This window comes from Pleurodeles waltl, chromosome 7 (assembly GCF_031143425.1).
Source record: "Pleurodeles waltl isolate 20211129_DDA chromosome 7, aPleWal1.hap1.20221129, whole genome shotgun sequence".
Lineage (NCBI taxonomy): Eukaryota > Metazoa > Chordata > Amphibia > Caudata > Salamandridae > Pleurodeles > Pleurodeles waltl.
In genome coordinates, this window is record NC_090446.1 from 24,509,510 (window position 1) to 24,581,598 (window position 72,089).

Sequence of the window (72,089 nt, forward strand, 5' to 3'; positions counted from 1 at the left end):
CTGCCAAACTCGTTCAGACCGCCACTCCAGTCTTCTGCCCGCTGGCCTAAGTATGAGTTTCCCGCTGGGCCGGGGGGCAGAAATTCTGTTCCAGCAGGAAACAGGGCCTTAAGATTGACACCAGCTCATAATTGAGCCGGGGACAATGTAGCAGTGTGTCAGGTCAAGCTTTTCACTGTCCGTAATTCAGACAGAGAAATGCGCAACAGGACTGTCCATGGGGGACGCAGTGCATGGGCAGTGCAGGGGTCCCATGGGGCCCCCGACATCCCCATTCCACCAGTCTTTCCATGGCAGTTTGACCGCCATGAAAAGGCTGGTGGAATGGGATCTTGTAATCCTCAGGGCAGCACTGCTTGCAGCGCTTCCTTGGGGACTACTACTGCCGGAACCTGGTGGTGTCGGCAGTCCAACCGTGCTGGCTCTGCCACGGTCGGAATGTGGTGGCAAGACCACCACCATTAGCACGACGGTCCATCCGCCACATTGGCCCTGGCAGTCTGGTGACCACCAGGGTCGTAATAAGGGCCTCATTCAGGAAGACTTGTTACGTATTGGAAGAAGAATGTAATAACATTCAGATAAGCTTCTAGTGAGACTACTAAAGCAGTGTACTAGAACAAATTCATAATGGGTTATGCAGTGTTAGAAACAGATAGAAGTTGGGGAGTTACCAAAGTGAAACCATTTAGTTAACAGGTTTGTTTGTGAGGTTAATATAGTGCAAACTAGACCCGAAGGTATTGGAGCGCTTTACATGAGCACCAGTTAAAAGGACACATTCATTTTTAGTAGGCACGGGGAGATTAAGAGATTCTGCCAGAACTGTAGAATATTGCGGCGATACGGAAACTCAAACCCGGTTCCCCATCTCAAAGGTGGGCAGCTCTGGTCATCAATAGGCCTTCTAACATGGACATATGGTCCAATGTGTGGCATTTAGACAATTGTTTGTAGCATTAGGAGTCATAGAGCTGAAGTTCTGCCTCTTTCCGTGTTTGTCAAAGCTTTTATTACATCAATTAGATCACTAGCCAGGTTTCTGAGATGAATCCATTGTTCTTTGAGGTAGTTACACTGTTCATATTTGAAAACAGATAAACTACCTTCTAAACCCTCTAGGTTCTTCAGACCACAGCATATGTAAAGTGTGACGTCCAATGGCCGACCACTGTGAAAATTATTTCATGTATAGGATTATGGATTTGTTATACATAGGGATTGTTAGCCCAAAATCATGCCCCATCCAGACTCTGTTTCAGGGAAGAAGACCTCAGGTGCTAGCCAAAATATAACATGCTAATACTAGTATGTCAATATAATTTACTGGCAATGATTGCGGAAGTGTTAGGTCTCACAACATAGATGTAGCATACACATAAGTGTACACAAACCAAATATGCATGCCACACATGACAGCTGCTGAATTAACCATGTGTATGACTGAAATAAAGTTCAAGATGCTAATCGGACACATACCACAGCACAGAACATAACACCAGTGAAACTAACATTAAAAATTATGTAAAAAAATAAAATGAACAAGACTAGGATATGCTTTGCCTCATATGCGATGTTAATATTTTGCAGTTATGTGAATGTACAAAATATACCCAAGTAAATAAAACTTGCCTTAAGTACCTTTTTGTACACATTTATGAATTTAATGCATACCCTGTGCACAGATGAATGAGAACACCTGCAAACATCCACAACATCAAACATATCATCAGAGATGTGGTGAAACAAAAATGCTATGGACTCCTTGAAAGAGACAGGATTAGGTAATAACCAAGAAAGTATCTGTATAACTTAAACCAACCATCAGGTACACATATCATTATTAGGGGGCACAGAATGTTTGCCATGTAATGCACAGAATGTGGTGTTACTCTTGTAACTCAGCGTTCCAGCCAATTTCTTCCAAACACTGTGTGGTGGAATTTTTCCATTAAGGTTCAAAATGCGAGTGAGATTTGGTGTCCCCTAGCCTCATGTTGCAATGGGGGTGGTGGCAGGAAGTCATAGTCAGAGGGCTGCTTCTGTGGTAGATTTGCTGCTGCTCAAGTAGATTTTCTAATCGAGCTGCAGCAAAATCAACTCAAATTACTGCACGCTGTTGTACACTGCATGGTGCCACATATGCTGATTTTTCATGGCTGCTCACGCTACTGCTGCTAAATTGTAGTACAACATTCATATTTTCTGCCTGTTGGCAGAACACCATGGAATCTTGAGCACCTTTTATGTAACTTCCTGGAATTCCACAGAGTGAAACTGCATGAGTTACACCTGCCCCTAATCACATACATTAGCTACAACTGAAGTAAAAGTGCATGCAAAAATTATGCTACTGCCTAGAACTCTGTGATGCCCAGTGTATGTTACAAAAACTCATGTAATTTATCCACATTGTTCCATTCAGTCAATGCTTATAATTAGTACATCAGAGGTACCCCATCACATGTCTGCTAAATGTAAATGAAATCAAATGTGACACACAAAATATTTATCTGGTGGCTTGGAGGAACACACAGTATGCAAAGGTTAGTCTAATTCTGCAAACATTCAAATAACCACACAACAATTGTCATAACTAAAACAACTATATAAAAATTGAAATTGAAATTACAGATCAAAACAGATATGAACAAGTTTAGACTTTCTATCCTGGTCACGAGGAGCCAGTGATTATAGAAAATATATCCACATTTATTCACATTTAAATAAGATATTCTGAGTATTACCACAATGATAGAACCTGGGTTTCTGGTTAGCAGAGGTATGCCCCCTGTCCAATCACGAACCACAGACCGAGTCAGGGTAAGTCAGTAACCCAGCCTTAAATTAACTTGTGCTCACCCTCTTGTAGCTTGGCACAGAGCAGTCAGGCTTAATTTAAGAGCAATGTTTAATGTATTTGAGAACACTTCAAACAGTAAAACAGTTAAAATACCACACAAAAATACACTACTCCTTGCTAGAAGAATACAGCCTAATTTTATAAATAAAACAAGCCCAAATTAAAAAAATCCAAAAGTAGAACTTGAGTTATCAATTTACTGTAGAAAAGTACTCAGAAGGAAAAAGACCTAAAATATCTATCTGGACTGGGATAAACTCAACAGTTCAGGCCGACTGTGATGGAGTGCACACTGGTCACAGGGACACAGTTGGGCTTACTGAAATCAAGTACCTTAAATCCTAATGTGGGAGGGTTGCGCTGGTTCATACCATGCTGATGAGTAGATGTGTTGATTTTCTCCTACCATTGAGGAGATGTGTTGAAGTTCTCCATGAAGCAGTGGCAATGATTCAGAGCCAAAATGCAATGGAGTTCATGTGCAGGAGGCAATGCGCTGATTCTGATGAGCGCAGTGGTTGTGATGCAGAGATCGGTGTCATTGTCAAGGCTGTCATCAATGGGGAAGCAGGAGGCTAGTGCCGAAAAAGTTGCAGCAGTGCTGGTTCTGAACATGATGTGCCAGATTTATCCACTCATCGGCGGAGATGCACCAGTTCAATCCACTTAACAACAGAGATTCAATGATTCAGCTGGAGCAGCACCTGTAGATCTAGATCTACCTCCAAGGTTTATTTAAGTGGGTGGCATAATAAGTGCTGCAGGCCCACTAGTAGCCTTTCGTTTCCAGGCCCTGGGTAGAAGTTATACCACTCTACAAGGGACCTGCCAGTAAATGAAATATGCCAATTAGGTATATGACAATTAAACCATGTTTTAGGGAAAGAACACATGCAGTTTAGCATTGACTGGCAGTGGTGAGGTGCCAAGGGTCCTAAGGCCAACAAAAAGTAATTTAGCACAACTGGAGGCAAGACAGCAACAGATCTGGGGAAGACCACCCTAAGGCTGACAAATCTAGCACACACCTTGTGGATTACCTTATAACTTCAATGACTTGGTATCATATTTGAGATGGTGTGTGTTACTGTTGAATGAAATGTATAGGGAATGCTGATCTAGTAACCTTGACTATTATCATGGAGGTCGTATGATACTGGATATGTCTTCACCAGCTTTGATGTGAGGCTCACATATTATTAGTCATATGGATATTTTATAAGGTGTATAAAATATTTTGTGCCAGAAATCGCTTTCACAACTATTTACAAAAGTAGCTCACACTGATGAGTAATTTACACGTGTATGTTTAGTCTTACGCTTCTGAAAAACTACACTACTTTTGGCTATTCACCATTTACAAGTGTAATTTTACTCTAAACTGTAGACTTACTTTTCTCCACTCTATGAAATTTACAAGTGTTACTTCCACCAAACAAGAGCTGTAGTATGTCAAGCACAACAAACGGCAACCACTGACAATGCATTAAAAAATATTTTAACCTACAAAAACATTATTTAATAATAATTATTTAATTTTAAATTATTGTAATTTTTATGATACATTTGTGGTTAAAACCATTGTAGCATTGGAAATAAAATAAAATTCAAGAGTTTAAGAATAACTTCAGATGTTTAAGGAAAATTAAAGAACATTGTTTACCTAAAATGATTAAAGTGACTAAAATAATTACCATCTTCACAGTAAAATGTGAAATATCAAGGATAATCTAAAATCAATCAATCTATCTATCTATCTATCTATCTATCTATCTATCTATCTATCTATCTATCTATCTATCTATCTATACATACAAAGGAGTAAATAAGGCTGGAGGTCTTCATCCAAGGAAATAAGGTACACACATCCTTGCTGGCCATCAAAATAATCCTTCATGACCACCTGAAAGAGCTCCTGGGTGGTCATCACAATGGAGAACTCTAAAACCGAGGGTTAGCATAGGGACAGAGACAGTGGAAGTTGAGAGTGAAGAAGCCAGGGTGACTGTAGGGGTGTCTCCTCCACAACGGCCTTTGGACAAGCGCCATACTAAGCATGAAGGAGGAAGAAGGATTAGATTGGCAGTCTGGGCTGTTCCACTTCTACTGTCAATCATAATAGTAGACGTTCAGAGAAGTGTACAGCAACACATGCAGCTTACCATAGTTTCCTCTCAGTCCCACATGTCCACTGTGTGTCTGTGAAGCAGAAATGGGAGAAGGCAGGCTGTTCCTGAGCTCTGATGCATGCTGACCACAATGTCCAAATCCCTTCTTTCTCCTCCTCTTATACATTGACACTTCAGAGGATCAGCCAATGAGAGAAGGACACTGGGTTTCGGTGGGACAAAGGGAACGGTGCAGCCCTTGCCACCATATGCTTCTGAACCCAAACTTCACTATTCAATCCCAAACACCCTAGCCTTTGAAAATCTGGTGTCTTCTAGGCACCCATTGTCCACTCTATGTAGGCACTGAGCCTCCTCAGTACTTAAAGCTATTCTTTGTCACCTGAGCCCCTGAGAGGTCAAGTACTACCTTGCCTCGGGGCAGTTGTGGCTTACCTACCTTTCCATGCAAACCCCAGTGTCTTCAACCTTGGAGTCAAGAAAGGATGTCAGATCCGCCAGCGAGGATTACTGTCCAAATTGGTAACATATATGGAGCACAGAAGGGGCAGAAAGGCTGGTATGTGAATGGTTTTCTGAATGTTTTTATTTGTTATGTGTGTCTGTGTTTGAGTTAGTGTGTATGAAATGTTAGCATATTCAAGCATATGCATGTCAGCCTATGTATATATGTAGATGTCCTGTGCCACCACTTGGTGGAGGTACTCTACGCAATTTCACACATATTCCCTCTTTCTGACCATTTATTCCTATGGAATTCCCTATATAAGTATTACCGGCACCATCAGTGTTTCTGTCCTGTACTTTTTTACTAGTAAATTCTACACAACCCACACGTTTTGGGGTGTTCAAGCTGTATTTTTTGGCCTTCCATCCAGTAAGCCATCTTACCCTTCACAGCAGCCATGGTGCTGACCCGGCAAATTTGGCGCAAACGTAACTCCATATTTATATTTTGACGCTAGACACATCTAGCATGCACCTACCTTGCGCCAATGAGATGCAAGGTAGGCATTCCCATCCGAAAAATGGTGCTATCCCCCTAGCCCGATATTTATCCCCGTGTGCTAAAATGACGCACGGGTGGGAGGAGGGGCTATATAATGGTGCTAAGCTTGCGCTGAGTTCAGTGCCACAATGCTGATCATGAGTACGCTTTCTGCCAGCCTCTTCATGGGGTCCTCGCCATGAAACGGCTGGCATGGGCAAAGCAGGCCTCCCCCTGCCACCACCCCCTGAATGCACACTTTCTGCACTGCAGACAGTGCGCATCCCGAGGGTGCTGGTGTGCCACGCTATTGGCCTTGGCTCTACCAAGATAGCCATTGCCATGGCAATGATTCCACCAGTCTAACTGGTGGAAACGTCATAATGCGATGTTACCGCTGCTCAACCCTGTGGAAACATGAAACATAATATGACTGAGGGGGAGGCTGCCGGTATGACGGCTGCCTGCTCCCCACTGTTCTGGCTGTCGACTTATGAGAAAGCCAAAGTCATAATGAGGCCCTCAGTGTGGATATGCAAATCCACAGATGCTGCTTTTGAGGTGAGGACACTAAAAATCTGGAGACCTGTCCATTGGTCCCACAAAGGGACCATGACTAGGATCGTGGCTTTCGATGTGTTTTAAGGAAAGGCAAAAGTCCACATTTTTTAGAAAGGTTCATGTTGCAAATGTAAGACATATCTCTTCCCACGTGACCAGTGACAGACACAGTTACCACTGAGGCACCTTTAAACAGAGCCCCAGATGTCACATGCTGATCAGTGTTGAGTAACTAGGAAACACATCTGATCCCAGGACTCCAGGGCCCCTAAAATAGCATAACAAGTTTCAAGTAGAGCTCTGCTTTAACCTCTGTGGGGCTGAGGAATCTACTGATCAGGTGTGTCTGTTGTGAAGGTGCAATGCATTTTTGTGTTTAGTGCCAATGTAGATGATGCCTGTGATACCTGGGGGCATATTTACACAGAGGTGGCACAGCACGGCCTTGTACCAAAATTGGAAGCACTATGCTGTGTCTTTTCTGAAAAGCAGGAATATACCATATTTACACAAACACGGCACAACCCTGTGTTTTCCAGTTAGGACTCACACTCACACAGGCATGCTTCTTGCTGCTCCCTCACAAAATAAATCAGCATGTATGAAAAAAGATGAAACATGCCATGAATGTGTTTATAGCACAGCACTTCCCTGTAACTTGTGAGGAAAATTATCTTCCGTCTGAAGACTGCACAATACATTGCATTTTTGTTTATATTGATTAAAGCAAGTGCTGTCCCACTTGTGAACTGTGTGCCAAGCGGTTTATGGAGAAATCAAATTCCTTCATGTGAATCATCAGGAGTGTTTGATGACTCATCACCAGCATGTGTCTGATGACTCATCACCAGCACACCAGTCTATAAATAGAACTGCCAAGGTGTTTCCTGTGCTTGGCTCGAGTCTTCCTTTAATCACAGGTGTTCCCGGTTCAGCTGGAGTACCGCGATTCTTTCAGGAGTCATCTTTTCAGTGCGAGGCTTCATTGGAGCTTCCCTGCCTAGAGCGATTACTTTCACAGCGGCTGGAGAATTTACGAGCAGTATTCCATGTTCCTCAAATAATCTAAACATTCCAGGTGAGGTTGGTTTATGAGCAATTCCCCTCTCGTCTCCCTGTTTTCAGCTTTCTTGAGGTTAGTGACCTTTTGGTGCATTATGAAAGACATTTGTCGATGCTGAGATACAAGACTATTTTCCAAGGACAGCTTTAGAAATATTTTTAAAGGCAGCATTGAAGTTAATTGTTGTGAATTCCTGAAAGCATCGTTCAACATCTGTGCAAACTTAAACATTTATTCTGATTGTTTTGAAGCGAGTCTAGTCTGTAAAAATGAATAACAAAAGACAAATTCATAAGTTTGATTTTATGACGATTTTGTTGTGAGTTACAAAAGCGTGCTTAATAGTTGAGCAATTGAGCACTAATAATTATTGTGACTTTACTGAAAGACTCAGTGATTGCCCAAAAGAATGACAATAATTATTGTTATTTTGCTGAAAGGCTCTGTGATATTTATAGTTCTTTTGTTTTTGATTTGTTTTTGGTCTTAGATTTCCTTCACCAAGCCCTGAGGCAACTTTCTTAGAACAACAGAGATGCTCCTTTGTGAACCAGTATTTTGTTTCTCTTCCCTTCCCAAGTCCCTGTTCTCCATCCCTTTACCACAGAGGCTATTCGCTCGTTCCCTGTTCATTTCAGATACAAGAGAATATTGTTTAGAGGTGAGGGTTTTATTTTCTTTGCTCCTGCGGAACTTGGAATTCAGGTGAGTGGACATGGTCTTGTCATTCCCCTAGTTCTGGCGCTAAACTTAGCTGCCAACACAGGCATCCTTGCCCTGGTGAATGGAATCAAGCAGCCCCGCCTTCTCCATTTTCTTTGACACAACGTCATTCAGCCAGACCTGGGCCCACCAGACTGGTCTTCTACACTCCTGACTGATAGCAGCCTAGTACACAATCAGCCTAAAGCAGTGGAGAAAAAACACCTCAGCCTTTTAACTGGGGTCTTTCAAACCACTGCTAGTGAGCCACCTGCCACTTGACATGGATGGAAACATGTTTTTTAACTTCCGACCAATCTAAGCGCCATGGTGGTCTCTAGGAGCTGGCACTTGCTCTTTCCAGATTTTCCAGTGCCCCCTTTCCCCAGTGTTCAGTACACTATAGGCAACAATCCTATTTTGTAATTGAAATAAAGCATGACTACTCTGTTAAAGGCATAATGAGTTGTTTGTTAAGGACTCCCCTCTGCTCAGCATAGATAGGGTAGCCATATTATTTTGATGGAAAGTGAAAAAAGACTGCTGTGCCTAAGCTTACTAAAGAAAAGAACTTGAACAATATTTTTTTTTTTAAACTGTTCAGAGACAATAGTAACTTCTTCTTAAACTCAGTACTCCCACCCACAGTAGGAACTAAATCTATGGGTCACCTTCACTTTAGGGAAGCAACAACCAAAATCTACAATTTAAAGAATGTTCCTTAAAAGTTTGCTGCATGCTGTCCATCACTGAAGTAATGAAATTAGCCTTTAGCCAGAAAACAGACTTTTGGAACTTATTGGACCATAACAATAATAGCAAGTCCAATTGCATTTACCTTGCTTTATATGAATTATGGGCTAGTGACATCACTGCAATCACAAACCTACTATAAATAAAAGACCACAAGATAAAACCCCATTGGACTGTCATAGGTGTGAAAAAATGCAGTAACACATGCCTCACGCTCAATGCTACCTTGACATCTATTACTCACTCATCTTCTATAACCATTAGCGGCTAAGGCTTTCCTACCCTAGTAATAAGCTATTTTTGATATTACGTCTCTCAGTCAGTCACTCCAAAAATATGTTTTTTTGAGACCATGCTTAGTAAAACCATTACAAACATTTTAAAACCTATATAAAAGCCATTATATAACTCAAGGTCACCATATGTACCTTAAAACTCGGTAATTCTGCCATTGTACAATACACTTATAGCCACATTAGTTTATACTCCATATTTTCTTTCAATAATTTGTAGACATTTTCCAACTGCGCCTATTACTTCAGTTAAATGAAAAGTAAATACAAAAATACAAATCTCAGTGCTCTCTGAAGTGATTATATCAAATTTGATTAAAATATGTTTTAAAACTCTAATCCGTTCCTTTATATAGAACTGACAACCTCATAAAATTTATGCATTTCATATTTGTACTACAATTAAAATAACCACGTATTTCCTGGGATCCCTCTCCTTCAAGCCTTCTTATCATATTTTTATAAAAGATATCCAAGCCACATTTGTGTCCTTTTTGCCCCTGGAAAATGTAAAGATTACCAGGATTTGGTTTGTGGATGTCCATGGAGGAAAACGGGAAAAATGCCAAAATCCCTCTACATTTTGTGTGTTATTTTTAAAAATAGGAAAAGGGCTGTGCCTTAAAAGTATGTTTATTAAAAAAAAGGCATTAACAAATGGTTTGCAGTGCTAACATCAACAACTTCCAGCTTTCAGGAACAAACAGAGCAGTAAAGAACACTTTTTTCACCATGTCTCCATGTCTTTTGCACTGAGAAGTAATCCATTTTGCCTATTATTGGTGGATTCAACCTTCTAGCAGATTGTGGTGGAAATGGATGCAAAACCCCTGGGTGAACCCAGAAAGCTATATGTTGAAATCGCATGGTGCTGGAGACTGGCCTGGTTTGTAGTGGGTACCTTGGGTGCTTACACCTTGCACCAGGTCCAGTTATCCCTTATTGGTTAAATGTGGTAGTGTTCTAGCAGCTTAGGCTGATAGAGGTAGCTATAGAAGAGCAGCTTAGGCTGAACTAGGAGACATGCAAAGCTCCTGCAATACCACTTATAGTTACACAGTAGTTATACACAAGTAAAGACAATACTCAGTGATACCAAAAATAAAGGTAGTTTATTTAGGTGACACAAGGCCAAAAAAATCTTAGAGGCAACTGTCCTTCTGGAGGTAAATATTATACACAATATACACTAGAGACCAAAATAAGATAAGTAATTAGACTTAGGGTAGGGCAAACAATAGGAAATGCAATAGAATGCAATTTGAGAAAATCGGTCTAGGGACAACACAAACAATATACTAAGAAAGTGGAATGCGAAGCACAAATTCCCTCCTAGACAAGTGTAGTATGTAGAGATTCGCTGGGAGAGTAACAATACAGCAAAAGGTAGGTAAAATACCCCACCCCAGACCCCAGGAAAGTAGGAGTAAAGCACTGCAAGTTTCCTTAGGACACACTACAAGTCGAGATTAGAGTTATTGCAAGAACCAAGCATGACTGCAAACAACAAATTGTGGATTCCTGGACCTGAAGACCTGCAAAGGAAGGAGACCAAGGGGGTCATTCCGACCCCGGCGGTCAAGGACCGCCGGGGCCGGGGATGCGGGAGCACTGCCAACAGGCTGGCGGTGCCCCGCAGGGCATTCTGACCGCGGCGGTTTGGCCGCGGTCAGAAGAGGAAAACCGGCGGTCTCCCGCCGGTTTTCCGCTGCCCTGGGAATCCCCCATGGCGGCACAGCTTGCTGCGCCGCCATGGGGGATTCCGACCCCCTCACCGCCATCCTGTTCCTGGCGGCTTCGGCCGCCAGGAACAGGATGGCGGTGAGGGGTGTCGTGGGGCCCCTGGGGGCCCCTGCAGTGACCATGCCAATGGCATGGGCACTGCAGGGGCCCCCGTAAGAGGGCCCCACTTTGTATTTCAGTGTCTGCTTTGCAGACACTGAAATACGCGACGGGTGCCACTGCACCCGTCGCACATACCCACTCCGCGGGCTCCATTCGGAGCCGGCTTCCTCGTGGGGAGGGGTTTCCCGCTGGGCTGGCGGGCGGCCTTCTGGCGGTCGCCCGCCAGCCCAGCGGGAAAGCCATAATGGCCTCCGCGGTCTTTCGACCGCGGAGCGGCCATATGGCGGCTCCCTCCAGGCGGGCGGCGACTGCCGCCCGCGGGGGTCAGAATGACCCCCCAAGTCCAGAAGTCGAAAGAAGTTCCAGAAAGGACAAGAGCACCTGCCAACCCAGAAGAGGGTGCAAAAGAAGAGTTCCTGGCTGGACGAAGACTGCAGAAATGCACCCAAGGAAGGTGTCAGCGGGTTCCTGCATGATGCACTGGATGTCCCATGAAGAGAAGTTGGATGCAGGTGAGTTTTGGCGCTGGATTCGTCCAACAAGCCTCGGTTCCGGCAAAGTTGCATTTTGCATCAAAGTGGCATGGTCTGGACCCAGGAGGGACCTGGGAGCCTCAACCCTGTGTGAGGAGGAAGAGGGGGCTCTCAGCACTTCAGAGAGCCCTCAGAAGATCAGACAGCCCCCACGGGAATCCCAGGACATGGAGACAAAAGAGGTGCAAAAAGCAGTTGGTGCAGAACTACAAAGGAGGGTCCCACGCTGCCAGATGTCAACTCAGCGAGTGCTGGGGACCTGGGCCAGGCTGTGCATGAAGGAATTTTGCAAATAGTGCACAGAGGCCTCAGGAGGTGAGGAAGACATGGTGCGAAGAGGGAACTGTCGTTCTTGGGAAAGGCAAGGTCTTACGTCCTCCAAATTGGGACAGAAGGACCTCAGGACAGTCTGTGTTGGAAGAGTCCACCCTCTTTGTGAAGAGGAGGATGCTCATCACCAGGACAGGAGTCCAACAGAACTGGTCATTGACTTAGAAGGTTCACAGGAGATTTCTTCAGTCCTTCTGGTGCAGTGTGAAGACAGGGAGTCCCCAGAGCGTGCACACCATGGAAACTGTTGCAGTTGCTGGCTGGAACTGAAGTTGCAGAGGAAAAGTAGCCCTTTTGGATACTTTGCTGCTGTTACAGCAGTTCCTGTAGCAGTCTGTAGTTGATCCGAGGTCAGAGGATCAACCTGCAGTAGTTGCAGAGGATTCCTGCTGTAAACTTGCAAGTAGAATCTGAAGAGAACCCACAGGAGAGACCCTAAATAGCACTGAGAGGGGTATTGGCTACCTTATCAGGTATGGACCTATCAGGATGTCACCTGCTGGCACTGCCCTCTCAGAGGTCTCCAGAGTGTCCCCACACCTTGGAAAACAAGATGGCTGAAGTCTGGGACACACTGGAGGAGCTCTGGAAACCACCCTTGGGGTGGTGATGGACAGGGGAGTGGTCACTCCCCTTTCCTTTGTCCAGTTTTGCACCAGAGCAGGGACTGGTGGTCCCTGAACCGGTGTAGACTAGCTTATGCAAGGAGGGCACCATCTGAGCCCTCCAAAGCATTTCCAGAGGTTGGGGGAGGCTACCCCTCCCCAGCCTGTAACACATATTTTCAAAGGGAGAGGGTGTAACACCCTGCTCCCAAAGGAAATGCAGTGTTCTGCCTTCCTCAGACTGAGCTGCTCACACCCCAGGAGGTCAGAACCCTGTCTGTGAGGTGGCAGCAGCTGTAGCTGAAGTGCCAGCCTCAGAGAGCTGGTTTGGCAGTACTGTGGGTCCATGGTGGAGCCCCCAGGAGGAATGGAATTGCCTCCCCAATACCAGATTTGGAAGGGGGGGGACAATTCCATGATCTTAGACACCTTACATGGCCATATTCGGGGTTACCATTGTGAAGCTACATATAGGTATTAACCTACATGTAGTGCACGTGTGTAATGGCATCCCCGCTCCCACAAGGTCTGGGGAGTTGGCCATGGACTGCGTGGAGGCACCTTTGTTAGTGCAAGGGTGCCCTCACACTTAGAAACTTTGCAACTAGGCTTCATTAAATGAAGATTAGACATATAGGTGACTTTTAAGTTACATAAGTGCAGTGAAAAAGGCTGTGAAATAGTGTGTGCACTATTTCACGCAGGCTGAAGTGGCAGTCGTATGAAAGGGTTTGTCTGAGGTCCTTATGGGTGGCAAAGGAAATGCTGCAGCCAATAAGGATCTCCTGGAACCCCAATGCCCTGGGTACCTAGGTACCATATACTGGGGACCTATAAGTGAGGTCTAGTGTGTCAATTGGTAAATGAAGTCATTAGCCTTTAGTGATAAATGTAAAAGCAGAGAGAGCCTAGGCACTGAGGTTCTGTTTAGCATAGCCTCAGTGACACAGTTAAGCATTATACACAACAAACACATTTGGCCATAAACTATGATCACTGGGGTCCTGACCAGCAGGATCCCAGTGAGACAGGCAAAAAAATACTGGGATACAGGTAAAATTGTGTATAACATGCCAAGAAAGATAGTACTTTCCTACACATGGTAATTCCCTAGATTTTTGCTTTCAGTAGCTGAACCCATTTTTGTCGGTATTAGGAATCTGTGCACTTTTCCAGTGCTATCCAGTGGTAAAATGCTTGTGCTCTCTCTTTTAAACCTTTCTAAAATTGGAATGACCTTGACCGGTCATTTATTTTTAAGTGTGTAGTTTAAGATGGCACTGAAAACCACGTCTCTAGCCTGCCATTGCAGCCTGTAGTGCATTTTTAAATTGCCATTTTGACCTGGTGTATTTAAATAGTTAGACGTAACACTAAGGTAGGCCTTATAGGCTCATAGGGCAGGATGTGTAGTAGTTAACAAGTATGACACAGATATTTATGGGCAGATTTAAGAAAAATGGCTCTGCACATAGTGCAGCACCACTTTTCTTGCACCCCTTAGAGGCCCCCTAACGCCACCATATGTGCGCCGTACTTAAAATATGGTGCACCATAGTGGAGGTTAGGGGACTAGCGTCAGACTTTTTGATGCTAGTCCAGCGCTTTGCAGGATTAGCGTTAAAAATTCTGACGCTAATCCTGCAAAGCACCCAGAGGCCCATTGTAACCAATAGGAGCCTCCCTTTAAAGCCTGCTCTTATTTTACAATGAGCTCAGGAAGTAAAAACAACTCAGGGTGATGAAGAGCCATTAGATAGAATTTTATGTAATGCAACCATGGAATGGCGTTGGCTTTGTCTAAGCTAAGACAATAACATGATATCACCCTGCTGAGCTCTGCTTCCTTTCTCGCCTAAACTGTGATCCATTTTAGAAGTAGCCAGAGTGCTAGCTCATCAGACAGATATCCCACACCTAATTCCTCACGTAAAATGAATGGCAGAAAGGAGGCATCTCAACAAGTGATTCTCTTCGGACTGTAATTTCATACAATTTGAGTATCCCCAAAAATCTCTGCCATAAGAGATGGCTGAGACACATCTAACCCTGTAAGTTTGTAAAAGAGCTTTTGTCAGTCTAATACTGATTATAGAACTGAAGCAAAAGACAGACGCAATCAATATTGTTAGTAGGTGATTGGGGGGGCACAAATTCTTGTGATCTAATACCACCTCAACATCTCAACATATATAAAAGGATCCACCCAAGCCATATGGCTCCCATGGCAGTAATAGGCTATCTTTTTGGTTAGCTAAGGCTCTACTACTATGGTGTGAGATTCAAAGTGAGGTGTTTATAAACCCCATGGAAGAATCAACACATTTTTCCAGACCTAGGCCGGTTCAAGATATTAGAACAGTATCATGAGCATACAGTAATATGGGGATTGGACAGGAACTGGTAAGGGGTGGATCCCATCCTCTCTTTTCCAAAATTACCTCCTCATCACATAGTTAACACATAGGGTATTGAAAGAGGGTGTCAAGAATGCAACCTTCGCTGATCGACCTTTAGGTGTTAAAATGTTAGCGTAACTGCGATTCTGACTAATTCTTACAGAGGCTGACATGCTCTGATGGACATCTCTTTAGAAAAAGACAGCAGCTGTGTCTATCCCAAGAGTGAGCATGATTTGCCAAAGTTTATCTCTATTTACCCTATCAAATGTAGATGTGAGGTCCATAAAGACCCATGCGTGGAATCCTGCTCTGCCACAGTATATTTATTAATCAAGAGTTGTAAATTAAGGTATCAGTCTAATGTAATCAAACTGGTTCTGATTGGATGTCCAGCTTGGATGTCCAAATTGAGTTTCTTCTCTTTTGCCCATATGGATAAATGGTTCACAACCACCTGACCAAGGACTTTAACTACTGTGCCAAAAAATAAAATTGGCCTGTAACGTTGGGGGTCATTTATTTCCTTTTTTTAAACTACTGGGTCAATAGGCAAAATTGGCCTGTAAGATTGTGGGTCATTTTTTCCTTTTCTTTTAAAGATTGGGGTAATTGTCAAATGGGACAAAGAAGGTGGAATGCCAGCAGTAGTGGCAGCTTTTAATACCTGTGTAAGCAATGACCCCAAATGAGGGGATCAGATTTATGAAGACGAAGACCTGAAGGCACCCCATGTAGTCCCAGGGCTTTGTTTTTAGATAGCCTCACTATTGCTTCACATACCTCATGTAATATGCATTGACCCTAAGGATGCAGTTATAGAAGGGTCATGAATTGGGGTTCTACATAGCTATGTATTTCTTGAAAATGGATTACCCACCTGTCTTCTGGTAAATGAAATGCCTGAGTTTCTGTTTAGGTCTATGAGGTTATAGTCAACATAGAAAACAGTACAAAGACCAAACATGATAGCAGTCTTCTACAGACAGCTGTCATGGAAATCTCAACTATGTCTTGGAAATCTGTAGTATGGAAGAGAGTACTGTGGCATAATATTACCTGACAAAAATAATGTGGCCTAAATATCATTTTCAAAAATATTGTGGAGTTAATAATAGAACATCTACCACCAGTGTAACCGTAGTTTTGTAAACTATGTTTAGGCCACAACATTTAAGTCAGATAATATTTTTGCAACTGATATTCTGATATACAACCAACTCTACAGCAACTCATAATAACAATCAATTAAAAATGCACAGTGAAGAAGTCCAGACATTTGTGTTCATTAAAAAATGTAGAAAATGACTTTAAATACCTTGCTTCATGAATGGGAAAACCATCTAATCTTTTAGGGTTAGACAGCCAATTTAAAATGGGATAGGTTTTTCCAGTGAATGAAATATAAATTAAGCACACTCAATTTTATCTACAGTGATTGATGTTATTAATCTAATGTTTTCATATTTTCATTTCATATATAAAATTATCTACAGAAAGCATGGAGAAAGGAAATCATACTGCCACAAGGGAATTTGGTATAAAGTGGTTCATGGTTGGCCCAGACCTACGTCCCCTCTTGTTCTTAGTATTTTTAATTATTTAAATCTTAATTGTTTGCAGCACCCTAATGATCATAGTGACAATATCTGTTGATCTTCAACTGAGAACTCCAATGTACTTCTTTCTCCAGAAACTATCCTTTCTAGATATCTTCTCCACCTTAGTCACATTTCCAACACTGTTGGGCAGTTTCATGGATGAAATAAACAGCGTATCTTTTCTTGACTGCATGATACAACTCTACTTCTTCATCGTTCTGACATGCTCTAATTTTCATCTTCTTACGGCCATGTCTTGTGAACGCTAAGTGGCCATCTGCCACCCTCTTCGATACACCGTCATCATGAATAATAAGTTGTGTTTCCCGCTAGCAGGTCTTTCAGGGTTATGTGGTTTCCTGGCTGTGGTGGCCCACATGTTCATTGTATCTGGGATGTCTTTCTGTGGATCCAATGTAATCAATCTTTTGTGATCCTGCTGCCCTAATAACACTTTGCTGTAGTGACACATATGCCCTTGAAACAACATTCTTTGTTGTTGGCACCTTTGCAGGTGGCATTCCATTTTTAGTAACTATTACCTCTTATGTCTGCATAATTTCTGTAATATTAAAAATTCACTCCTTAAAGGGGAAATGCCAAGCCTTCTCCAGCTGCACCTCCCACCTCACTGTTGTTACTCTTTTCTATGATTCTGTCTTTGGCATTTGTTTGCATCCTGCATCCTCCTATTCACTTGATGAAAGGAAGATGCTTACATTAATGAACATTGCTTTAATTCCTGTGTCTAACCCTCTCATTTATAACCTTAGAAACAAAGATATGAAAGCTGCTGTTAGAAAACCTGTAAGTGGAAAAGTTGCTTCACTGAAGTAATCTAGAGAATTCCTGTTTTAAAAGACTTGTTTCAAGCTGTTGATGTTTAGTGCAAACTTAGTTTTATGACCAGTAATCATGAACTCATAATTTCCATATAAGTAAGACACTACCTGGATCATCAGTGGCTCCAGTGGCATTCTGAGGTGTCCAGTATAGTGCAGAATGTCAGACATCACTATGAACCAGTGATGTTTTATCATAAAGAGTATGTGTGTCACAGAGAACTCAAGATGAACCACTACCAGTGACAGGATTTTTTCCATTGAAGAAAATACGTTTCGCACTGGAAATTAAATTAGGAAAAAGCGTTTTCTGCTAACTAGCATCAATGTTGTGATGCTAACCCAGAACAAAATGTTGTAAATTTACCCCCTGGTCCCATGACAACATTTCTGATCCCCATAATCTGCCACATGCAACCAGTCCTTAAATATTGGAGAAAAGTACCACACTGAGGGCCTCATTTACAAGGCCCATGCTGCAGGACAGTGCAACAAGTGCCCAGCTGCATTGCCCTGCACCACCAGGAAAGGGCAGAAATGTACCATATCTACAAGATTCTGCACATTTCTGTCCTCTCCCCCTGCACCGGTGGACAAATTGCTACCATGTGTCAACGTAGGCACCCTTGCACGATGGTGCAAGGGTGCCTGTGTTGTGGTGATGATTGTTTTTGTGCAGGAAGGGACCCCTTCCTGTACCCCATGAGACCATCACACTGTCCACGATGTGGCCAGATAGAGGCTGACTTCATACATGTGATGTGGCAATTCCAATAGATGGTGGCTTACTGGGACAAAATACTGTAGGCACTTGGGAGGACCACTGGGGGGTCTCTTCCCAGGGAGGTTGAGTACTGTCTATCAGAGCAGGTCCTAAACACCAAAACTAGGAAAATGAACACAAAATTCAAATTGTTGGGACTCGTCCTAGCCAAGCGACGATTGGCCATACAATGGTTGTCCCCCAAGGCTCCCACACTGAATGAGTGGAAAAAAGATATGATTGAGTGGGCGAATGCTGAAGAATGTCATATGCATCATACTAGCAGAGATATAAAACTGGGGGCCGACCTGCTAACTTGGGCAACCCCGTTGACTGGTTTACTTGATCCAGAGAATGCTGGTCCACCACAGTCAGGGGATGCGACTGGAAGCGGTAGTGGTGGAACTATAAGAGATACTATCATTGAAATGCAGACAATAGCTACAGCTAGTGCGATTGATGCTAATGCACTAACAAGATCTATCCCTATAGAATGTGTTACATGAGTACTGCTGAAATGGGCTGGGAGTAAAGGGGTTTTCACTTGTTGCAACAAACACTATCTGGGTACAACACACTGAAATGTATCATTATAATGTTTGGATGTTGTTACACCACGAAATGCCAATAAAAACTTGCTGCATTCTCCAGAGCAGATAGAAAGGAAAAACATGGGAAGAAATAAAGCTATGTCTCCCTGTTGCGTCACTCACATGCCACCCATGATGTGGCATCAAAATCTGACCCATTCTCAGGCTTGTAAATCTGGGAATGCATCAGATTCCTTTGGGCTCCATGGGTGTTGCATGGGAACACCCCAAGCGACACCCATGATTATTCTCCAATAGCACAGTGTAACTCTAGGGCTTCGTAAATGGGACCCTGAGTACCATCCTCCATCATCCCTGTCCTGTGAGAGAGCACACAGTCAAAGCCATGTTATCAGCCTCGTATACTGAGCTGCTATAGCAAAAATGAAACACTCTTGTCAGATGCGATTCCGCAGACCAGAGGCTGAGAGAGAAGAAGGTAAATATACAGACAAGAGTGCCACTTGTATTTCCTTACCTACCACGGGCAGCTACAAAACACCAATCTCCCTTGTGTTCCAGGAGAGCTGGGGGAAGCCTCCACCACAGCAGTAGCTTCAGATCCCAGTTTGCCCCTGCACTGACGTAACATAATGGAATAACCAAACATATTTTTCAAGACTCCTACCACTGATCAGTAAGTCATACACTATAATTAACTTGCTCCTATCAATCCAGGACATACTTATCACGTTTTACATGGAAAATTAAGGACTTTGAGTTTCTGATTTACAACATGGTTCAACACAGCATATAGGGATCAATTCATATTTACTATTATTCAAATTTTTATTTGACTCACAAAATGTCATGAATTGTATCTATCTATCATATGGAAACTTAACTCAGTGAGTAAATTACTATTTGGGAAATGGGTTATTGGGATCTAATATAGCATAGAAGTTGAATCATGTGCAATAGGGCAGAACGGAAAGGTCCCAAAGAAGATATCAGAGTACAGGGAGTGGAAAGGAATGCTAGATAATAATAATTTACCAAGGATACTTCAAGTGTAAATTGAGTTGAGGAACAAAAAGAGCAACCTGGGTCTCAATCCTTCACATTCGGAATAATGATTAGTGGACCTCTTAAAATGCAAAAAAATGAACTGGATTGCAGAAAACCATCAGAACTGTAGAAGTTCAGCGATTCAGAATTGAGGTGAGGGTGGGAAAGGGAGTACTTTTATGAGGGTCTGACCCAGAGAAATGTTTTGAAAATCCACAAGCTCCAAAACAGGAAGAGGATAGCACTTTTCCAAAGTTGAAAGAGACACAATCTCATATTCCATGGGGATGCACAACAAGGCTTTACTCAAATGGAAAGATATGCTCTCTAATGCAAAGTTTGGCACTTGATTTTGAATCCCTATTCTTTTTGTGTCACAGCAGAACATACAGTCAAACAGTGGGAGAGCAAACATGGGTCTGATTTAGAACTCGAAGGATGGGTACTCTGTAACAATGGTGATGAATATCCCATTTGCCAAAATCTAAATCCCATATGATGCAATCAGATTTAGATTTTGCTGGAGTAAATATCCGTCACCGTTGTGACGGATTAACCCATCCTCCTGGTTCTCAATCAATCTTTAGTTTTTTTATATATAATTAGGTTTTAAAAGATAAAATATAGGTTCTTTTATTATATATATATGTAAGACAGTTTGGACAACATGTATTTTCTTTGAGAGCATATGTAGCTATTTATGAGCAAGGCTCAGTGAAGGCAGTCAGGCATGTCAATGTAACATCTATAAATTTAATAGATTAACAGCATTGATCAAAAATCTAAAAGTGATTCATTCCTTTAAGCAGCTTTTGAGAAGAAAGGGTAAAGGAGGTCTAAGAAGGAGATAGTGTTCTTTTTCAAAGTTACATCAAATACAGAAAATGTCTATGAGTACTGGGTGCAAAAGAAGCAGGAGATTCCATTGTATTTAAAGGGAGTATATGACTTTAATTAAGGATAACTTTCTGGTCTCTCTACACCTCTGCATGCAAAACAGAAGAATTATCTATTCTTAAAGAAAGACTTCAAAGGAGGTTGTGTTGTATGGCGTTTTGAAAGATACACATTAAGTATCACCACCATCTTTCAATCCCAGACATAAACAGATGAGGGTTTTGTCCTGAGGTTGGACACAATGTTTAGAGTAGAGAACTAGTAGGCAACTGCATTCCCAAATGCCTAGTCGCATACCTGGAAACTCCAAGGAGGCACTTTTTGGGTCATTAATTTCTGTTCTTATATTGTCTCTGTTGGGTGCTAAGATGTATAGCAGTTTCACTTGTATTAGTGCCAACCTGGCTTGCAAGATTGTGCTGTAATATGGCGAACTTAAAGCGAGCCAATTCTGAATCTAAATTCCAAATGCACAAGAGGCAATAGGGGCCACCTTCTAGGGTTTTGTTTCATTTTAGGGCTGTGGTCAGAATCCTTCATTCAACAAATTCTGAGTAAATTTAAAGGTTTCTGCCCATTGATTTTTTCATTTTCTTTTAGAAAATGTTTGGGCTTTCATCTTTGGATTGTTGTCAGCTGGGAGACAGACACCAGTGAAACATCTGGAAGGTCTGTGGTTCAAATTCCTGACTGAGAGGTCCTGAATCCTGATTAGTCAAATTGTCCTTTTGCAATATCTGGAAGTTAATCATCATCTGGATTCTGCTGAGCTTTTTTTTAGTTTTTATGCAATAAACTCTCTATATTTGTGTTTCTCGCAGAAACACAAAAAAATAATTGCTCTAATGCGCTGAGAAATTTTACCCAGTGCATGGAGGTAATTTATGTTTTTCCTTTTTGGGACTGTTCTTTCTAGATTGGTTGGGCCTTGTCATGTACAATGGCCAGTTTTCCTCTAATGGTTGGGATCCCACCTATAAATGAAGAGGGACCCTAGAATTTACTAAGGCTCTCTCTGTCAAACTCAACATGAGGTCTTAAAACGTTGAATCCAAAATATGCTGCTAATGTATAGGAACTCTACAGCACACTTGAATATTCATATTGCAAAATGCCACACATTAGAATTCAAATTGGAAAGATTCTTTAGTTCAGCCCAAAATCAGATCCACTTTTGCCAGGATAAGTGCTTTGGCCGAGTAGTTTTTATTTCAATGCTCTGACTATTGCCAAAATTTCAGAAAGCAGAAAACATAGCTTTATGTACTCACCTTGAGTGTTTATTTGTAAAATGGTGATGGATACTAACCTGCAGTATTAATGCACTATGTAGCCTACAAAATCTATTTTACAGAAACACATATATAAATCAACCTCTTAATTTTAAAAACACATACAAATAAGACTATTTCAGTCTTGAATCACACAAATTGTGACATAACACGACCCAAAAGTGAAACCCCAAAGCGCTGGTGTTATTTAATATATTGCTATAAAAAGCAATCTGGGGTCCGGAAATATTCAAGAAGAGTTTCAGATTACTGATGTTGTTTTTGTATTTGCAAATATTTCAAAAGCACCAGGAATTAAGCCATTGTTTAAATCAATTTCGATTCATTTTTACTTTCATTTTGTAAATTGTTTTACATGCAAATAAAAGACATTGTTAAAACCATGGAGCTAGTTAGATGCTTTCTGCAGAGCACCCTTACTAAGCAATGAGAAGGAAAGGGACACACTTTTGGAAAGTAATTCCTATATTTGTGTACAAAATGAGAGCTGTGTAGATTAAAGATAGGAAAAAAAAATATTAATGGTGTTAAAACTCGGCTGTGATGAATTTTCAAAACTAAGAAATTGCGTGGGCTGCAAATAGTGCCTAGTTTATAAAGCACAAAAAATAATAGTAAAAAATAAGGGGCATATTTATGAGCCTTTTGCACCATCATTGCTGCACATTTTGTGATGCAACAGCGGCGCAAACCCTTAAATCATAGCTATGAGACCACGTAAATCCACTTTGCATTGCTTTGAATGGTCTCATAGATGCGGAGAAAGGCAAGGCAGTGCAAATCAGCAAGTATTCATCATTTTTAAGGTGAATTGATTTAATAAACAACTGCTGTTGTGCTCATCTCTGAATTAGACAAACAACACCACCATGTGGCAGACTGCCATAAGTGCCGATGTTGACAATTAAGTGCCGGTACTGAGCACCAGAAACAACCAGCTCAAATCAAGCACTGACTACAAATTGTATAACATTGATATAAGCATGCACATGCAGGCCCCCGTTAAAAGTTGCCCTGGGACTTGGAATTTCAGCCTGCTCAGTTACCACTACTGCTCGATACGGTATCACCAGGGACCAGACAAAGAGAGTCTTTCTGACTTGTACCCTGATAGACCACAAAGAAATGAGGATTTACTGGGTAAATCAGATTTCTGGTTCCATTCCCACTTGTAATTCTTCAACCTTTGGATCAGAATTATAAGATTGATTTTCTTTCTCATTTCAATGCACAATTGAACTGATTTTGTTTGCATAATTCATTCATATGGCCTTGTAGGATTTTGACTGAACTTTTATTTTTTACGCTTTGTTCGAAATAAAAGTTTTGAAGTTGACTCTGTTTCATTGTTTGAATTATTGCACTACAGTACCCTTCTTAAGCATGTGACTGCACTCAGTGTCATTTGGTGTGTATTGTTGAAGAAAGAATTTGGAAAATGTAAGAGGTAAATTAATACGTGAACATGGTCCTGTGTGATTGCAATTGGACCCTCTTCACAAACTAAGTGATTGGGAAGAATAGTCTATAAATACAATCTACTTATGTTTTTTTAAGCTACAATTACTGCTCAACAGGAAGGTGAGGAGGTTTTTATGCTCAGTTACGCCTATTTACAGATGAGTGCTAGAGGACGGCTTTAAATATTAGTGATGCCAACTGCTCAACTGTCTGGTGTCGTCAGGGAACCCCTCACAACTGAAGGCAGGAGATGACAAAAAGTTTGTGCAGATAGAGGAGGCGTCTACTCGGACACTAACTTCCAGGTAAAGTTTATAAAGCAGCACGAGGCTGATTCCCTCATGTGGTTTAACTGACCTTGGGGTAGAACCAGTCTCCATGCATGTCACAGACACAAAGGACAGTTACTTGTTAAGAGCAACACTTACAGGATGTCAGACATGGTTTGGGAATGCCACATTTAGTTAGCCAGCATGACAGGTCAGAGGGTGATTGAGCACACCCTTAGTCCACAGGATAGCCTGTTAGTTTGGTTTCCAAGTTAATGTGATGAATCTACACATTTGCCTAGTCTCCCTGTGTTTTAGTACAGTGACCAAGGCCATTGTTCATCCCATTCCATGTCTAGACAAGCTTGTGGGTAGGTTAAGCAGTGCAAATCTGCTCTGCACTATGGACCTCAAGCCTTCAATACAACGTTTTGAAACACTAGCAGAATACTCCATCCAAGACCATCATAGAGTATGTCAGCCTCCCATTGTAGCACTCACACTACACCCCATGGGCTATTAGCCTAGCCTATCTACTAGATGTAGCATCCACATACAGCTGTATACAAGTAGAGACAACCATGTAATAAAAATGATATCTCATTTACACAATCAACTATTCTAAAACAACCCACCTCAAATTTTCAAGCAAGACAAGTGGTATGTTTGCTTATATTTAATCACTCCTGTTAACTAAATCCACACTGTGTTGTATAGTTGATTTAGGAGGAACTTAACACCACTCTTTATAGCACCCCCCCAAAACTGTGAGGTTCAGACCAATCTCTTCTAAAAACTGGTTTTGCTCCTGAGAGACACATATTGTGAAGTTAAGGACGCAACAGTAAAATTCGATGTGCAACCACAGCTTAGAATCTGATACTTATCCAAACAATGAAAAGTTTCTCAAGAGTTCCACAGGTTTCATCACTTGGACTGATAGAGAGTGCAACATGAAGCACAGAGGTGGGAAGAGAAGCATACTAGGAAGACAGCTGGAAAATACATGCATTCATAGAAAGGCAACAGGGTGTAGATTTTGATATGCAATTTATTCTACATTTACACTACTTTTTTGGAGACTGACAATTCAGTTTCTTTCAACAAATGAATGTATTAATGGAAGAAAACAATGCAATAATAACTCTTAGAACACTGGCTTCACTTCCTCTTTCCCTTTGTCTTGAGTGTGATCTATTTCCTAGTTTTATCCCCTTCCCTCTTTTGCCCCTCTATCTTCCCAGCCCCTGTCCAATCTCCTTGTTTTGTTCTTTGCCACCCATTCCTTATCTTTGATTCTTTCCATTCTCTCTCCCACTACCTTTTGCTGTCACCCTCCCATGCTGTGCTCCTTTTCCTACTGCTCCCTCTGGTTCACCTCCATGTCCTTTTCCTTTGCCAGTTCCCTTTTCACTCCTCTTTTCTCTTTCCTTTTGGTTCTCTCTTCCCTTGCTATTGCCACCACCCGGTTCCTTTTCACCTTTTCCTTTCCCTTGTCCCTTCCCTCCCTTGCCACCCTTACCTCTTCCTTCTCCCTTTCCTTTCCCATGTCCCTCGACTCCTTCTCTGCCCTTACCCTTTCCTTTACCCTTCCCATGCCCTTCAACTCCCTCTCTGCCCTTACCCTTTCCTTCACCCTTCCCATGCCCTTCATCTCCTTCTCTGCCCTTACCTTTTCCTTTAACCTTCCCATGCCCTTCAAGTCCCTCTCTGCCCTTACCCTTTCCTTCACCCTTCCCTTTCTCATTAGCGTTTCCCTTTCCTTTCCCACCCAGGTTTTCTTTTTCACTTCTTTTTTCTCGCTTTCCTTCATGTCCTTGTTCTCCTTCACTTCCTTCCTCTGATTCTGACTCTTCACTGTTGTCTTCTTCTTCTTCACTGTGATCTCGTTTTGGTCTTAGCTTTTGTTCTGCACCTTTCTCTTGTTGTTCCTTTTCAGTTTCAGCAGCTCTGTGGTTCTCTGATGTGTCCACCTTGCCTTCTTCTAAAAAAAAAAAAAAATACAATATGGGAATGGCAGATAAGAGATGGCCATTTTCATCATGTCCAGAGCCAGGCTGCCAGCTTCCTGCAGGCATAAATGCATTATTTACTTATCACATCCAGAAGCACACTGCACTCCTACCTCTGGCTGGAGGAGTAATCTCTTCATACAGGTGACATAAACACACCCACAGATTGCTGGGTATTTTCAACCCACAGTAAACTGTCCTCACCCTGGACAAGGTTGCAGAAACACTCCAGCCAAAGGAAAGAGTAAAATGGCTTTCAGGGTGAGAAAAATTAGTGAACCCACTCAAATGTGGTTGGCTTCTCGGCAAAAGGAATAGTTTACCTGGAAAAATATGTCAACCACTGAGGATTCAGTTCAAATATATTGATGTATTTATGTATATATGTATGTATATGGTATATTGATGTGTCAAATTTGCACATTCGTGAACGCACCCTTAGTGAGAAGCATTGTTTATATGTGGGAACACAGAGGCCCTCATTATGACATTGGCGGCAAATGCCGCCTACCGTCACAGCGATGGCCGCCAACATACCATTGCGTGGCTACCGACCCACCATGGCATTATGACCGTAGATGGAATACCGCCAGAATGCTGGTGTAATTCCATCAACAGTCATGGCAGTAAGGTGGCGCTGCTGCCAGCACCAGCGACACACCAGATAAACACTGCGTACTGTGTCATGTTCCATGATATGGCCTGGCGGTGTTTTGCTGGCTGCAGCTGCTGCTGGCAGCAACGCTGCGTCCCGTCTCCTGCCGGAGGACCCCCTGCAAGCAGGTAAGTTGGATTCTCTGACAGGAGAGAGGGGTGGGGGCATTGTGTGCGTAAGTGGGGGTATGTGTGACTATATGTGAATGTGTTTATGCGTGTGTAATGCGTGTGTGAATGAGTGGGTGTGAGTGTACGTGCATGTTGTGTTGCAAGATTGCATTTGTGCCTGGATGTATGTATGTGAGTGTTGCTGTGAGTTTGTATGAATGTATAAATGCGTGGGTGAATGTGTGTATGCGTGTGTATGGGTGTGTATGTATATGCGTGTATGTGTGTAAATGTGTGGGGGAGTGGGGGTGGGAGGGGGAGACCCCTATCAGTCACAGGGAAGGATTTCCCTGGAACTGATAACGCCTACTGCCATAGTTTTAGTGGCAGTCCCTAAACCACTGAAACCATCGCGGTGGGTAGGGTCATAATGCCATGGGCGGCCTAGTGACGGTCATTACCGTTGTGGCAGTTGGTGTGGTGCATTTGCAAACTGCCAATGTCATATTAGTGGAGGTAGGTACTGCCAGCCTGTTGGCGGTAATACCTCCACTATTCCATCGACCGCCAGGGTTGTAATGAGGACCATAGAGTTGTTTGTGGATAAAGTCCGTAATATAATTAAAGTGTAGTGTGGCCTTGAGATTATCAATGCCATTGAACACACAGTTGATTGCTTTAGTCCGTGGGACTATACTGTGCATATTCAAACCACAAAAGATATGGGGGTATATTTATTTAAAAAATCACACAGTGCAGCTCAGCAAGTCATCTTGATGTGCTGCACTGAACTGCATGATAGGGGAAGGGCAGGATTGCTCCATATTTAACATTATTTCACCATGGTGCAAGGGTGTCTGTGTTGTGAGCAGGACTGTTTTTGTGCACAAAAAAATACTCCAAGGCATTTTCCTCTTTCTATGTGTGCCGCAGAATGTGTCACACATAGAAACAGGAATGAATAAGGAGGAATAAATATATTTCTCTTTGTTGCATCTCTCCTGGGAAGGCATTGCATTTGATGCATTCTCAGGTCCAACAGTATCTGTAAATAGGGCACCGTGGTTGTTGGGTGTGTCACAAGGAATGAGGCAGATGTTGCAGCACTCTCTGTTACAGGAAATGCTTTGACTGAGAGCAAAAAGTGTGGAAACTGAATGTGAAATCACTGCAAATTACATGTTTCCCCGAGACTACCTGTCACTTTTTAAAGACCAATGAAGATATTAACTAAACATCTTACCCTTCCTGCCGCCCCGTCTGCAGACCATGATTTTGACCTGTTGAGCTCTGTGTGACACGGTAATAAGCACTAATCATACAATTGTGAAATAACACTAAGCTATGTTTTTTGGGCCTTAAAATGTGCAGAACTGTATTAGGTAAAATGTTTATTGGCACATTTATTAAGCTTCCACACACTGAGCACATATAGCCTTGACCTGTGCAGATCTTGTATTACTCCAGCACACCTATGAGTAAATCTCGAATTGTTTTGAGTAAATAAAGGCTCACAGGACTGTGAAGCAAAGAAGAATACTCTTTTCTGGTGCCACACAAGCTTTTTGTAGCTGTGGCAAAACTTTTTTTCACGCAGGTGTTCTCCGAAAGGTAGTGTGTAAAAGTTATTTGTTTCATGATAAGTATGTGCATTGCTCAATGGATACACTTTTCAATTTTGTCCAGGCTATTGAAGACTTACAAAAAGGTGGGAGCATAGAGAACATCTAGAGTGAGAACAGGGGAGAGAATGACAGAATTTGCAATGAATTTGCAATGATCCCCAGGCTGTTATTTTCTATCTCCCAGGTTTGTTGTGCCGCGTGTTGTTTTGACATTATTTTGCTGTGATGCTGTATTGGCAAATTTTGTTTTTGTGTTCTGTATCTGTCATGTATTGTGTTTTCTTTGTTTTGTCTTTAAATTTGTTTTGTGTTTATATTGCCCTTTATTTTATTTCCCAGTGGTGATGTGCTGTTGTTTTGTTGTATTTTTTTGTTCTGTTCTTGTAGGTTATAAAAGCAGGAAAACAGAACAGTACCTACCCAGAGAAAGGGAATGAACTAAGATAAAATGGAAAACTATAGAGGTCAGCACTAGCACATTGCCATGGTCCTTTCCGGCATATTTTCTGTGTATCTTTCCCAAGGCAGAATCATTTACATCATTTTACACAACAAATAGAAAATGTCCCCTGACCAGTGAATATGTCAACAATGCAGAAACATTTCCTGAATGGGATTGCCAGGGGTTTTTTGTTAACTTCTTTTCCTGATAACTCTGGAACATAATATGTGACTGAGAGTCTGCAGTCTAACTTTGGAATGTGTCCACTGCTGGTTCAAAGGATGGCATTATTTATTGGGAAGTTATCTGGTTCTTTATATTCCCCTAGGCAGGAGGAGTCCATGTGCCCCCTGTATTAAATTCAGTCCTTAGGATGTCAAAAGGAATCAAATGCTCACCTCAGTTAAACGATGCTATGACAAAGCAGAATATAGACCCAAGGTTGTACATGCTATAGAAATGGGTGTGTTAGACATGGCTCTCTCTACAGGGACACACCCAAATCTTTTGCCTTCCTCCTCCTACTTTTTGCTGGATTTCTGCTTATTGGTCCTATAGGGGCCACATGAGTCTATGCTGTTTCTGTCCAGAAAGGTGAGACATGCAGAACATTTTTGCCCAAAATGGAGTGGCTTAATTAAGAGCTAGACCAGGAGTCCTCTGTCTATCTCCATGCCATCTCTCACAGCACTACTCCTACCTAGGAGAACAGAACTTTGAAAACATGAAAATGGCTAAAGGGTCTCTCTTATTGCTCATCACGTTGGCAGTAGTCAAGATGGAAAAACCTGGACCTTTGTGTGGAATGTGCAGCCATCTTTGTATGGAGTAATTAACAACATTTACCTGGAATAGCTGATGCACCCTTTAGTGTGAATGACATCAGTGTATTTATATATGCCTTTTTCAGTGACCAGCTTTAGAGCCACTTCTGAATGCCAACTATGTTATTTCCGTGACGTTGTTCAACTCACTTAACTCTGTCCATATGAAAAGGTAGAAAATAAATCTGAGAGGGAGGGAAAAATAATTTCAGTGTGACCTGCTTTGGAATCATTAACAAATAATTAATTGTTGATAGGAACTAAAGAAGCCAATGCTAGAACTATTCTCAAAACCTCCCTTATGTTTCTGCCACAGGTGGAGAAGTCTGTTGTTCTCCAATAGCCCTCTAATGAGCGCTCTCAGGATGGCGTATCTTCCTAGATACTGCCTAATATTATTCTGAGACTTTGATGCAGTAATTGAAAACACTTAGGTCCATATTTATGAAAAATGGCGCACAACTGTGCTAACACAGTTGTGCGTAATTTTTTTTTAAAGCTGGCTAACGCCATCCCCTAACAGCATATTTATGAAATGATGCACAATGGCGCTAAGGAATGGCTAGAGCCTCAAAAACAGACACTAGCCTGTGAGGGATGGAGGTAGGGGAAATGGCACTAGTGGGACAGAAGTGACGTAAGGCAGGTTAGCAGCAAAATATCTGCCTCTAAGCCGCCTATAGTCATTTTTTGATGCACAAGCAACCAGAAAATGACTCCTGTCTAAGTATAGCCCAATGCCCACCACATGGAATCAGTGTCCCTTGGGCAAGCCCTACATACCCAGTGCCAGGCAGGGGGCCCTATGTAAGGGACCTCCAAAGGCACACCACACACATACGCAAACACTTAGCTGAAACTTATCTGTGATGGGCTCCCTCCGCCTGTAGTGTCCCTGTGCTATGGGTGGTGGTGTTTCTGGGGCTTGGGGTGGGCATCTGTGAGCCCATTCCATGGTGTTTCCCCATGAAAATGGGCCTATTGGCACTTTAATGCCTGGTCTGACCAGGCTTTAAATAATGATGCTAAATGGGCTTAGCACCATTATTTAGGCCTGCTTCTCAGTTGCAAGTAGTTTCTGCGTAGGGAGTTAAATATGGTGCAGGGGGGGCTAGTGTCATTTTTAGGAAGGGAATGCCTACCCTGCAACTCATTGGCGCAAGGTGGGTTGGTGCTTCCTAAAAATAGAGCTAACTCCAAAACTAGGATGTTAGACTGGTCTTGCATCAAAGTATAAATATGGAGATAGGTTTGCGATGCTTAACTTACCAAAATAAATGGCGGTAAGGCAACGCAAACCTTTCATAAATGTGAGCTTTATTGAGTAAGGTAATTGAAATTCCCCTAAGTCCACTTGATATCTTAAAAGGAAACAAAGTGATCTTTGTGGGCACTCTAGGTGGCACCATTTGAGATGGTGGTAATTTATTGTCTGTTCTACCCCATTCACAGTAGTGCATGCTCATGCATTGACTATTGACAGAAGACCCTGACAAGAGAGAGAAGAGACATAGTAGGTCCTTACCAAATATTGCCTTGGTGCACCTCATGCCGACCTTGGTGCTGCAGCATTTGTCCTCACCGTCGCAGTCCCAGTCTACAGAGCAGTTCTTCAGCTTGGAGAAGTCAGGTTTGGGGCAGGGTTTTTTATCTCTGTAGGGATTTGGTCCTTCTTTACTCTGCTGCAGATTATGGTGTTGCAGAGCCTCTCGCTCTGACGTCTCGACGGGTGACTTATTCTTAAAGTTCTCAAACTTTTGACCATGTTTTTGGATGTAGTCTCCAAAACACATCCCGGGCTTACAAACACCTTCATGCTGAGATTCACCTGGATTAATGCAATAAAGATATCACAGGCTTCACCACAGACCCATTATTTCTGATCTAAAAAGTCCTTAAAATGCAGTTCTCTTCTGCTTGCAGAGAGTTTGAACACCTATCTGACATCCAAATATCCATCAAAGGAAATGTACTACTGAGGACTGGCAGAGAATCACATTATACACTGGATTGACAAACCCATTGACCATCTTTATTGATTTCCAATCACCATGACAAATTAAGGGCCATATTTATACTCCGTTTGCGCCGAATTAGCGTCGTTTTTTTCGACGCAAATTCGACGCTAAACTAACGCCAACTAACGCCATATTTATACTATGGCGTTAGACGCTTCGGGCGCCAAAGTGCCCGGAGAGTGCGTCATTTTTTAGCGTGAACCCCTTCCTTGCGTTAATGAGATGCAAGGGAGGCGTTCCCGTCTTAAAAAATGACTCCCAGGCCTTTATGTGGTATTTATACTCCCGGGCAAAAATGACGCCCGGGAGTGGGCGTGACCAAAAACGGCGCTTTTGCGCCGCTTTTTAACGCCTGGGTCAGGCATGGCGTTAAGGGACAAGTGGGCTCAAAATGAGCCCAGAGTGCCCTCCCCTGCCCCCAGGGACCCCCCCTGCCACCCTTGCCCACCCCAGGAGGACACCCAAGGACGGAGGGACCCATCCCATGGACATTAAGGTAAGTTTAGGTAAGTATTTTTTTTTATTTTTTTGTGGCATAGGGGGGCCTGATTTGTGCCCCCCTACATGCCACTATGCCCAATGACCATGCCCAGGGGACAGAAGTCCCCTGGGCATGGCCATAGGGCAAGGGGGCATGACTCCTATCTTTACAATGATAGGAGTCATGCTGATGGGGGATGGGCGTCGAAAAAACATGGCGCAAGTCGGGTTACGACGATTTTTTCGACGTAACCTGACTTGCCCCATTTTAAGACGCCCATACGCCATTTTCCCCCTACGCCGGCGCTGCCTGGTCTACGTGGTTTTTTTCCACGCACACCAGGCAGCGCCGGTCCGCTTGCGCCGGCTAACGCCATTCCATAAATACGGCGCCCGCATGGCGCTTCAGAATGGCGTTAGACGGCGCAAAATCTTTTGACGCTAAACTGCGTTAGCGCAGTTTAGCGTCAAAAAGTATAAATATGGCCCTAAGTCTTGAGTGTTCATATATCAAAGTTAACATCCATAGCTCGATTTTCCTAATTAAGACAGTTGGAAGTTTAAGTGGGGCAGAGCCAAGTCTTAAACTTATGGCCACTGATTCAAAGCCTTGTACACCTGAAGACAGATCTTTAATCTTAGTGCAACGCACGTTTAAATTTGTGCAATCTGTGCAGGTAACATTCAACACAAAAGACCATGGGCACCTACTGGCAAGATGTGGAGTTTACTTCTTAGTGGGCACAGTGTGTGAGTGAGAAGGAAAAAAGGATCAGACCGCAAAAGAGAGAAGAAACAGTCAGACTGATCTTGAGCAGAGGTAAACAAAGGCAGTGGTATTGATTTCTATCATCACTGAGATGTTTCTTATGAGTATCCAACTTCAAAAACATCCTAATGTTTTATGAATATTTAACAAATAAGCTTAATTGTATCGCTAAACATCTTTTTACCAGAGAATTTTACTGAAACAGGATATCTGGTGAAATAATATTTCATAAAACATTTATTTCTGAGAAATGTTGTCCATATTTGAGATTAACCAAGCTAGGATTTTCATTTTACATTAGAAACATTCTTGAAACAAGTGGAATATGAAGGTGATGTAATTTTTATACTGTGCAGTGTCCAGGCGTGCACTAGACTTGCCCTCTGTTTAACCTATTTCTCACATATGTTCACTCAGTTTTGCTCAACCTTCAAAAGAACCAAGTTTGAACAATCTCTGCCAGTACCAAACTCTACGGTAATTGCTTGAATGGTGTGGTGCATGTTGACTGGATGGCAGCAGGAAAGTAGAGCAGATTACCTGCAAAGAAGGGACACTTTGGATGAAATGACCCTACAATCCTACGTGAATATTTTCACCAACAGTTTGTAAATGAAGACTGAGGTCCTGATTTTGACTTCGGCGGGTGGAAAAGGATTCCTGCCGAACTCCTGCCCTCAGGTCACCGCCAGTATGATGACCTTCCCACGGCTCCTATTCTGAGTTTCTTGCTGGGTCAGTGGGCGGGAACTACAGCCCGCTGGCCCTGGGGGAAATATCCCACAACCTTGATGCCAGTTCGTAATTCAGCTGCCGGCAATGTTGCAGTGCGTAGGTCTGCTAAGCAGACAGTGAAAAGTGTGATGGGGCTGTCCATGGGGGCCCCTGCACTGCTCATACCAAGTTACCACCATGCAAAAGATGGTGTAGAGGGGACTCGTAATACCCAGGGTGGGGCTGCATGCAGCGCTGCCCTGGTGGATTAGGACCACAAGCATGACCAGCCCCTCCTGTGGAGGGAAACTTCCAGTGCCGGGCGGTCCGACCATGGCACTTTTGCGATGCCTATATTGTGGAGGTCTGACTGCCACCAAAGAAGTCAGGCCACCTCTTTGGTGGCGGTCAGACCGCCACTGTGGCCCTGGCGCTCTAAAGACCACCAGGGTCATAATGAGGCCCCAAGTGTAGTACTCATCATGGGCCCTCAACCCAACACGTGGAATGACTCCTGGTGGCCACCTACTCTTGTAAACCTGCCCACCCCCACCAGCCAAGCCCGCAACCTCGGAATCATCATGGACTCCAACCTCAGCATGAACCATTAAATCAACTCAGTCACCTCCACCTGCTTCCGCACCCTCTGCCTCCTACGCAAGTCCTTCAAGTGGATCCCCCTCAAACATAGAAAGACTTTCACACACGCCCTGATCACGAGCAGACTGGACTATGGCAATGAATTCTACACCGGAATCAACAAGAAACTCAACCGCAAACTAGAAAACATCGAGAACACTGGCTTCCCATACAGAAAAGAATCACCTTCAAGATCCTCACCCACACACACAAAGCCCTCCACAACACCAGACTAACCTACCTGAACCAGCGACTCAACCTCCACATACCCCCCAGGACCCTATGCTCAGCCCAGCTCTCTCTCGCAGAAGTACCCTGCTTCAGGAAAACCAGAACAGGAAGACACTCCTTTTCGAACCTCGCAGCCACCGCCTGGAACGCCCTCCATCTCCACATCAGACAAACCACCTCCCTCCTCACCTTCACGAAGGAACTGAAGACATGGCTTTTTTAAGAACCACCTCACAGGTATCCGCTACACTTCCCCCCCCAGCGCCTTGAGACCCTAATGGGTGAGTAGTTACGCTATACAAGCACTGATTGATTGATTGATTGATTGATACCACTTAAGAAAGGAGAGGCACTTTTGCAAATACATCAGGGCTTTGAGTTTGAAAAATTACTGTTGAAAAATGTACAATTTCTAGTGCTATTTCATGCTTTCTCATGTTTTTTCTTCACTCCTTTTTCTTTTGCACTTGTGCTGTCTTAACCACCTTCTCATTTTTTGTTACACTACTCATATCTCTTTGCTGTAAAGAGGTTTCTTTGCAAAGGTGGACCTCTGTACCCATGCCCCAGCTAGTGCTGTCAGGGGTACCAAGGCCTGTCTGTTACAGTCAGTGTAATAGGCTTTTTGGGAAGTAGTGCCCCCTGTGTCAGAATTGAGAGAGCAGAGCCACACTACTAACTGTAATTACAGAACTATATGCTCCCTGATGCAAACAACCAGAAATGAGTGAATGTGTCACAATGACTACTGGGCCTCAGAACTGAGATCTGCCAATTCACACATTCTCACCGCATGACACACAATATTGGCTCCCATCACACTGTCACTCAGTGAGGAGCCAATATCACATGGTGGCAGCGAAAACAAGCTTATTTTCAGAGGCTTTTAACTACTGATGTCCATTGATGTGTATAAAAACACCCCAGGACATTGACTACAGCCTCAGCGAAGATTTTGTTTTTATTTTTCTTAGAGGAGGGAGTTTGGGGCTGGGTTGGGCGTGGTGGCAAAAGTGCCTCTTAGGTGTCTCTTGACATGAGGCCATACCCCATCAAAAGCCCTGCCCCCTACTCACACTGTGAGATTTATGTTGAATTTGGCAGGTCCGGGTAAACGCAGTTCTATGCACATTATTTTATATTTATCAAGTACTGTCACACATTGGGCTGGCTGGCAGTCACCCTATGTACTTGCTACCAGTAGGGGCCATCTACAGTCTCATTGCTTGGATGTCTATATGTAACCAGAAATCCATTGAGATTGTCAACTCATTGTACACTACTTTGGCATCCAAGAAAATTATCCTCTTCAAGTGGCTCATTACGAGTAGCCTGGAAATAGGGTGTGATAATAAAAGTTGAATAGAAATACTGGGTCCTGATAATACCGGGGGATCACAAGTTGATCCCCTATAGGTGCCTTGCTGCTACGGTGATCACCATGTGCCAACTTGCAATCCTGCTTCTCAAAGTATATCTGTGCAGCATTACCACACTCAAAATACCACTGCACTCCTTTTGATTCCTGATAGGTAGACTATCAGGAGTTAATGTCCCCATTTGAAATATTTGGATACTTGGGGTTTATATGTATAAGGACTTACCAGCTGGTATTACAGTGGCCGCTGCGAGAGCGAGGAGTGCAGAGAAAAGGAGGGTCCGCATGTCAGCTCAGCACTCGACGCAGTCTCAGGATCTGCGCTTAGGATTGATAGGACAAGAGCTCTTTCCACCAGACACTAGGACCAGAGCATCTACTATTTATAAAACTCCAGGGGCGGAGTCAAGAATACAGAACAGAACAAGCCCCACCCCTTGATTAAGGGATTATTCCACCTCACCTAACTCCAACAGAAAACTGTCAGTAGCTTATTGTTCCCTCCATGTGTGCATAACCTTTACATTGTTGTGTCACAAGCACTTGTTAAGAATATCTGATAATTAGTTTACTTACTGATTTATTTCCAGTATAAGCACAGTTATCTATATATATATGGAATCAAGTTGCATTTTGTAAGTTTGATATCTTTTTCTTACAATAGGGAATGTACAGCAGTGCTTGGAAGTAGATATGACCTTGGTCAAAACCTTCAAACCTATCAAATCACACGACAATTACTGACAAAAATATGACTTCAACCTTTGCTTTCTAAATCCTTTTGATAAGCAGATGAAGATGAAAACTTGAAATCTACAACTTGAAAATCTCCTCAGCTTATAACATTATCATCAGTAGAAAATTCTACTAACTCCTACTTATATTTAATGTTCCTCACCTTGCAATTGTTCTGACATTTAAACATATGGTTCAATCCAGTCGTTGAAAAATGAACAATTGTACCATGAGGGCTGATAGAGGAGGGAGAGGTTGCAGAGAAGTAGGTGGCAAAGGGCAACTTCCTGGGGTACTCATGCTTTAAAACTCTTGTTTTGCTTTAAAAGAAACTTTTTTATGGATGTTGCTTGAAACATAAACACAAATTTCTCTGCAAAATGACAGCAATAGACTCAAACATCACCCACATTAAAATGAAAGGAAAATGGGATTGAAAACAATGTGTCTCATTTACAAGGAACTACCGCATCTGCTCCGATGCACCAGTTTTCTTGGGTTGCCCTGTGACCCCCTAACGACACCATGGTATTGCTGATTTTATAATACAGTGAATACAGTGCACCATGTGGCTTGTTAGCACAACTGTGTCAAAATCGTTGCTGGACTAGCATTAAAAATGTTGACACTAGTCCAGCAAAGCACAGGGAGGCCCAATGAAAATAGCCTAGTGTCAGTTTAACGCCTGCCCTGGGCAGGCATTAAAAAACTACACTAGAATGGTGCAGTGAACTTTTGTAGCAGTGACATTTTTTAGTTTTCACTGCACCATTTCTTTGGGACTCCCTGTGGGTGAACGCCTTCCTGGCATACATTATATCTGTGGGTCCCGTGCTTCCCTTGCCATTGGATTCAAGCTAGTCTTGCTGATGAGGGTTGAAACCCCGAAACCGGTCCCAGGATGCTTGTTTCCAGTGCAGGGAAGACCTGGCCTAGCAGTTCGGGCTGGACTGTTCCCATGGGGAACAGGGTCAAGACTGATTTGCATATGGCTGAGTCCAAACTGGAATGGCATCGGCAGCAAAAAAAACGATGGTTTTAGGCCCAGATCACTGTACTGGGGGTGAATGTTTGACAATGTTCAGCATTCCGTCCATCACTTGTTGTTTATACATTATATCTGGGGCAGGTGTAATGTGGCACAAGGGTTTACAAACTGGAGCAATGATGACATTGGTCCAGTTTGTAAATACGGCGCAGGGTGGAGGACTGTTTTGTGCCACTGTAGCGTAAACAAAGATGACACTACAGCTTGTAAATGAGCCATACTGTTTTGAAGAGTCATTCAAGGTCACCACGGCAAGCCTCTGTGCAGAACAGAGCTCGCTCTACCAGGGCTGGGGGGAGTTGTACTGAATGGCTGGGGGCCAGAGCCCACTTTCCCCATGCCTTAAAACGTCTCTGGATATAACTCCAAAAGTGATACTGTGCGAGATTGTGGTCCCATTACTTTGACATTCTGACTGCTGGAGCAAAAGATGGTGCACAAAGTGACTGAGGAAATATCACTAACACACTGTATCTGGTGGGAATCTGCACCAGATTTAGCAATTTCCCACTTGCAATGATGAATGATGGGGAAATGGTTAAGAGATTTCTTTTACCTCATAAGTGTCCCTTTGACACACTATTGTGCTTGTCATGTCTCCTGGAGGAAGTTGTGAGTGCAAAAACCAGACAACTCAGCACAATGTGCAGTAAAAGGTGGTGAAAACTGTGTTTACCACATGAATGAGTAGAAGACTGACAGTGACCGCCCAAGGTGTCTGCATTTACCTTTGACTTGTTGTTAATAAGCCTCCAGCGTACCCCTGTGTTATTTACAGGTATGATGACCACAGATGGTCTCTAACTTAACCTTTACTTGGTAATCTTGTATCTCCTATCGATGGTTTCTTGGTCCACTCCAGTGCAGTCTTTGGGTGGCCTTTTCCTTTTTCTTTTGAACACTTTGGGGCATATTTAGAAGAAACTGGTGCATCGGTGCTGGTGCAGCAGTTTTCTTTTGTCACCCCTGCCCTACGTAACCACACCATGGGTGTGCCGTATTTACAATACAGCACTCAAGGGCGGTCATTAGGCCAATAGACAAAAAAATGTTTATGCTTTTGGGGCACTTTGCTGCACTAGAATAAAAAATGGTGCTACTGTTAGAGCAAAGTGCAAGGAGGCCCATAGGTTTCTATGGCTTCGTCATTTTCATGGCTGCTTTGAGCATGTATTGAAAATTATTCTAAAAATGGCACATGCACAATTTTTGCGGACCTCCTAACACCAGGACGCCCCCCTTGCATAAATTTTGCCTTGCACAAGGGGTTGCAAAGTGGCGCAATGCGAGCCGTTAGCAAAACAAATGATGCTAATGTGAGGCAGGAAGGCATCCCCCTTTATTCATTTCTTCTTGTTGTTTTGGGATTTGCTTTGAACAGCTCTGTCTTGTTTATTTAATGCTTGCTGCTAACACTTATGATTCGACACTTCTTTGATTCAATTTCAGGAGTTTGTTTTTATTCTGTAGGGCATGGTTGTACTCTTTGCCACTGCTTATTTTTGGAATCTCAAGGCCAGCTCTGTAGTATAGTCAGTAACTACAGATTGAGAACAAGAAAGATGCTTTTTCTCTTCTCGGGGAAGAAGACATTAAGGTGAATCCTGAAAGTAAGTGGTTGCATACCCAAAGAGGCATGCACTTTGTCTTTACTAGGGGTGGGCAGAATTTCCGTACTTCCGAACAGCGTAATCACGTGGAATTACCTAAGAATTCCACAAGATTATGCAGCATTATGCAGGAAGACTAATTCAGCGCTTAGAACTATCTCTTAGCGCAAACATGCCCCCTCATGTCCAAAATGGTTACAAGGAGGATTTTGCGCTAAGAAAATGCACTAAATGCAACAAAACATGAAAAGCAAGCCTCCTCAGATATGATATACCCCCAACCTACTACCGACATGGAGCACTATTTCTTAGCGCCAAATGTCTATTTGCTAAATGTGCTCTCTCAATAGGATTTTATCCTCTAAATAAGTTTTACTTCAGCAGGAGTAATTGTGCAATTATCTGTAATTCCACATAAGTGAAAGAGATAGAATTGCAAAAATTTCTCATATTTCTCTGCTGTAATCAAAATTCTGCCCAGGCCTAATGGTTAGTAACCACAATGATTGTTAGTGTCAACATGAGGCACCACTGCTCACACACGGACATGCTGCTCTTTCTGAGAATGGAGCTACAAAATAAGCAATGATTTTCACCTTTTCTGTGCCCTGTGCCAGTCAGGCCAATCTCAATGGAAATCCGAAGGTTGTCAAAGTATTTGTAGACTATTGTACTGAACACTTGTTTCTGTTTATTCAGTATCACAGCATATCAGACTTCTTTGGAACTTCAATACAATAACCCCTACTCCAGCACACACACTTACAGCAAACTGAGGGCCAAATGCGGAATACTCAATGTTTGATGCTTAACTATATTGGCTTACACTCGAAAATGTGTTGGTTGCCTAAAATTATAATTTAACAAACAAATTAAATACATTAAGTAATTTGTTGAGATAAAATGCTTTCAGAAAGAAGGCACAATGAGTCCCCATAGATTATATTGATCCTTTGTGAAGTGCTAAAGTTTCATGGTTTCTCTGCTGATGTGCTATTCAAAAACAGGAGAGACCAAGATGGTTTGTAAGACTTGTGCAATTATAATTGACTGTTTATTATTCAGAAAATGGAGGTATCAGTTCAAAGGTGAAGGAAAATAATGGGGGTCATTACAGCCCTGGCGGACGGTGTTAAAGTGGCGGTAAGACCGCAAACAGGCCGGCGGAAAAAAAGGGAATTATGACCGTGGGGGAAACCGCCAGCAAAGACAGCCACTTTAACACTCCGACCGTCACAGCGGTACAGACAAACAGCGTGGCGGTCACCGCCAACAGACATGCGGGAGACAAAGTACCGCCCAAAGTATCACAACCTACCAATAAGCCACCTTTTCTGGGGCGGATTCACTGTGGATAAAAACACGGCGGAAACAGCCATTTCAGTGGGAAAATGCTCACCTCAAACACTCCACGAGGAAGGAGGGCACCATGAAGCCGGAACTCCAAATACTCCCTGCAATAGTCTTCCTGCTCCTGTACCATCACCAGCAACGCCGGCCCCGAAGACAACGGTGCATACTGCAACTACGACATAGGGGAGGGGGGAGGCAAAAGTCAGGGACACACACACGCAACACCCCCACCCCCACCCCCACCCTCACCCACTACAACACACACACCAATGCATATCCAAACATTACAGTAACAACCCCCAACCCCCCCGGAATAATGCTAAGACAAAAGGAAATGAGTTCAACCATTGTAATGTATAAAAATACAGTAAGCTAATATATACAGATATATATACACATCCAACAATATATACATCACGATTAGTAGTGCAGGTATGCACCATTCAATGTCCGTGGACCACTGGCCCCAAAATGCATGGGTGAGGCCCACACTAGATACCTGAGCAAAACGGAGAGAACACTGCTGGGGCATCAGATCTAAATACAACAGGCACCTAAGGGGGAAGGGTAGGGGGGGCACCTCAGCCGTATGACAGCACCACGCCAGATCCACGATGGAGTTCCATGCCCATTGATGTATCCTGGGGAATGCAAAGCCACAGTCTCACAAGTCTTTTCAGTGGGTGGTTTGCCCACTGTACCATCCTGGGGAGTGCTAAGCCACAGTCTCACAAGTCTTTTCAGTGGGTGGTTTGCCCACTGTACCATCCTGGGGAGTGCAAAGCCACAGTCTCTCAAGTCGATAACATGCTCCACTGGTTCTGGAGGGGGTATGGTGCCCAGAGTGCTTCATCCTGTTAAGGACAGACGGAGTGGATGCATGTCTCCACTGGTTCTGGAGGGGGACTGGTGCCCAGGGTGCTTCATCCTGTTAAGGACAGACGAAGTGGATGCATGTCTCCACTGGTTCTGGAGGGGGCATGGTGCCCAGAGTGCTTCATCCTGTTAAGGACAGGCGGAGTGGATGCATGTCTCCACTGGTTCTGGAGGGGGACTGGTGCCCAGAGTGCTTCATCCTGTTAAGTACAGACAGAGTGGATGCATGTCTCCACTGGTTCTGGAGGGGGCATGGTGCCCAGAGTGCTTCATCCTGTTAAGGACAGACGGAGTGGATGCATGTCTCCACTGGTTCTGGAGGGGGACTGGTGCCCAGAGTGCTTCATCCTGTTAAGGACAGACGGAGTGGATGCATGTCTCCACTGATTCTGGAGGGGGACTGGTGCCAGAGTGCTTCATCCTGTTAAGGAAAGATGGAGTGGATGCATGTCTCCACTGGTTCTGGAGGGGGACTGGTGCCCAGAGTGCATCACTGTCCCCGTGACGGTCCCAGTTCCGTCACTACCCCTGCCGCCCATGGGCTAGCGGTGCTAGAGTTGGCGGTGCTTGCCCTGTTCAGTGGTGCTTGCCATGGCGGTCTTTGCTCTGTTCAGCGGTGCTTGCCCTGTTCAGCAGTGCTTGACTTTGCAGTTTCTGACCTGTTCAGCGGTGCTTGCCATGGCGGTCTTTGCCCTGTTCAGCGGTGCTTGCCCTGTTCAGCGGTGCTTGCCATGGCAGTCTTTGCCCTGTTCAGCGGTGCTTGCCCTGTTCAGCGGTGCTTGACTTTGCAGTTTCTGACCTGTTCAGCGGTGCTTGCCATGGCGGTCTTTGCCCTGTTCAGCGGTGCTTGCCCTGTTCAGCGGTGCTTGCCATGGCGGTCTTTGCCCTGTTCAGCGGTGCTTGCCCAGTTCAGCGGTGCTTGACTTTGCAGTTTCTGACCTGTGCAGCGGTGTTTGCCATGGCGGTCCCTCATTGCCCAGCGGGGCTGTGGCTGCCGGGGCCCTCCTGGGCACTGACTCTGGCAGTGGTCTCCTGACCACTGACGATGGGACTGCCCTCCTGGGCACTTACTCTGGCGGTGGTCTCCTGACCAGTGATGATCGGGCTGGCAGAGGCCTCCTGGGCAGCGGGGATGATGCCGGCCTTCTCCGCTGTGCTGCTCTCCCCAGACTTTGGCGCTTTCTTCTGTCCCTTCCCCACCTTGGGAGGAGTCACAGCTGAGTCAACACTCCCCCTGGGACCCTTGTGAGCGGCTTTACCGGCTGGAGTCTTCCCCCTACCTCTAACAGGCCCCACTGGTACCGGAGATTTTTTGGCTGAGGTGCTAGTACGGGACCTATGAATTGGAGGGGGGGGTAGTGGGAAAGAGATCTACGGTGCTCAGGAAAAGTTTCTGACGAACAGATGCAGGTTCTGGAGGCTATTGTGAGGTGGATGGATGTTGGGCGTGTGTGTGCCCGCGTTTGTGTACTTTGGGAGGGGCGTCACAGACACACTGGGAGAGGACACAGGGGATGTGTAAATGGTAGTGGGGGTGGTGAGTGCAGGTGAGCAGGGTGTGGTGGTGGGTGTGCTATGCTAATCCTAGTGGCTGTAGTGGTAGTGCATGCAGGTGAGAGTGTAGATGACACTGGGAGGGAGGAGGAAGACTACAAGGAGGGGGACACAGTGGAGGCAGTGGATGTTGCTGTGTCTGTATGTGGGTGATGCTTGTGTGAGTGCCTGTGGGATATGTGGTGCCTATGTTTGCCTGACCTTCCCTTGTGTGTTGACGTGTTTGCAGGCTGGTCTGATGGTGTGCTTGGGATAGGCAGAGGTACAGGGGATTGGGTCTGGGTGGAGGAAGTTGGAGGGGGGAGGCTAGACACAGGGACAATGGCTGCCATTAGTGCTGAGGCCAGAGATTGCAGGGTTCGATGATGGGCAGTCTGACCAGAATGAATGCCCTCTAGGAATGCATTAGTGTGTTGCAACTCCCTTTCTACACCCTGGATGGCATTCACAATGGTAGACTGCCCAACAGTGAGTGACCTGAGGAGGACAATGGCCTCCTCACTGAGGGCAGCAAAGGTGACAGGGGCAGGGGATGAGGTGCCTGGGGCAAAGGTGATGCCAACCCTCCTGGGTGGGAGGGCACGGGGCGAAGGCTGAGGGGCTGCTGGGAGGGCGGTGCTGGTAGGGGGGGCGGCGGCTGTACCTGTAGAAGTGGGGGGCACAGATGTTGCCGCCACTACAAGGGAGCTCCCATCGGAGGATGAGTCCGTGTCGCTGGTTGCTGATCCGGTTACCGCCGTAAAGCTCCCCTCGCCCTCCATCCCACTGGTGTCTTCGGAGTCCGTGGTGTGGTCCTCCATGGCCATGTGGGATGCAGCCCCTTCGTGTTCCGGTGCCACTGTACCTCCACCTGATGATGCTGATGCACAAAAGAACAGGGAGAGCACAAAAAGGGGGGGTGAACGACAGAAGAAAGACAGGTTGAGTGCATGGCTTACCGCTACCGTTGGCGGACAATACACACACAGCCGCCCTCTGCACTACGTCGCGCTGTTGGGCTCTACAGATGCAGTTCCTGGGATATGGCCTACATGGCTATGGTGGACATCTGCACACATAGATGACACAGGGGCATGTATACCTGTACTTGGCACTCTACAGAGGTAGGGTTGAGTGGTACATGGCCTGCATTACGGAGGGGCCTAGCCTACCAAACTCGCCCTGGCCTAGGGAAACCCATAGCCCTCCTCCCCCACCCAGACCCCTCCACTGCGCGCAAAGTCAGCTGAATGAGAGTGTACTCACCACCTTGTGTCTGCTGTGATGCCCTCAAGCGCCCATCCAACTCAGGGTAGGCCAGCGCCAGGATCTGGAACATCAGGGGGGTCATGGTGCGACGGGCACCCCTCCCACGTTGGGAGGCCATCCCCAGCTGAGCCTCTGCCATCTTCTTGCTCCAGCGGCGAATGTCCTCCCATCTTTTACGGCAGAGGGTGCTCCATCTCTGGTGGACCCCCACGGTCCGGACGTCCTTGGCGATGGCACGCCAAATATCCTTCTTCTGGTGGGCGCTGACCTACATGACATGTACAGGGTAAGAAGAGAAGTCATTACCGTCTAAATGAGTGTCCCACATCCCTGCCCTTGCCATGTTGCACATGCATTCACAGTCCTTCATGCTCACAGAACTCTGCCCCCTTCCTTCTTACGACCAGCCCTCTCCACCCAGGCATAGCCCATTCAACTTGCACCCTATGTACTCACCTGTTGGTCTGGAGGACCGTAGAGTAGCGTGTACTGGGGGAGGACCCCGTCCACGAGCTTCTCCAACTCCAGTGCAGTGAAGGCAGGGGCCCTTTCCCCAGATGCACGTGCCATTGTCTCTTCCAGACCGAGGTCACAGCAGCACTTGCAGTATAGGTCCTCTCCTGTCGAAGATCAGGTATCGAGTGATTCAACAGATAGAAAATGGCGGTCACGTCCGCGGCGGTGACGTCCGCGGCGATGCGTATCATCACCTCTGGCGCACTTGGTCATTGGCTCCTGGGACCCATAGGCTCCAATGTTAACCAATGCAGCATTGCGCCGCGGTCTTCGACCGCCTACCACGACGGTGTAAAATGCCAGCGCAGTTACCTCACATCCCATTGTCCCAGTTTAGAGGTCAGGCAGCCGCCATTTCAGGGGCCCACATGGCTTCATTTTCAACTGCGTCACACATACCTAGGCCTGGACTCAACACTCTTTCAGACAACTTTTTGGATTATGTTTCGTGTTCTGTGTAGCTGTGGGTACATACCTCTGAGTTGCTTGACCCTGCAGTCGCTTTTGTCCTTTCCAGGCACCTTCAGCTGGGACATGTGAGGTGATGGCGGAATCCTACGGTGTACCGACCACTGGTGGACCTGTTGACAATGAAGGAGCGACATTTAATCATCACCTACAGGTTTGACAATGCCACAATCCAGGAACTGTGTACCCAGTTGGAGCCAGACCTGATGTCAGCAATCCGCCATCCCACAGGAATCCCCCCTCAAGTGCAGGTGCTATCAGTGCTCCATTTCCTTGCAAGTGGGTAATTTCAAACAACAGTGGCCAAGGCATCAGGGATGTCCCAGCCAATGTTTTCCAACGTGTTGGCCAGAGTGTTGTCTGCCCTGCTGAAACACATGAGGAGCTAGATCGTTTTCCCTCAGGTGGAGGATTTGGCTACAGTTAAAGGTGACTTCTATGCCCTTGAACATATCCCTAACATCATAGGTGCCATTGATGGGACCCATGTAGCTCTGGTCCCCCCCCACAGGAGTGAACAGGTGTACAGTAGCCGGAAGAGTTATCATTCGATGAATGTACAGATGGTATGTTTGGCAGACCAGTACATCTCCCAGGTAAATGCTATGTTCCCTGGCTCTGTGCATGATGCCTACATCCTGCGGAATAGCAGCATCCCTTATGTGATGGGTCAACTCCAGAGGCACCGGCTGTGGCTATTAGGGGACTCTGGTTACCCCAACCTGTCATGGCTATTGACCCCATTGAGGAATTTCTGGACCAGGGCAGAGGAACGCTACAATGAGGCCCATGGGCAGACTAAGAGGGTGATCAAACGCACCTTCGGCCTCCTGAAGGCCAGGTTCAGGTGCCTCCATATGACAGTATGACTGGACTACTCTTACCCTATTCCAGTGTTAGCAGCAGCAGCACACGGGATCATGATCAGGGCCCCAGGAACCACCCAAGCAGCCCCTACTCTACCCAGGCAGCCCCTATTCTACTCACCAAGGAAGGTGTGCCAGATTATCATTGCCTGCTGTATGCTTCACAATCTTGCTTTGCAATGCCAGGTGCCTTTTCTGCAGGAGGATGGTCCAGATTACGGTGTTGTGGCAGCTGTGGAGCCTGTGGACAGTGATGAGGAGGAAGCAGAGGAAGAAGACATTGACAACAGGGACTCAGTCATACAGCAATATTTCCAGTGGCACACAGGTGAGAACACTTTCTTGACTCCTACAAGTACTTTCACACTTCTACCTCTATCCTGTCTGTCATTTTCAACCAGTATTTGGTAAGTGAGTTGTACATTTCCATTACGGTTTCACAGGTGTGGTTACCAACGTGTGTCATCTGCTTGCATCCTTCATGGACTTGTAATGTGTGACATAGGTATGTTGACATTACTATTGAGAACGGATTTTGTCACTGTCATTGCTAATACACATTTTCTCAATCACAGACTGACTCCAGATTGTTTTGTGGTTCAAGGGTGTTTATTGAAGTGCTAAATATTGGAGGGGGTGGTAAAATGGTGAGGGGTGATGGCGGAGGAGTGTCCATGGCAGAGTCCAGTCTATTAGTCTCACATGTGCATTGCCCATATGGGCATGGGAAGTGGAGCTGGGGCAGTTCCAAAATGGACAGGGTTACAAAGGGGGACAGTGGGATGACAATCAGGGTGGTCTCATTTCTTGGCGGGGGTCTTGCCATCGTGCTCTGTCCTGTTTCTGGATCTCAGGGACCGCTTGCGGGGTGGGTCTCCGTCTGCAGGGGGTGGGGTTCTGGTGTGGTGGTCCTGTGGCGGGGGGTCCTGTCCACTAGCGCCGGCGGAGGTGGTGGGCAGTTCATCGTCCATGCTAGTGTCAGGGGCCCCTTGGAGTGCCACGGTGTCCCTCATGGTGTTCTGTATGTCCTTCAGCACCCCTACGATGGTGCCCAGGGCGGAGCTGATGGTTCTGAGTTCCTCCCTGAACCCCAAATGCAGGCGCTGGGTCTCCTGAAACTTGGCCAGGACCATAGCCATCGTCTCCTGGGAGTGGTGGTATGCTCCCATGATGGAGGAGAGGGCCTTGTGGACAGTGGGTTCCCTAGGCCTGTCCGCCCCCTGTCGCACGGCAGCCCTCCCAGTTCCCCTGTGTTCCTGGGCCTCCGTCCCCTGGACCGTGTGCCCACTACCACTGTCCCCAGGTCCCTGTTGTTGGGTGGTGGGTTATCCTGGGTTCCCTGTAGTGGTGGACACGCAGCTGATTGACGTGTCCTGGGTACGGAGGTATGGGCCTGCTGGGTGGGTGCTGTGCTGGTGTTTCCAGAGGGTGGAAGGTCTGTGTTGGGCTGTGCCTGTGCGAGGGGAACCGACTGTCCCGAGGCCCACAATGGTCCAGGCTGGACATCTGGATCCAGTTGGCCAGAGCTGCTGTCATCACTGTGGGCCTCTTCTGTGGGTGGGGTAGAGATGTCTGGACCCTCCTGTCTGGTGACGTTAGGTAGTGGCCCTGCAGGGGTGTAAAAGTATGATTATTGCATGTGTGTGTGTCATGGTGTGCAATGGGTGGGTGAGCGTGTACCCCAGTGCTAGCATTCCTGTGTGGGGGCTTGTGTGATGATGTTTGGGGGGGTGTTATGTGTATGTGCAGTGGGCGTGCTTTAGTGAGGGGTGTCCATGATTTGTAGTGTCATGCAGGGCTTGGTGTTGGGATGGGTAGTTTGTGTTACTAGTACATTAGTGAGGAGTTGGAGTGATAGGGGAGGGGGTGAGGGTGGGTGTGTGTGATAGCATGCAGGTAGGGTGGGGGATATGATAGTTAAGATTTGACTTACCAGTGTCCAGTCCTCCACCGACTCCTCCGAGGCCCTCAGGATGCATAATAGTCAAGACCTGCTCCTCCCATGTTGTTAGTTGTGGGGGAGGAGGAGGGGGTCCGCCGCTAGTCCGCTGTACCGCGATGTTGTGCCTGGAGACCACGGAACGCACCTTCCCCCGTAGGTTGTTCCACCTTTTCCTGATGTCGTCCCGATTTCTTGGGTGCTGTCCCACTGCGTTGACCATGTCGGCTATTCTTCTCCATAGCTCCATCTTCCTTGCAATTGAGGTGTGCTGCTGCTGTGCTCCAAATAGCCGTGGCTCTAACCATACGATTTCCTCCACCATGACCCTGAGCTCCTCCTCAGAGAACCTGGGGTGTCTTTGCCGTGCCATGGGCAGGTGTAGGTGATGTGTGGGGTGGTGTATGTGGTGATGAGTGTGGTGATGTGTAGTGGTGTGTGGTGTTTTGTGCGTGGATGTTGTGTGGGTGATGGTGTTGTGTGCCTCTGTGTGGTGGGATTTTCTATTCTGTGTTCTCTCTCTGGCCTTCGTCAAACATTTTGGGTCGTAGGAGTTTGTGTGTGATGTGGGTGTATGTTTTATATTGTAATGGGTGTGTGGGAGTGGTGTTTGTATGTGTATCAGGTGTGTGTAATTTGAATTGTCCAATGTGGCGGTGTTTTGGAGCTGTGTGTGTATTTTGAGTGTGGCGGTGTGTAACGCCAATGGAATACTGCGGTTGAAAGACCGCCGCATGGATTCGTGGGTCGTGATAGCATGGGCGTGTTTCTGTTGGCGTGACGGTGGAGGTTTTGTTTTCGCCAGTTTATCACTGACCTTTGGTGTGGCGGACTTGTGTGGGTGTCTGAATTTCGGCGGATTCCGAGATGTGGGTCATAATAGCTGTGGTGGAATTCCGCGGCCGCGGCGGTGTATTGGCGGTCTTCTGCACGGCGGTAAGCGGCTTTTACCGCCAATGTTGTAATGACCCCCAATATGTGGGAAGTATTAGTCAGTTGACACATTTTCTTCTGATACAACAATCTAGATTTGGTTCTACTGATATTTGGGCTAATCCCCGACCCTTGAAAATATTATTTTACTGAACAATGAGTCAATTAATACTGATCAGCTATGAGGCATGAGAAGTGCTTTTATTGTGTTGTGGGGTTATTTTAGCACATTACATGGACACATTCATTTTAGCTCTGGCCCTGAGGCCTGTCCCTTTCACCTAGTTACATTTAATGTAATTCCTTTTATTATTTTAGCAAAGCTTTATTTCAGTGGAGATGTTTCATTAGTTTTTATCATTTGCCCTTCCATGCAGATCGTGTTATCAGTTTCTTGCCCAACATTTCATTTTGTTCTTGGCCTAAGGCTATACATGATTATTTACTGGGCATTGCCGGTCCAAAGCGTACACTGTCTACCCTACACAGAAAAGACCTATTATCACATCTGGACAGTTCTTAGAACAACATATTTTATTATAAAACAACACGCTGCCCAAACAAATGAAGAGAGGACATTCCAGTCAGCTAGCCATCTTATGCTGCCCCATGTCGCAGTTTTTCTGAACTTGGCATCTTTTCTTCATCCATTTGGGAGGACTGTCAGCAGACTAACAGGCCTCTTCTTTACCTATCACACAGGTATGAGGATTGTATTTCCTTGCAGAGGCTAGATGGGCAGATGAGGGCTAACACTACTAGTGCTCTCATGTGGATGTTTACTAATGCAGGTGGTGATTCTAGGGAGTTTAGATTAATTTGGATGACAGAATGTTGGAACCTTTCATCTGTTTGACTTTTTTGGTCATTGTCAAAATAGCTTTGTGTTTCATTGTGCTAATAATCATAATTCATGCATTTTTAAGTAGAATGCAGTTGCTTCAATAAAATGAATTGTACAGAATCCTGCTTCTGTTTGTCTTGTGCACACATGAGAATTGTGTAACTAAGAGAAAGGGGTATGATCTGTTCCACCACAACTTCTCTGAGAAGTCACAGAGTGTCATGTGTCAGGCTGCCACAAATTAGCTTTACTCTTGGGTTTTGGTGAAGTGCTGTTAACTAGCAAAAATGGTTAGGCCGACCGTTATCAGATGGTGAGGGTTCAGACTCAGTACCCCACATGTGTGGTACGGGCACCAGAATCCAGCAGTCTTGCCCCCATGACGAAAGTCCTACGACAATTCAAGATAAAAGAATTGCTGGCTTGGAACCTTGTGTGAGTGTCTGCCAGTTTGGAAGATAAAGTCTTGAGTGATCTTGGGGTGCTTTCAATTGAGCCGGGTTCTACGCTGTAGTAAAGACTAAAAGAGGTATGTGCTAGAACAGTTCTGACCATTCAGGTATAACTACAAATCGAAAGATAAACAATGAAATTTTTATACAACATGAGAACAAGAAAGACATTCAGTCATCCCAGATGTTCAACTTGACCTAAGGTCATGCAGAAATGAATTTCTCCTTTTATATGGTCCAATCCTGATGCAGGCCAGACAAAAAATTATAGCTTGAAACAAGTTCACACTAAGCAGGCATAATTATAGACCCAAAAATGCAAACTTTTTGTGTACTTAATGTGCCTACTTTGAATTGGATTCTTGTAATACTTCATTCAATATGAAAGGTCTAGTTGACTCTACTAGATTCAATTAAATCTATAAAAGAAAAAAGGAATCTGTTATACTTTATTATGTTTGATGATGGACACACTTTGTTAATTTATGGCAACGCAGAGATGCCACTGTTGCTCATAACCCACTCCGTTTTTACTTTTCACTGCTCCACCTAAACACAAAAACCAAGGGGAAAATTATAATTTAGATATACTTAATGAAAAGAAGATTCACTACAAATTAACACATCCTAAGAATAAAATGGGTCTGTTGGGATGAAAATGTTCTCTGCATGTCATGTGGGCATGTTTACCTGCCACAAGTACCTAATTGCGAGTACATCAGATATCCTGCCCATTTATTTTGGCCCTGGCCTCACACTAATCTCATCCTGTGTGCAGACACCTAGTCCCTTCATTGACTATGTGATACCCTGGACTTGACCAGTGACATGGAGGGGCACTACAATCATGCCCTAATCGCTGACAGTGAATTACTGTCCTTGTAATGGGTACAACATACAGAGTGGAGGTAGCAGCATAGGGTGTTTAAGACAAGTAAGCACTAGTATTACCAGACCTTTTTTTTATCTGTGTCACTGGAGTTGATGCATACAAGCCCACCTGCATAAAATTCTATTCCTGCACTCCCCGTGCCTTGTCCTCACATTCCTGTGCTTAGCATGCATACATATGTAGGATGTGTATTACTTGAAACATTTGGGAATGAGCTAGCAAAATGGAGTCCAGCTGATCCAAATTTGAATATCCCTGACCTGATGTAAAACACAAGGTTAGGGTAAGGACTCTGTTCACAGAGAGTTGAAGTGTGTTGCTTCACTTTCTGTAGCTGAAGGGGGGAAATCAAGGCACTGAAGTGAAGGGAAATACGACAAAACAGCCCTTAAACATTCTATGAGCCCATATGGTGGATGGTGTTGGCAGGGGTGATGGACGGGAACACAAAATCTGTTGTGCACAGTGAGAAACTGTCTTGGTGAAGCATGAACTTCTGTCAATCCCTGATTACTACCTCAGTTGGGCAGTGGAAGGCCAGGTACTGAAAAGTCACACTTCTTTGTGCCTCTGTTGTGGGTGCTCCATAATGGTGACAGCCCCAATGCTACCTGCTGTGTGTTTTGCAGCTCGGAGTGAACAGCTTGGACAGGTCGCTTATAAGGAGAACCAACCCACATTGGGGTCCAACACAGTGGAACCACCTTCCTTGTCCAGAAGTAGTGTATAAAAGTGGGACTCCAATCACTCCACTTGATTCCAGTTCCAAATCCATTATGACCAAAAAAGGGAATGCTCAGCAGAGTACTCAAACACTGCTATGCCACAAAGCTGGCTTCTGGCTGGCAGCCTGTCTTCCAGAGGTCAAGAGACATCAATTCAAGTCTGGACACACTACTGAAGAAGATGTGGACCCGTCCTCCAGCACCTACGCCTGCCTGCCTGGTGAGAGAAAGAAGATGTCTGTTTGGCCCTGAAGATTGGCTGTCCAAACTTAGCTTACTCTATCCCTTGGGGCCATGGGACATCCAGGAAGAGGAGGGAGACTATTCCAGAGAGCGAAATATGGGGACCATAGTGCCTTTCTCACCTCCCCCTCAGTTTTTATTGCCATCTTCTAGCAGAAACTGTTAGACTGTGCTCCTCATCTACCCAGCCAGGTCTGCAACTGTGTGACTGCTGTGGGGCCAGAATGGGCTTCAACTACATTGTTGTGGGGCCACACTCCTGGAGCAATTGGAGTGTGACTGGTCTTTGTCATTCAGACCGGTCCTATATTGTGTGCAACCCGTGTTTCGGTGTCTCTGGTGCTCTCTCGAACATGCATTGGAAGTTTGCCTTTCACGGCAGCGCCCCCCAGCAATAGACGCTGATCTGTTGATGTTCTCTCTGAGGGTTCATTACCAGACATGTGCACTGAGGCTGTGTTTGCTACATGAGGCTACTTATGAGTTACCCTTCCTGGAGGAAGTTGCTGACAACTCATCACTGGACACTCCACGGGATGCCGCCTTGGTTGACACTGGGGCTATGGAACACACATGCTCCCTGTTCATTTTTGGCGTGGACCTTTCGGTTTTGACATCTGCCGAAGTGGAAGACCTACTATTCTCCATGACTCATCTATAGTTTGGATCTTTTTTAAATTGACATCTCTTTGGAATTCGGTCTTGAATCACATGCTCATGTTTTAAAATTGCCACGTAGTATGTTTATGTGTCTCTTTAACTTCTCAAAATTGCTTGGGTTTTTATATATCTTAGGTTGAGTTTTTAGAGCTATTGGTTTTTAGATTTGTAAATTTGGGCTTTTCAACCACTTTAACCGGTAAGGGGAGGGTGTTGTGGAGCCATTTTAGTTACATCTCCATGCACGTTAGTTTAATACACTAGGCCGCTGTGCACCTTCACCTAGAGCCACTGTGCACTTTCACCTAGATATATTTTATTTGGCTTTGCATTATTATTCTTACAATAACCAGTTTCACGGTCTTGTTTTAATTTTCATTTATCTAAATGTTTAGCTTAGCCTAACACTGTGTTCTCAAACACAAAATTCTTGTTGACTCTTTGCTTCAGTCAAGGCTACAGTTTAGTACATTGCCGGTGAACGTGGTAGAAGTTATGTCTCCAACATTCGTAGGCATTACACATCCTTACATAGGGACACTTTTTCAGGGCATTAGCTGGGTTATTTTAAAAACACTTGATAGTCCCAGTTCACGTCACAAGGGAGATTCCAGGCAAGAACCACGACTGTAAACTGAACGCTGAATGCTTTGCTGCAGATGCTAACGCAAACTACAGGCCTTTGCTCAGGTATGAGGGTCGAAGTCCTCCCTGGGGAACCTAAAAGGCAGAGTTAGAGCTTACTATGCTGTGCTCAGATTATGACCTAGATAGGAAGTAGTCCACAAATAATAGTCACAAGATTATAGCGTTATTCTTGTCATTTATATATGAGACCGAATTGTGTATGAGAGAACCGGATGTGACCTGAGTGACCACGACTTCCCTGAGAAGTATAATATGTCATGCGCTCGGCTGCCCAATCATCTCTATCCCGTGATGGAGATGAGGCACTGCTAGTTAGCCGGAACAAAACACGGATTTGGAGCGACAGGTGTCACCTGTAGTGGGTCAGACTCAGTCTCCCACACAGCGGGCGATTGTGCTGCTCAAAATCCAGTAGTCTCATTAGAATAATGAGAACCTACGCGACAACATGATTGATGTAGTCACAGAAAACAGATGCAGCTGCCTATTTGCTTTAACCGGTTCTGTGCCCAGGACGTAATGGTTACGTCCTGAGGCACAGTGCTGCTGTGCCCAGGACGTAACCATTACGTCCTGGTCACAGAGCCCAGAGGTAGCGCTAGCGCTCCCTCTGTGGGGTTCCTCCCAACCCCCCCAAGTCAGGTATGGAAGGGGAAGCCCTTCCCCTTCCACCCCCGACCCCCCCACACCCCCCCGTGCCGTCAGCGCGCATTTCCTTTCCTTTGAAGTCTCTCCAAGCGTTTCAAAAGCCGGATTGCTTGCTTTTGAAACGCCCACTAGACACCAGGGATTTTTTTGGGGGGGGAAATTGTCATAAAGGAGCGACCCCTTGGGCAAGGGTCGCTCCCAAGGGGGGCATTTTTTTAAGGCCTTTTCTGCCCCCCCAGAGCAGAAACCTCTAGGCACCAGGGATAAAAAAAAAATTTTTGTTTGGTTTTTTGTTTTAGGTGTGGGGAGCGACCCCTTAGGCAAGGGGCGCTCCCCTGGGGGGGAAATTTATTTTAGGCCACTTCTGCCCCCCATGGGGGCAGATCAGCCTATTGTTATTAGGCTGATCTGCCCCCAGGGGGGGCAGAAACCTCAAGGCGCCAGGGCAAGTTTTTTTTTTTTTTAGAGATGGGGAGCGACCCCTTAGGCAAGGGTCGCTCCTCTGGAGGGGCAAATTGTATTTAGGCCATTTCTGCCCACTTTGGGAGCAGATCGGCCGATTTTAGGTGGCAGAAACCACTAGGCACCAGGGATCTTTTTTTTGCGTCGTCACGGAAGGGGAGCGTCAAATTTATTTTAGGCCATTTCTGCCCCCACTGGAGCAGATTCGCCTATTGTTATTAGGCCGATCTGCCCCCAGGGGGGGCAGAAACCTCAAGGCGCCAGGGCAATTTTTTTTTTTTTTTTAGATGGGGAGCGACCCCTTAGGCAAGGGTCGCTCCCCTGGAGGGGCAAATTGTATTTAGGCCTTTTCTGCCTGCTTTGGGGGCAGATTGGCAGATTTAGTGTCAATCTGCCCCCAAGGGGGGCAGAAACCACTAGGCACCAGGGATCTTTTTTTTGCGCCGTCACGCAAGGGGAGCGACCCCGTAGGCAAGGGTCGCTCCCCAGGGGGTATGGGGGGCAAATTTATTTTAGGCCATTTCTGCCCCCCCTGGGGCTGGCTGAGCTAGAGGCCAAAATCCACATGTAGCACTTTGCAAAAAACACCTCTGTTTTCTGTGAAAAAATGTGATGTGTCCACGTTGTGTTTTGGGCCCTTTCCTTTCGTGGGCGTTAGTGCAGCGCCACTTTTATTAAATCGCCCCTATGTTTTTACTCTGAATACTCTGAATAATAAAGCTGCATTTCTCAGAAACCATCTTAGCTATAAGTACAATTGTTTTGTATGCTTCCACCTGCCAAAGAGAATTACAAATATTTTTTACTTAGTTGACAAAATTTCATTCAATTGTGAAATTAGATTTGTGACACTTGTAGTAGTAAAAAAAACCTTAACATAATAGTGCACTTTGTAGTGCCTGAGAAAAAACTGTATAAGAACTAGTTTGCCTTTCAGCCCTAATCCTGAAACTCAATACACATTCCTTGATGGGTGTTAATGGCCAGGCTCCCAAAGTACAATGGCTTGATCTCTAGGCCCAAGAAGGGAAGTGAGTTGTCAACAGCCAGTCGGTTAACAGGAAATGGCTATATGTCAGGAGTACAGGAGCAACTGGCAAAACAAAGGACAGTCTTCTTTTGACTTTGTGTTGCCAAAGGTGGTTGGCAGGAACTACCATCTTTGTTTGATGGGGCACAATAGACATTCTGACTCCAGCCCCACAGGACAGAACCAGTAGGAGCCCAGAAAAAGGAAAGCACCTCATACACAAAGGGAGTGGCTAGGGTAAAAACAGGGCTCTTCTAGGTGGAGGCTTCCAATAATGATATTGGTTTTGGGCATCTGAGAATTGTTGCAGAAAACCAAGAGAGGATATCCTGAAAAAAGGTAAGACTAGTAGAGCAGTGAGGATTGTATGGACTGTCAATGAGCCTTGGGTAGTTCATCTGCAATAATGCCCTCTGCTAGGAGATCTCTTTCCTCATTTGTGAGATGTCCCATTGGGAGGTTCTTCTATGAATTCTGTAATCATGTTTTGGTCTGAGCTGCTGGCAGTGTTCTGCAAATGTCTGACAAATTTGATAATGCCCAGTCATGTGTTGTGTGTCTTGTTGCTTATAGTTTGGGTGGTGTTATTGTATTGGAATAATCAATGGAACAGTCTGCTCTCCTGTTACCCAACTGATATACTCTGCTTTGTGATGCCAACAAGGCTATCCCCACTACCCTCCCCATTAGAGAGTTTAGCACAGTGGTGTTGTGTGCTTCTAAGAATCTGTGATTCAATGAGTGGTGAATTCTACCACAACCAATGAGTTTGTCCTCAAGACACTTCTCTTTGTTGACATCTGAAATGTCTTTTCATATAACTTGTAAGGCTGTTCCTCATATTAAACTTGAATACCTCCCAAATAATCAATTATGAGCCCACTATGCCACACTTTTTTTTTGCAGTCCTCATTTGTCGTACCCTAACATTTTCGTTGACTGCTCACTGGCCTCTTTCTTAAAGACAGCAATACTATTGGGGTGCAGAACAGTGGATTCCCTCCAACTAAATGTTTGAGTGTGTTGCTTTCTTCAAAGTACCCATTCAGAGGTTGAAAACATTCAAGGCTATATTATCCAGAGGATTAAACATTGGAATAAAAGCAGTGTAGAGGACAGAAAACAATTTGTGTTGTTCTAATGAATAGGAGGATGCAGGACGCACATACATACAGATAACAGCACCACAGAAGACAATCACAACGGTCAGGTGGGAAGTGCAGGTGGAGAATGCCTTGAGTCTCCCCTCACAGAATGGATTTTTAGTATTACACGGATGATATAGACATAAGAGGTAATAGTTAGCACAACGGGGATCATCCCAGCAAATACACCTTCAGCAAAAATCAGAGTTTCAACAGCATGTGTATCACTGCAGGACAGCTTCATTAGGGCAGTGAGATCACAGAAGAAGTGTCTGATGACATCTGAGCCACACAAAGACAACTGGGACCCCAAGACAGCATGGGGTACATTGTCTAGAAAACCAGGCACCCATGAAAGAGCTACTAGCAGAATGCAGGATCTCTTGTTCATGATGACGGTGTATCATAAAGGGTGACATGCCACATAGCGATCATAAGCCATGGCTGCAAGAAGGTCGAATTCTGTGCTTGTGAAAGATAGGAAGAAACACATTTGGGTAATGCACCCACTAAAGGAAATAGTCCTGCTTTTGTTCCAAAAAATTGCTAGCAGTTTGGGGAAAGTGACAGAAGTGCAAACAATGTCTAGAAAGGACAGGTCCTGGAGAAAGAGGTACATTGGAGTTTTCAGTCGAAGGTACCTAAATACTGGCACAATGATCACAAGATTGCCACACAGCATTAAAATGTAAACAAGCAGGAACACTGCAAAAAGGACTGTCTTCAGATCTGGGCTAACCGCGAAACCCACAATTAAGAATTCCGTCATGATTGTTTGGTTTTCCATATGCTCTGCAGACTTTAGATTGTGGAACACAATTTGAGTCGAAAGAATATAAACATTATAAGACTGAGTATTGCATAAGTTTAGAGATTCTGTTAATGGGGGCATTCAAGTGTTAAAGAACTTAAAGTGTAGGTGTACAACAATCTATATGCCTTGCAAAGATCATGGAAATGAGCTAGGTAGACATTCAGATGCCACAAATTACTCATAAGACATCAAATGTTGCATAGAGTTTGTAATTGGAATTAGTTGACTATGCTGTAAATAAAAATTACAGAGATTCAAAAGATACAAATTGGTGCAGTCCTTACTTTTATATTGTTATTCCTATCATGCAAGGATATCAGACTTCACACTGAAAAAGGAGACATTAGGACTGCCTGAACCTCCTTCCACTGATGAGCAACATAATTTGCAGATGTATTTGAGCCACATAAGTAAGGAATACCATTTCTCTATATATACAGTTCTAACAAGACATCTTAACTAAGTAACCTAAGATACTTCTGCTCCAATGCCATGTCCCTGTATAATTACATTACATGACATTAGAACTTGGAATTTACCCAGAATCTAATTTGTCTTAATATAAATATGAAATACATTGATCTCCTTAATTTCCTTTTCCTTGATCTGACTTGTTAATGTAAATATTCTTTGGCATTTATTTTACACTCCTTTTCTTTTTACTGCTGCAATATTTGTCATTTTTGCTCTGGATCATTCAACTTTTAACTTATGTAAATAAATCAATGACCTTATTAGGTTTGGTTTGCACTACAGAAAGGTGCTAAATAAGTTCATTCAAATGAATTCCTTTAAGACTTCACCATGAGTTTCATGGAAGTTTGTTCGATGAATATTCAGAAGGCCAGAATCTACGTTACCGGCCCGTTTCTCTGCACCAAAGTCCGGTCACTAAATGTTTTTCCCTTGAAATGGGGAATAACTGCTCTGCCCTGTGTAATTTAACAGCCAGATGTCCTTATTTTGGCAATACCCTTGACATTTTTTGCTCACTCTGAGCTGACAGAAAGTGTTAGAGAGGATGCCAGGATGGGTGGGAGGGAGAAGGCATATGATGTAGGTCATGCTTGTGCCTTCTACCCCGGAGACCTTGAAAGGGTAGGCAGGGGGCTGCATTGCGGTTGCCCACAGCCTGCCTCCTCCAAATAATGTAGCAGACATAGGGGGTCATTACGACCCTGGCGGTATAAGGCGCTTACCGCCGTGCAGAAGACCGCCAATACACTGCCACCGTGGCGGTAGACCGCCACAGCTATTATGACACACATCACGGAATCCGCCGAAATTCAGACACCCACACAATACCGCCACACCAAAGGTCAGCGATAAACATGCGGAAACAAATCCTCCACCTCCACGCCAATAGAAACACGCCCATGCTATTACGACCCACGAATCCACGCGGCGGTCTTTCAACTGCGGTATTCCATTGGCGGTACACACCGCCGTGCTCAAAATACACACACGTATACAAAACACCGCCACATTGGACAATTCAAAATACACACACCTGACACACATACACACACCACACCCACACATCCAATACAATATAAAACACACACCCACATCTCCCACAAACCCCTACAACCAGAAATTCTGAGAGAAGGCGAGAGAGAGAGCACAGAATAGACAACCCCATCACACAGAGGCACACAACACCATCACTCACACAACATCCAAGCACAAAACACCACATACCACTACACTCACCACACTCATCACCACATACACCACCCCACACATCACACACACCACCCCATGTCACGCCAAAGACACCCCCGCTTCTCCGAGGAGGAGCTCAGGGTCATGGTGGAGGAAATCCTACGGGTAGAGCCACAGCTATTTGGCTCACAGGTACAGCACACATCAATAGCCAGGAAGATGGAGCTATGGCAAAGAATAGTGGACAGGGTCAACGCAGTGGGACAGCACCCAAGAAATAGGGAGGACATCAGGAAGAGGTGGAACGACCTACGGGGGAAGGTGCGTTCAACGGTATCCAGGCACCACATCGCGGTACAGCGGACTGGCGGCGGACCCCCACCTCCTCCCCCTCAACTAACAACATGGGAGGAGCAAGTCTTGACCATCTTGCATCCTGAGGGCCTCGGAGGAGTCGTTGGAGGAGCGGACACTGGTAAGTCAAATCTTAACTATCACATCCCCCACCCTACCTGCATGCTATCACACACCCCCACCCTCACACCCTCCCCTATCACCCACACTCCTCACTAATGTACAAATAACACCAACTACACATCCCAACCCCAAGACCTGCATGACACAACTAAGCATGGACACCCATCACTAAAGCATGCCCACTGCACATACCCAGAATACCCCTCAACCATCAGCACACAACCCCACACACAGGAATGCCTGCACTGGGGTTCATGCACACCCAACCATTGCACACCATTACACACACACATGCAATAATCATGTACTTATATCCCCGCAGGAACCCGAAGGACCGTCACCACACCAGAGGGTCCAGACAACATCACTCCACCCCCAGAAGAGGCCCACAGTGACGACAGCAGCTTTGCCCTACTGTATCTTGATGACCAGCCCGGACCATCGTGGGCCTCAGGACAGTCGGTTCCACTTGCCCAGCCACAGCCCAACAACGAACTTCCACCCTCTGGTAACACCAGCACAGCACCCACCCAGCGGGCCCAAACCTCCCTACCCAGGACAGGTCAATCAGCGGTATGTCCACCACTACAGGGCACCCAGGCTAACCCACCACCCCAACATCAACCGGGACCTGGGGGCAGTGGTAGTGGGCACACGGTCCAGGGGACGGAGGCACAGGAACATAGGGGAACTGGGAGGGCTGATGTGCGACAGAGGGAGGACAGGCCATGGGAACCAACTCTTCACGAGGCCCTCTCCTCCATCATGGGAGCATACCACCACTCCCAGGAGACGATGGCCACAGTCCTGGACAAGTTGCAGGAGACCCTGCGTCTGCAGGAGGAGCAGTATTTGGGGTTCAGGGAGGAGCTCAGGACCATCGGCTCCGCCCTGGGCACCATCGTAGGGAAGCTGACGGACATTCAAAAGACCTTGAGGGACACCGTGGCACTCCAAGGGGCCCCTGACACTAGCCACGATGATGAACTGCCTACCACCTCCGCCGGCGCTAGTGGACAGGACGCCCCGCCACAGGACCACCACACCAACACCCCATCCCCTGCAGACGAACAACCACCACGCAAGCGGGCCCTGAGATCCAGGAACAGGACAGAGCGAGATGGCAAGACCCCCGCCAGGAAATAAGACCACCCTGATTGTCCCCCCACTGTCCCACTTTGTTACCCTGTCCAAATCGGAACTGCCCCAGCTCCACTTCCAATGGGCAGATGTGCAGTGTACCTGTGAGACTAATAGACTGGACTCTGCCATGGACATTCCTCCACCATCACCCATCACCATTTTACAACCCCCCTTCATTTTTAGCACTTAAATAAACACCCTTGAAACACTAAAAAAACTGGAGTCAGTGTATGATTTGTAATTTTGTATTATCAATGACAGTGTCATAATGGGTTACCCATTGGAAGGCTAACATACCAATGTCACACATCACAAGCCCTTCAAGGATGCAAGCAGTTGACACGTAGGTTACCACATTTGTGAAACTGAAATGGAAGGGGACAACTCAGTTAACAAATAGTGAGTGAAATGTCGGTACAGGATAGAGGTAGACATGTGAAAGTTAATGTAATGTAAAACCTGAAAATGTACTCACCTGAGTTTCACTGGAAATATTGCTGTATGACTGACTCCCTGTTGTCGTTTCCTTCTTCCTCAGCTTCATGCTCATCACTGTCCACAGGCTCCACAGACTCCACAGCTGCAACAACACCGTCATCTGGATCATCCTCCTGCAGAAAAGGCACCTGGTGTCGCAATGCTAAATTATGGAGCATGGAGCAGGCGATGATGATGTTGCACACCTTCTTCGGTGAGTAGAATAGGGACCCACCTGTCATATGTAGGCACCTGAACCTGGCCTTAAGAAGGCCGAAGGTGCCTTCGATAACCCTCCTTGTCAACCCATGGGCATCATTGTAGCGTTCCTCTGCCCTGGTCCTGGGATTCCTCACTGGGGTCAATAGCCAGGAAAGGTTGTGGTAACCAGAGTCCCCCAAAAGCCATACACGGTGCCTCTGGAGTTGACCCATCATATCAGGGATGCTGGTATTGCGCAGGATGTAGGCGTCATGCACAGAGCCAGGGAACATAGCATTTACCAGGGAGATGTACTGGTCTGCCAAACAGACCATCTGGACATTCATCGAATGATAACTCTTCCGGTTCCTGTACACCTGTTCACTCCTGCGGGGGGGACCAGAGCTACATGGGTCCCATCAATGGCACCTATGACGTTGGGGATATGTCCAAGGGCATAGAAGTCACCTTTCACTGTAGGCAAATCCTCCACCTCAGGGAAAATGATGTATCTCCTTACGTGTTTCAGCAGGGCAGACAACACTCTGGACAATACGTTGGAAAACATAGGCTGGGACATTCCTGATGCCATGGCCACTGTTGTCTGAAAAGACCCACTTGCAAGGAAATGGAGCACTGACAGCACCTGCACGTCAGGGGGGATTCCAGTCGGATGGCAGATTGGTGACATCAGGTCTGGCTCCAACTGGCTACATAGTTCCTGGATTGTGGCACGGTCAAACCTGTAGGTGATGATTAAATGTCTCTCTTCCATTGTCAACTGGTCCACCAGTGGTCGGTACACCAGAGGATTCCGCCATCTTCTCATATGTCCCAGCTGACGGTGCCTAAGAAGGACAAGAGCGAAGAAACAGTCACTATTCCTCCAGGTATGTACCCACAGTCACACACAAGACTAGACAATGAACCCTTCCTGTATGTGTGTTGAGTGTAGGCCTCGGTATGTGTGACGCAGTTGAAAAAGAATCCATGTGGGCCCCTGAAATGGCGGCTGCCTGACCTCTAAACTGGGACAATGGGATTGTGGGGTAACAGCGCTGGCGTTGCACACCGTCGCGGTAGGCGGTCGTAGACCGCAGCGCACTGCTGCATTGGTTAACATTGGACCCTATGGGTCCCAGGAGCCAATGAACAGGTGCGCTGGCGGTGATGATGCGCACCGCCGCGGACGTCACCGCCGCGGACGTCACCGCCATTTTCTATCTCTTCAATGACTAGATACCTGACCTTCGACAGGAGAGGACCTACACTGCTAGTGCTGCTGTGACCTCGGTCTGGAAGCGACGATGGATGCTGCGTCTGGGGAAAGGGCCCCTGCCTTCATTGCACAGGAGTTGGAGAAACTTATGGATGGGGTCCTCCCCCAGTACATGCTACTCTACGGTCCTCCAGACCAACAGGTTAGTATACAGGGAGCACGTTGTATGTGCTAGGCCTGGGTGGACAGGGCTGGGTGGAAGAGGGAAGGGGGCAGAGTTGATGCTACAGTAAAGCATGGGAATAAATGGGCCACATGGTCAGAGTAGGAAGGGGGCCACTCACATTGATGGTGCAGTTGGTAATGACTGTTCCTCTTCCCTTGTGCATGTCATGTAGGTCAGCGCCCACCAGAAGAGGGACATTTGGCGTGCCATCGACAAGGAGGTCCGGACCCTGGGGGCCCACCAGAGACGGGGCACCCACTGCCGTAAGAGATGGGAGGACATTCGCTGCTGCAGCAAGAAGACAGCGGAGGCTCAGCTCGGGATGGCCTCCCAACGTTGGAGGGGTGTCCGTCGCACCATAACCCCCCTGATGTTCCGGATCCTGGCGGTGGCCTACCCGGAGTTGGATGGGCGCTTGAGGACATCACAGCAGACACAAAGGGGTGAGTACAACCTCATTCTGCGGACTTTGCGTGCAGTGGAGGGGTCTGGGTGGGGGAGGTGGGCTGTGAGTGTCCCTAGGCCAGGGCAAGTTAGTTAGGCAAGGCCCCTCCATAATGTAGGCCATGTGGCACTCTACCCCACCTCAGAAGATTGGCAAGTTGAGGTATAGTTGCCCCTGTGGCATCCATGTGCGCAGATTTCCCCCATTGCCATGTAGGCCATATCCCAGACATTGCATGTGCAGAGGCCAGGAGCACAGCGTAATGCATGGGGCTGCTGCGTCTGTCTTGTCCGCCAACGGTAGCGGTATGCCATGCACTAAAACTCTCTTACTTCTGTCTCCCCCACATTTTTTGCTCTCCCTGTCCTTTTGTACATCAGCATCATCAGGCGGAGGTACAGTGGCACCGGAGCACGAGGGAGCTGCATCCCACATGGCCATAGAGGGCCACACCACAGACTCTGAATGCACCAGTGGGACGGAGAGTGAGGGGAGCTTCACGTCGGCCACCGGATCAGCAACCAGCGAAACGGACTCGTCCGACGATGGGAGCTCCCTTATGGTGGCGGCACCATCTGTGCGCCCCACTTCTACAGGTACAGCCGCCACCTCCCCTACCAGCACCCCCCTCCCAGCAGCCCCTCAGCGTTAGCCCCGTGCCCGCTCACCCAGGAGGGTGGGCATCACCTTCGCCCCAGGCACCTCAGGCCCTGCCCCAGTCACCCCTGCTGCCCTCAGTGAGGAGGCCATTGACCTTCTCAGGTCACTCACTGTTGGGCAGTCTACCGTTGTGAATGCCATCCAGGGTGTAGAACGAGAGTTGCAACACGGTAATGCATTCCTGGAGGGCATTCATTCTGGTCAGGCTGCCCTTCAGCGAACCCTGCAATCTCTGGCCTCAGCACTGATGGCAGCCATTGTCCCTGTGTCTAGCCTCCCCCCTCCAACTTCCTCCACCCAGACCCAATCCCCTGTACCCCAGCCCATCCCAAGCACACCTACAGACCAGCATGCACACAAGTCAACACACACAAGTAGCTCAAGCAAACATAGGCACCACACACACCACAGGCACTCACACAAGCATCACACACATGCAGATACAGCAACATCCACTGTCTCCACTGTGTTCCCCTCCTTCTCTTCTCCCTCCTCCCTCCCAGTCTCGTCTACACACACACCTGCATGCACCACATCTACAGGCACTAGGACTCGCACCAGGACACCCAGCACCACAAGCCGCTCACCTGCACTCACCACCTCCACTGCCATTTACACATACCCTGTGTCCTCTCCATGTGTGTCTATGACGCCCCCTCCCAAAGTACCCAAACGCAGGCAATCACTCACCCAACATCCATCCACCTCACGACAGCCTCCAGTACCTGCACCTGCACCCAAAACACCTAAAGTGACACCTCCGACAACCACCTCCTCTTCCTCCACTCCCAGACCCCCTCCAGCTACCCATCCCAGTGTCCGTCAGAAACTGTCCCTATGTCAAATTGACCTTTTTGCCGCCACCCCTCCTCCAATTCATCAGTCCCGTCGTAGCGCCTCAGCCAAAAAGCCTCCAGTACCAGTGGTGCGTGTTCCAGGTTTTTGGAGTGCACCGTCCACCAGGGCAGGCAGTAGGACCCGGAGCCAAGGCACTGGCAGCCCACCCCCTGTAAAGGCTCTGAAATTGGAGAGTGAACGATGGGACCGTGTCAAGACTCCTGGTGGGACAACAAGTGAAATGGGATCGAAGGTGATTGGTGAGTCAGCTGTAACTCCAAAAAAGGTGGGGAAGGTCCAGAGGAAGTCTGCCCAGCCTGTTGTGAGTGTCACGGCGGAGAAGTGCGCCATCTTTTCCGGCCGTCCAGACACAACCGCCAGCACCGTCGTCACTGGTCCAGAGACCACCGCCAGAGTCACAGCCCAGGAGGGCCCAAGTATCGTCACTGGTCAGGAGACCACCGCCAGAGTCACAGCCCAGGAGGGCCCAAGTATCGTCACTGGTCCAGAGACCACCGCCGGAGTCACAGCCCAGGAGGGCCCAAGTATCGTCACTGGTCAGGAGACCACCACCGGAGTCACAGCCCAGGAGGGCCCAAGTATCGTCACTAGTCAGGAGACCACCGCCGGAGTCACAGCCCAGGAGGGCACAAGTATCGTCACTGGTCAGGAGACCACCGCCGGAGTCACAGCCCAGGACGGCACAAGTATCGTCACTGGTCCAGAGACCACCTCCAGAGTCACAGCCCAGGAGGGGACAGGATGCCACAGCTCCGCTGGCCAATGATGGAACGTCATGCCACACACCAATGCCCAATGTAGAGATCGTCATGCCACACACCAATGTCAGTGTCAGAACCGCCATGTCAAAGCACCGCTGAACAGGGCAAAGACCGCCATGGTAAAGCACCGCTGAAGATTCCTGAACCGCCATGGCAAAGCACCGCTGAACAGGGCAAAGACCGCCATGGTAAAGCACCGCTGAACAGGGCAAAGACCGCCATGTCAAAGCACCGCTGAACAGTCCTGAACCGCCATGGCAAAGCACCGCTGAACAGTCCTGAACCGCCATGGCAAAGCACCGCTGAACAGGGCAAAGACCACCATGGCAAAGCACCGCTGAACAGGGCAAAGGCCACCATGTCAAAGCACCGCTGAACAGTCCTGAACCGCCATGGCAAAGCACCGCTGAACAGGGCAAAGACCGCCATGGCAAAGCACCGCTGAACAGGGCAAAGACCGCCATGTCAAAGCACCGCTGAACAGTCCAGAACTGCCATGGCAAAGCACCGCTGAACAGGGCAAAGACCGTGTAGGAATGAATGGACCGCCACATCAGGCATCCTTATCCCATGTGCAGCTGGGACAGTGACAGGACAGGAACTTTCACGGGGAGACTCATCCAGTCTGGGCACCAGTCCCCCTCCAGAACCAGTGGAGTCCTGCATCTACTTGAGAGACTGTGGCTTTGCACTCCCCAGGATGGCACAGTGGGCAACCCACCCACTGTAGAGACTTTAGAGACTGTGGCTTTGCACTCCCCAGGATGCAGCAGTGGGCAACCCACCCACTTTAGAGACTTGAGAGACTGTGGCTTTGCACTCCCCAGGATGGCACAGTGGGCAAACCACCCACTGGAGAGACTTGAGAGACTGTGGCTTTGCACTCCCCAGGATTGAACAGTGGGCAACCCACCCACTGTAGAGACTTGAGAGACTGTGGCTTTGCACTCCCCAGGATACATCAATGGGCATGTAGCCCCGTCGTGGATCTGGCATCGCATTCATGTGGCTAAGGTGCCCCCCCTTCCCTTCCCCCTGAGGTGCCTGTAGTGTTTCTATCTGATGCCCCGGCAGTGTTCTCTTCGATTTTGGTCAGGTATCTATTGTGGGCCTCGCCCATGCATTTTTGGACTATTGGTGCACGGGCATTGTTGTGTACATATCTGCACTACTTCTTGTATTGTATATATATTCATGAGTGATTTAGAGATATATATCTGTATATTTTTGTAAGACATGTACATTGGCACATTACAATGTTTGACCGAAATTTGCTTTGTGTTTTCATTCTTCCGGGGGGATTGTGGGTTGTTAATGTGATATTTTTGACTGCATTGGTTTGTATGTTGTGATATGCGAGGGTGGGGGTGTTTGGTGGGTGTCCCCCTAACTTTTGGCTCCCCCCTCCCCTGTGTCGTAGATGCAGTACTCACCGGTATCTTCTGCGCCTACGTCGCTGTTGGTCGAAAGGAGCAGAAAGACAAGGGCAGGTAGTATTTGGAGTTCGGGGTCCATGGAGTCGTCGTTCCTCGTGGGATATGTTAAGGTGAGCGTTTTCCCATAGCAAAAGCTGTTTCTGCCGTGTTTTTATCCACGGTGAATCCGCCCCGGAAAAGGTGGCGAATTGGCGGGTTGTAATAGTGTGGGCGGTACATTGTCTTCCACCTGTCTGTTGCCGGTGACCGCCGCGCTGCTTGTCTGTACCACCGTGGCGGGCGGTGTGTTAAAGTGGCTGTCTTTGTTGGCAGTTTCCGCCAGGGTCATAATTCCCTTTTTTTGTCCGTCGGCCTGTTTGCGGTTTTACCGCCACTTTAACACCGTCCGCCATGGATGTAATGACCACCATAATGTTTCCAGGCCCAAGGTCTCCAGTCTGACAATTCTGGGTTTAGAGACCCATAATGGCAACTATGGGTATTTAACCCATAGTTATGGGTAAAATACTACAGCTTATAATGAGGGCCTCAGTCACTTCTACAATTTACATCATAAAAAACCTGGCTTTGTCAAATGTAGGTGTGTATGATAGCATTTTCCATACCAGGAATGTTACCCTGGAAGAAAGAGTCTAATGTTAATTTTTATATGTATAATGCATTTGTATATAGTAGATTTGTTGTGATCAGGTGTTTCTCAGGCAATTTGCATTATTGTGCATTGCTACCAGCTATGTGCCATTTTACATATTTGCCCATATTTCTTCCAGCATAGGTTAGGGTAGGAAGACATATCCTACCCTTGGCTCAGTTGATGAGGTCAGCGAGCTATTGTAAATACATTTTATGAGTATTTCTTCTTAACTGAAAACAACTAAAATGCATGGCTACTCTTGCCAAGATGTCAAAAAAGACCAAATCGCAATCTCCTGTAGTTGGCTTGTTGAAATTCATATTTCTACTGTTTGAAATTCAAGACGATTACACTGTTCTTCATTTAGGCTGTTAAGCCTAGATCAGTAGTTTCCAACCTGTGGTCAGGGGACCCCGGGAGGTCCATGAAGCCTCCTCAGGGGGTCCGTGACTTCTTAGAAAATTAAGTAATCTTAACAAATGAGGTCCCCAGTATTTAGTAGTGGCTCAGTGGGGGTCCCTGGATTCCAGTAATGATTCAGTGGGGGTCCATAGAAGTAAAAAAGTTGGGGACCGCTGGCCTAGATATTTAACTCTCTTCATCACACATTCCCCCAAAGAACCTCCTACTAACAACTCTTTATTGAAGCAGCAGGGTTTCAGCTCTCAACCATCCACGATCCATATGGCCATCCTTGGCACGACATTGTAGTCTAAGGTTGCCTGCACCTTCTTGCTTGAAATAAGGTATCTGACATATGTGTTGGCAGAAAACAGATTATTTATCCACTGTAAGCAAGGCGTGTAGAGGTACATCACTGCCTTTTAGTCCTACCTTACAACTTTGTAATCTAAAAGGGAGCCATAGTTTTGAAGTTAAAAGTTAATTATTAATATCAGGGATTTCCAGTCCCCAGCAGAACAATTTGAATTGTGGATAGAACACCCCACTTTATAGAAACACTACTTTACCCTAGGAATGTTAATCAGATTGAAAAACAGAAAATTAAGAAATATTATGAGAATATTTATTTTTTAACTTTTTACTGTAGAGATGAGTTTTCATTTTTAATCCATCTGTTCATGTCGTCTTTATATAATACTGATAATATTTTATGTGTGCTGAAGGGGAAATAAAAAACACAGGTTATATTTGCACACAAGACGTTTTACTTGACGGCTTCAATGATACCTGCATCATCTGAAACAATCGGGTTGCATTACCTTTTACAAATGATTTTGGAACCTCAGAGGACTCCAAAAAACTTCACTTCATACCTAGGTTCTGTATGTACAGGAATATAAAGAGAGCAATATAGTGAAAGACGTGAAGTAGAGGGAGAAGGTAGAGCAACAGAGATGATATAGAAAGATACATGAGGTAAGGACAGAAGAAAAAGAAATAAAGAAAGGTGGGGTAAACAGAAGGAAGTATAACGAGAGGTAGAAAGAGGAACATCTAGATATAAAAAGACAGGCAAAGAAATAGAGACTCTTTTCTCGAGTGGCAGAAGGAAATGGAAAGGCAGAGTAGTACAGTGCTCCAAGGGGTGATGCAGACAGGAAGATAATGTATCACAAGGTGACTTAGAGTGAGGTAAAGGGAGCAACAGGTGAAAGGTAGAGGAAGCAATATAAGGAAAGGTATAGAAACGCAGGTCAAGTAAAGTGAGAAGGGGGGTGAAAGAAAGTTTTGTAAGGATCATGTCTTCCAGCGTAAAGGGCCCAGTTTCATTTCAGTTTGAAGACATGTTATTGAACGTGGAACAAATGATGAATTGCTATTTCATAAAATGCATGTTTCTGGCATGTGCTTTTATTCTGTAATATATACTGAATATCTATAAGTAAAATAAACTAAAAACACATTCAGTGGAAATTTAGTGACTATTTAGCTTAGAAATTGTGCCAAGAATATCATATATCTTAGGACGGTTACACTCCATAATTCTAATATACTATCCATTTCAATCACTTGATTTTAGACTTCTTTTTTAATTTTTAGGTTCTTAGCATTTACAGGACAGGTTCCATTTTTAGCTATAGTGTTCATTTAAGTTAGCCTATCCAGCGTGTTTACCATTGGCCCAAATACTGCATGCCAATATGACGTAAAGTCCTAAGGTCTGAATTCATTTTAGTTAATGGAAGTTGCCATATTATGTAATGTAGGTCGCCATCTTAGGAAATGGGAGTCGCCCTCTTAGACAATGGAGGTCATCATCTATAGACAATAGACAATAGAGGTTGACACCTTTCCAAATGTATGCAGATTCATTGTCATGTCTGCCATTTGATGCAGATGTTGCCTGACCTTATCTTTCTAAGAACTGTGAAAGTGTCAAGTCATTCAGATATAGACATCACCAAAACACCCGGACCCAGATTCTCAAAAGTTTACCATCAGGTTAGCCCTACTTTTGTAAAGCTAAACCAACACTAAACGTTTTTGGGTTTTCACAAATCAACAGAAATTGGAATTTGCATTGGTTTGTGTGGCAAAGTAACGCAAGGCAGCCTAAAACACTGGTTGCATTACTTTGCATCATGGAGGCATTATATGGGTGGTAAATGGGTGTACCTGTGTGACCGCCCATGCTTTTTGGAACTAAAACCCTATTCTGACACATCAGTAGGAAGGGTTTAGGGCCAAACATTAATGCCGCCGAAAAGCAGGCATTTAACGGAGAAATGTTTTTATTTCTCATCCTTTTCCTGCTTTGCATGTGTGCTGCTGAGTACAGCACACATATAAATTGGAAAAGTATTTCCACTTATCTTGGCAGAGTATTTTGTACGGATAGGATATTCTTCCTGTACAAAACCTATGCTACACTCACAGACACACCCTAGCACTGTGGCAGTAAGGTGTGTGTGTGGCTCACGGCAGCTTAAATCAGTGCCGGCACTAGGGAGAGGGTAGGAGAGTGCCATTTCTATGTGAATATAGAGTTCTCCTGCTCTCGCCTTGTCACGAAGACATCACAGCATTTGTGGCTGCTGCGCTGCAGTGGGTGAAAGATTTCAGAATCTGGGCCCCAGTGCCACATCAGTCTGGGACAGGTACCATTTTCAATGTCAAATAACAACCATAACCCTCACAATGTAATCTATATCTACTTATTTTTACCTTATTAGTACATCCACCGATGTATATGATCATATTAAAACATTTCAAAGATGGCATTGCAAAAATAAATCGGAGATCAAATACAATGTATAAGAACTACCACTTGACCACTTAGTGGACAAACTTCACCCAGGTCACAGATGCAGATCCAGATGAGCACCAGACTCCATCTTGACAGAAGAAGCATCCAAACAAGCTCCCTGATGCTCTGTGAAGCATTCTAATCTGCCCTGAGAATTGGTGCCGGGATTGTGTTCTTGCACAGACAAAATCTCCTAGCTCTTGGCCTTGTGCTCGAAATAGCTGACAAGCTGTTCCAAACAGACAACAGAACCCGCTGTCTCGGTATGTGCACCTCCTCCGGAACTCAGTCTTATTATTTATTCATCTGCTAGAGGAGGCACAGAGCTGAGCGATAGCACAGTGGGGGTGTAATGACTATAAATAGTGATGTTACACGTGCATCTTGTTTTCACTGTTATTGAAAAGATTAGCTGCTTTTTAATATCTTCTGTGATGTTAACAATATTATGTGCACTAGATCTCGACATTTTAAACTCACTATTTTAAAAGAAATAGTTTGAGATACATATTCCCTTTCTAGTAATCTTGAATGTGTAAATAATTAATGAACGATTGTTTGGCTTACCACTGCTTCCTGTTAGTAACCCAAAAGCATTGACACCACCTCAGTTATGTTTTGGGTGGGGTTCTGCTGGGCTACAATAATCTGTTTTTCACATTCAGCGCTGGTGCATCGAACTCTTGCCACCTGTGGATGTGAAAACAAACCTTATAGAGCTGAGGAAAAGACTTAGTTCATGCAGATGTAACTGGAGACAGAGATAAAAGGTAGAAGGAGAAATGTGTGAAGTAAAAAGAAAATAAGTGACCCATGTCGAAAACAGAAAGACAGGTGAGGGTTATGTAGAGGTAGAGAGTTGATAACGAAAATGAGGAACAGTTGGTGAGGTCAACAAATCTATAAAGAAAGAGGTTGAGAGAGGTAGTTGAAGTAGAGGTGGGAAGTTGAAATGGAGAAAGAGTTATGGGGAGAGATATGTGTTTGTGAGTGTGAGAGAGACACTGTGAGAGGAAGAAGCAAATGAGTTTATGATAGAGAAAAAGAGATAAAGAAATACAGGTAGCCAAACATATGTATGGTGTTTAGATAGATGAAGTAAAGGAAACAGAGGTAGAATTAGAGATAGAGGAGATTTAGAGGTGACGTAATGAACTACTGGTGAGGTAAATGAGAGGTTAGTTTGTGAGAAAGGGCTATTTAGAGAGATGAGTTAAGGAGGGAAATTTGAGGTAGAGAGAGAAATGAGATGCGAGGGAAGGCAGAGTGGTGAGGTAGAGAAA

The 72,089-nt window shown here is 45.5% G+C and overlaps 1 protein-coding gene and 1 pseudogene across 1 annotated transcript; both read right to left on the reverse strand.

The window, feature by feature from the left end:
- Nucleotides 1-24,820: 24,820 nt before the first annotated feature.
- LOC138247145 (high mobility group nucleosome-binding domain-containing protein 5-like) lies at nt 24,821-36,031 on the reverse strand. The gene is made up of 3 exons (XM_069201885.1): nt 35,911-36,031; nt 30,981-31,283; nt 24,821-25,771 (listed from the first exon to the last, which is right to left on the reverse strand). Exons 1-3 carry the CDS (start codon nt 35,969-35,971, stop codon nt 25,074-25,076), a joined length of 1,062 nt encoding a protein of 353 aa, XP_069057986.1. The 5' UTR covers nt 35,972-36,031; the 3' UTR covers nt 24,821-25,073.
- Nucleotides 36,032-56,479: 20,448 nt separating this feature from the next.
- LOC138246746 (olfactory receptor 5AR1-like) lies at nt 56,480-57,348 on the reverse strand (annotated as a pseudogene).
- Nucleotides 57,349-72,089: the final 14,741 nt, after the last annotated feature.

Coding starts and splice junctions, on each gene's coding strand:
- LOC138247145 (XM_069201885.1), bottom strand. CDS start 35,971: ATGCGGACCCTCCTTTTCTCTGCACTCCTCGCTCTCGCAGCGGCCACT. Junction 31,284..35,910: donor GGCCACTGTAATACCAGCTG/GTAAGTCCTTAT, acceptor GCATTAATCCAG/GTGAATCTCAGCATGAAGGT. Junction 25,772..30,980: donor GTGCACCAAGGCAATATTTG/GTAAGGACCTAC, acceptor TTTTTTTTTTAG/AAGAAGGCAAGGTGGACACA.